The sequence below is a fragment of the Bubalus bubalis genome, chromosome 16, assembly GCF_019923935.1.
Source record: "Bubalus bubalis isolate 160015118507 breed Murrah chromosome 16, NDDB_SH_1, whole genome shotgun sequence".
Classification (NCBI taxonomy): domain Eukaryota; kingdom Metazoa; phylum Chordata; class Mammalia; order Artiodactyla; family Bovidae; genus Bubalus; species Bubalus bubalis.
Window position 1 is genome coordinate 4,851,621 of NC_059172.1, and position 72,089 is coordinate 4,923,709.

Genomic DNA, 72,089 nt, shown 5'->3' on the forward strand with positions numbered 1-72,089 from the left:
GGCACATAATGAACATTAGTGTGTAGTGAAATATACTAAGTATGAAGAAAACACAAGAGAGTTAAAGAAACCTTCACATGTTTCCTTAAATGAGTCTTAATGGATACATAGACGTTTTCCTGGCCAGGTAAAGTGAGAAGGTTCCCAAACAAAGCATACTATAGAAACAAACTTTTTGTGCAGCAGAAGGAAGTTTCATGGTTGAGAAGTGTAACTATGGCTAGAAGACTAGTCATTGTGTAAGTGATTTGCCAGTCCTGCCACTGTAAGCTGTGAAAATAAAAGCAAGTTATTAAAGCATCCCAGGGACGGGGGAGCCTGGTGGGCTGCTGTCTATGGGGTCGCACAGAGTCAGACACGACTGAAGTGACTTAGCAGCAGCACTAAAGCTTTTAGTGCTTGTCCCATAGGAGTGTTGTGAGGATTAACTTTTCTAATGCACGTGAAGGGTTTAGAATACTGCTGGCACATCTTTGGTGCTTAATAAATGTTTTATTATTGTTACCACTGTCAAATCATCATCACCATTATTTTGAACAAATGTGCTTTTTGTGCTGGCGGTGTTTCTTTTACTTGTGAGAGGAGAGTCCATTTTGTTTATCATCATACCACAAATATCGTGATTTGAATGTGGCCCAGGGGCAAAGGAGTAAGTTCAAAGATCACTTACATTAGGTTGCTGATAAAGTCATGGTAGATGCCATAGACTTAGCTGAGGAAATTCCATTCTTCAAAAAACCACATGCTGTTTTTACAGAATCATATACTCCCACCAAGAATTACTAATTCTACTTGGTTTTATAAAAGATTTCTACTGGCTCTACCTGTCATTCAGCCCAGTCCCCACCACGGAGTCTATAAACCAGAATCCAACTTCATTCTTTCAGAATAATGTTCCAAAGCATGAACCAATCTCAAAAACACAACTCCACACCACAGAGACAGGTAAATTCCAAATTTAGAATTATTTCCTGCATATTCTTAGGACTTTGGCTCAAAGGATGAGACCAGTGCTCCCTTAGGTTTTGGTAGGAGTTAGAGAGAATTGTTTCTATTAATGCCAATCCTTTATCTCTTGAGTCAATTACCAACCATGAGGACAATATCAGTTTGAACCAGAGAAATCCATCCCCAAATCACTGTCTTTGTTGATTCTTTTATTTCTAGCTTTATCAAGGACCCCAACCTTGCTTCTTCTGTACAAATAGGGCTCTTTCTATTAAAAGTTTCCAGTCACTGTCTAGGTGATTAGAATGCAGATATAAAGGTCATAATCCTTAGTAAGTGTCCCTGGGTGAAACTCAAGTGATTAAAATGAACACATACTACGTTGTAGGAACCAGTACAAGGCCGGCACAAAATAGACGCTCAACATGAGCATGTTCAGATGAATTTTGTTTCTTACACTGAGCCATAAAACACTAATCATATTTGACTGGCTTGATGTTTAAAAAGCAGCAATTATATGTGATTTAACCTAATCAGCATTCTGATAGGATTAATCATTGGGTATTGTTGTAGTATGGGGAAATAGCTACATGGACTAAAAACCTGGCTTTTAAAAATTCAACTTTTTTCCTTGTTAGAAAAGCAATATATCAGAGAAAAATATTAAAGAATAAGTTCATTTGCACAATCTCTCCACTTTTACTGCCACTCCTCACGTGCAATCCATCATCACCTCTCCCTCGGAGTACTGCAAGAGCTTCTTAATTGGCTTCTCTGCTTTCATTCTTCTTGAACTTGGGCATAAACTTGGGTGAGCATACATGTACACATGTACAATGGACATGAGTTTGAGCAAGCTCCAGGAGATGTCGAACGACAGGGAAGCCTGGTGTTCTGCAGTCCATGGGGTCACAAAGAGTTGGATATGACTGAACAACTAAACAACATAAAACAAAATAAATAAAAGCAAAAATAAACACATAGGAGACGTCCCTGGTGGTCTAGCAGTTAAGGGTTCACCTGCTGATGCCGGGGACACAAATTCAATCCCTTGTCCAGGAAGATCCCACATGCCATGGAATAACTAAGCCACAACTACACCACAACTACTGAGCTCACACTCTAGGGCCTACAAGACAACTGCTAAAGCCTGTGTTCCTAGAGTCCATACTGTACAGCAAGAGAAGCCACTTCAACAGAGACTACCCCTTGTTCACTGCAACTAGAGAAAGCCCGTGCTCAGCAATGAAGATCAAGCACAATGAAAAATAAAATAAATCAACAAAAATAAACCCATGGGACCTACTTAAAATTTTTCCACAGCAAAGGAAACTAGAAACAAAACAAAAAAGGCAACTTACTGAATGGAAGAAAATATTTACAATGATATGAGCAAAAAGGGATCCAAACAACTCAACATAAACAGATTATACAACTCAACCTCTAAAAACCAAAGAACTCAGTTAAAATATGGGCAGAAGAAATGAATAGACATTTTTCCAAAGAAGATATGCAGATGGCTAACAGATATATGAAAAGATGCTCAACATCGTTAGTCATCAAGGAAATGTAAATGAAAACCACAATGAGGATTAAAGAAAAGGAAAAAAGAAAGAAAAGACAAAACCCCAAACTGTAAATAGAAACAAAAGCAAAGTAACACAAACACACAAAAAAGAAATAAAAACAGAACCCAAAACAAAACACAAGATTGATGTATGGCAAAACCAATACAATATTCTAAAGTAATTAACCTCCAATTAAAATAAATTTATATTAAAAAATAAAATAAAATAGCATGTTAAAACACATACACACACACACACACAAGAGAACAACCAAACTAAGGAAATCAAAAAAGAAATCAAACAATTTTTAAAAAGCTAAACAAAGCATAAAACAAAACCAAAGCAGAGTGCCAACTGAACAATAAAGCAAAGAAAACAAAACAGACAAAAATTATCAGAAATCATTAAAAGATAATCAAAATGATTAAAAGTTGAAATCTTAACACTTTTGGAAATAGGGATGGTCCTTGAGAATTTGAGCTTTCCTGGTGGCTCAGATGGCAAAGCATCTGCCAGGAATGCGGGACACCTGAGTTCGATCCCTGGGTTGGGAAGATCCCCTGGAGAAGGAAATGGCAACCCACTCCAGTATTCTTGCCTGGAGAATCCCATGGACAGGGGATCCTGGTAGGCTATAGTCCATGGGGTTGCAAAGAGCAGACATGATTGAGCAACTTCACTTTCTTGAGAATATTATACTAAGTGAACAAAATCAAGCAGAGAAAGACAGATATCATATGATTTCACTCCTTTGTGGATACAAAAATAAAATAAATTACAAACATACAGAACAGTGCAGTGACTACCTGAGTGAAAGGAGTTAGGAGCATGGTAAAATGGGTAAAGAAGGTCAACACCAATACAGTATATTAGCACACATATATGTAATTTAGAAAGATGGTAACAATGACCCTCTATGCGAGACAACAAAAGAGACACAGATGTATAGAACAGTCTTTTGGACTCTGTGGGAGAGGTCGAGGGTGGGATGATTTGAGAGAATAGCATTGAAACATGTAAATTATCATACGTGAAACAGATCGCCAGTCCAGGTTGATGCATGAGACAGGGTGCTCAGGGCTGGTGCACTGGGATGACCCTGAGGGATGAGATGGAGAGGGAGGTAGGAGGGGGATTCAGGATGGGGAACACATGCACACCCATGGCTGATTCATGTCAGTATATGGCAAAACCCACTACAATATTGTAAAGTAATTAGCCTCCAATTAAAAAAAAAAAGATGAGAGAGGGCAAAAAACAAAGGTCAACTGTATTGTGACTGATGGAAAATAAAACTTTTGGTGGTGAGTATACTGTAGTGCTTCAGAAGTTGAAATATAATTTTCCATACCTGAAATTTATATAATGTTATAAACCAAGGTAACCTCAATAGGGTGTTATAAACGTTTTAAAGTCAAAATGCTTTTTTTTTTTTCCCCAGAAATTTAAAACCCTTAGGGAGAAATAACGTCTGTCAAAAGAACAATTTGCTGTATGACTCAGGGAACTGAAACAGGGGTTCTATGATAATCTAGAAGAGTGGGATGGGGAGGCAGATGCAAAGGATATGGTCATACCTGTGTCTGATTCTTGTTGATGTATGACAGAAAGCCACAAAACTCTGCAAAGCAATTATTCTTCAGTTAAAAAAATAAATTCAGTTCAGTTCAGTTGCTCAGTCGTGTCCGACTCTTTGTGACCCCAAGAACCATGGCACGCCAAGCCTCCCTGTCCATCACCAACTCTCGGAGTTCACTCCAAACCATGTCCATTGAGTCGGTGATGCCATCCAACCATCCCTTCCTCTGTTGTCCCCTTCTCCTCCTTCCCTCAATCTTTCCCAGCATCAGGATCTTTTCCAATGAGTCAGCTCTTCCCATAAGGTGGCCAAAGTATTGGAGTTTCATCTTCAACATCAGTCCTTCCAATGAACACCCAGGACTGATCTCCTTTAGGATGGACCAGTTGGATCTCCTTGCACTCCAAGGAACTCTCAAGAGTCTTCTCCAACACCACAGTTCAAAAGCATCAATTCTTCAGCACTCAGCTTTCTTCACAGTCCAACTCTCACATCCATACATGACTACTGGAAAAACCATAGCCTTGACTTGATGGACCTTTGTTGGCAAAGTGATATCTCTGCTTTTTAATATGTTGTCTAGGTTGATCATAACTTTCCTTCCAAGGATTAAGCGTCTTTTAATTTCATGGCTGCAATCACCATCTGCAGTGATTTTGGAGCCCAGAAAAATAAAGTCTGACACTGTTTCCCATCTATTTCCCATGAAGTGATGAGAACGTATGCCATGATCTTTGTTTTCTGAATGTTGAGTTTTAAGCCAACTTTTTCACTTTCCTCTTTCACCTTCATCAAGAGGCTTTTTAGTTCCTCTTCACTTTCTGCCATAAGGGTGGTGTCATCTGCATATCTGAGATTATTGATATTCCTCCCGGCAATCTTGATTCCAGCTTGTGCTTCTTCCAGCCCAGTGTTTCTCATGACGTACTCTGCATATAAGTTAAATAAGCAGGGTGACAATATACAGCCTTGACGTACTCCTTTTCCTATTTGGAACCAGTCTGTTGTTCCATTTTCAGTTTGAACTGTTGCTTCCTGACCTGCATATAGGTTTCTCAATTAATTTAAACAAACAAACAAACAAACAATAATCTGAGAAAATCAGAATAAAAGAAAAATTTCCAATCTTAACAACAAAAGAACATTTCCCAATTCCAGGAGGCGTTCATATCTTCCTAGAGGTTTTGAAATCTTCTGCTCATGTGTTGAATTAAAACAACTATTCCTTTCAATGGGGGAGAGCTAATGAGCCTGATCCAGAATGATGCCAGTGCAGGCAGTCAGCAGAGAAGGAGCCCAGCCCCTCCTAGAGGTCAGGCCACACCATCCTCTGGGCTGTGATTGGCTCCAGCTCTTGACTAAAGGACATTTAATGATGAATAAGAACGCTGGTAAATGATCAGCCAACAGAGAGAGAGAAGAGAGAAAGGTAGACTAATCTTCTTGGGTATGGGGAAAGGTGGTACAGTCTTCATCAGGACAAAAAAAAAAAAAAAAAAGAAGACTCAGGACAGAGAAGTGAGAAGCCGGGAAGGAGTTCACTATCAGGTTTGCCAAGAGTCAAGTAGGCTAAAAAGTTTTCTGTGTAGGCTTCTTACTTCATGGAATAAAAGGAGAGGGAAAAGGTCATTCTGTAGTTTAATCAGGTGAGAATTAGAAATTCCAGGTGTCACGCCAGAAATTCTAAAAGTACAAAGACAATGACGTTTGAAGAAAAGCCTGAGGGCAATGGGAGCCTTGTGGATGAGAACCAGCTGGACCTGAGTGCGAAGCATCAGGCAAATGGGAAACCAGCAGCAAGTGGGAGAGCCAAGCTCCCTGCAAGCCAGGAGGCAAACGCGAAGTGTGGCTTGCCCAGAAAAAGCCTCAGCACGTACACCTGGCAGGAGATCCAGAGACACAATCAGGAGACTGACCAGTGGCTGGTGATCAATCGCAAGGTCTATGATGTTACTGGCTGGGCAGAGAGGCATCCCCATGGGCGACTGGTCCTCAACCATTGTGCTGGGGAAGATGACACGGTAAGGAGCTCAAAGTCTGCCCTCTCTCTCTCTGTTCCAGCTGCTGGGTGGCTGGGACCTTGACTGTCTTTCCAAAAGCATTTCAAGTACGTGTTCAAGCTCCATGATCACTCATCTCCTCCCAAACCAATTTTTCTGGATTCCTATCCAGCAAAAAGTTGAAAGCTAATTAAGCCTCAATGTCTAGCTATTATTTGCACTAGGTTTGGGGTGGGCTCAGATGCTGACAGTAGATACTATGTGTATTTCAGGTTTTGGTTTTTGTTCTTGGCATTATGTTTTTTTGTTTTGTTTTGTTTTGAAATGGAGTCATTGTCTTACAAGAAGAAAGTTACAAATAGGTGAGTAAAATCTGGAAAAAAATGACTTCATTCAAGTAGAAATTTCTCAGACTTCTACAACTGAAGTGCCTGAAACAGACAGCAACTCATCTGGCGAGCATCAAAATGTTGAACAATGTTGAAAGCTTACAGTGACATAGGCTTTTAGACTTTATAGAGTTATTTTTTGTTGTGTAGTTAATTCACTGTGATACAGGTAATACAACCCACTTTTATGGAAGAAGTAACTGAAATCAGAGTGGTTAAGTGACTGACCCAAGTTCACCGAGCCAGCAGATCTCAGATTCAAAACGCTTATCTTTCTGAACTTTCAGTCTTAACCACTTTCCTTCACTGTTTTTCCTCATAACTCTCCTCCACCAAAATAGCTGAAAAAATAGACTTTCAATGGATGCCTAAAATATCACGCATCATATGTGTTAAGTTGCTTCAGCTGTGTCCAACTCTTTGTGACCCTATGGACCACATTCTGGCAGGCACCCCCATCCTTGGGATTTTCTGGGTATGAATACTGGAGTGGGTTGCCATGCTTTTTTCTAGGGGATCTTCCTGAACTAGAGATCGAAACTGTATTTCTTACCTCTCCAGCATTGGCAGGAGTGTTCTTTACCATTAGCACCACTTGGGAAGCCCAAAGACAACATAGACACAATTCAAATGCATGACCTCACTTAAACCTTATCATAAGGAAAGTGAATCAGTTCAGTTCAGTCCAGTAGCTCAGTCGTCATTGACTCTTTGCAACCCCATGAATTACAGCACGCCAGGCCTCCCTGTCCATCACCAACCCCCAGAGTTCGCTCAAACTCACATCCATCGAATCGGTGATGCCATCCAGCCATCTCATCCTCTGTCATCCCCTTTTCGTCCTGCCTTCAATCCCTCCCAGCATCAGAATCTTTTCCAATAAGTCAACACTTCGCATGAGGTGGCCAAAAGTACTGGAGTTTCACCTCTAAGGAAAGTGAATGGTATTCCCATATTAAAGATTAAAAAAACTGATACTAAAACATGAAAATAATGTATCTCAGAGCACACAAATAACAGTGACAAATTTTTAAATCAGATAAGTTTTTTTACCATAAAGCCCTTTATGCTGCTACTGCTAAGTCGCTTCAGTCATGTCTGACTCTGCGTGACCCCATAGATGGCAGCCCACTGGGCTCCCCCATCCCTGGGATTCTCCAGGCAAGAACACTGGAGTAGGTTGCCATTTCCTTCTCCAATGCATGAAAGTGAAAAAATAAAGTGAAGTCGCTCAGTCGTGTCTGATTCCTAGCGACCGCATGGACTGCTCCGTCCATGGGATTTTCCAGGCAAGAGTACTGGAGTGGGGTGCCATTGCCTTCTCCGAAAGCCCTTTATAGCTGATCTTAAAAATAAAATTTCCATTTAATATTGAAGAAGGTTTCTCAATCCTTAAATGCATTTAGGAATCCATTCTAAAATATTCTATAAGAAAGTTGATTTTAGCCCAGTTAGGAACTTTTTCTCTATATTATACACATGAAGAAATGGAGAATAAAAGGTGTTAAATAAACTAATTCAAGATCAGAAAATTAACATATTATAGAGTAGAAATTTAAAGAGTTTTTTATGTTATCCTTGTCGTTTTCATGTTAGTATATAATTTTTCCAACTGGTTTCAAAGCATAGCATTAAAAATATTGATTCAGGAAGCTCTGCTCTGTGAGCATTACCTGACAGATAAAAACAGAATACACAAGCATATGGCTAGTTTGCAAAGAAAGAAAGATTTTGTTTTTTGACACTAGCAACATCTTCTTTCCCCAATTCTCATTTCCCCCTAATTTCTCAACTTCTCTGTCTAATCAGGGTCTTCTACCATCTTCTCATCTTGATTCTGCAGTCAGAGGAATGCCTTTCTGAGCAGACCCTTCCACATCCCCACCACTCTGGTCTGATCTGATGTTTTTAAAACAAAGTTCAACCTTTTTCTGGTAAAGTGTGCATGAGCTTGTAGTCCATAATGGGATTCTCACATGTGTCAGGAAGACCCTAGGAAGCCAGAGAGCTGAGGATAGAAGGAGCCAAGGGACAGTCATTTGTGCAAAAATCAGAAGAAAAATTAACATAAATAAAGGGAAAAAATACTTGTTGATGTATGACAGAAAACCACAAAATTCTGTGAAGCAATTATACTTCAATTTAAAAAAATAAAGTGGCAAAAAAGAGGGAAAAATACCACATATCTCACCTCCACTACACAAAGAAAATATGGGCAATGCTTTCTAACACAAGTCACAGAATCAGCTCAGAGGATGTGTTAGCAAAAATATGTACCTTCAACCACCTTGAATATAACTGGTAGACATAGCTTGCAGAAAGCAGCTCAGCTGATGAATTTATAATTTGCTGGTGAGTTTTTATCTCCCAGAAGTTAGAGAAAGACCACAATTCTGCATCCAAGTCTAGTTAACAAGGAAGAATTAAACCTTATGGGAAAATACCCACTATACCTCAGGATTTGTATCTTAAGGATGAACACCTGAGCGTGGTCAGTCATGTACCCTGGACTTTTAGAAGGCAGATCCAGAATGTTCAGAGAAAAGTCTCCAGAGGATGGCTAGAGAAGAGTGGAAGGGCGCCAGAAGAATTCTGACAACCACAGTATTCTGCCGGAAGCCGGCATATTGCATATTGAGTGAGGATCTGGAATAGCTCAACTAGAATTCTATCACTGCTGGGGGCCAGTGTGAGGCACTCCGCCCGTGGCCAAAGGTCATGAGGAAGGAGGCTCGGCATACGCAAAGGCGGGATCGAGCCTCAGGAGTCCCCCTGGAAATTCTCGAGCATCTACCCCCAAAACCAGAGTCTGCCTACTTTCTGCTTTGTGCTTTCACCTACACCTCTGACTTTATGGGGGGCTGTCCCCCACTACCTCTCTCTGAAAAAAGAGTTAGCTTACAGCTCCAGTTAATAATTCCTGGGTGTGACAGTGTTTCAACCTACCAACTCCTTTGGAAGTCCTCTAGCCTGCCTGAATAGGTTTTTTCCGGCAACATGTGAGAGGCAGGAGATGTTCTAAACTATCTAAACACAGATTCCTTTGAGCAGTTAAAAGATTGATTAGAAATTGTATTGGTGAAGGGTTTTTCACTTGTTGGGCCAATGTTTGCTGCTAAGTCTCCATATCCCTTACCTACTGTGTCCTTGGCGGTGTATTGATTGATATAATTGGTGTATAGAAATGTAAGTAGTAGCCTCAATGTTTGTAATCTTGGACCCTTGAGTTAATTCTTTTCTTGATTGAGCCCACCTCACCGTTTGCCCTATAGGAATGCAACTTTATCCAGTGCTTTTTGGAGGCTGACGCCTGACTTTAGAATAATCACCTTTAGAGAAAAATAAGTTTCTTAAAATGTTAACAGGCCTCCTGGCCAGAAGATGATGTAAATCACCTAAACTTTTGCATATGATAAGTTTGAAAGCCTGGCTTCGATAAGGATCAGGAACTGCTGTCTTTGCATGACTCTATCCCTTCCCCCATTATCCTCCATGCACAACTTAAGGTATAAAGCTACTTTGGAAAATAAAGTATGCCCTTTTTTTGTTCACCGAAATTTGGTCTCCCCATGTCGTTCTTTCACCTTCTAGCTGAACTTTTCCTCTGAGGCAGGGAAGCTTGTCAAGCCTACTAATTTTGCCTGGGCTTCTAAGATCTGACCGGGGAGGCCTTAGTGTCTCCTCTCCTTCGGAAGAACGGGAGGACGCCTGCGGCCTTCGTAGGTGACATAAATTCCCTGCTTTGGAATTTTATTCAGCCTCTTTTCTTCACTGAATTTCTTCGCTGAGCTATCCTTATTTCACCACTCTTTATATCCTTAATAAACGTTTGATTAAGCAGTTGTTTCCTGATTTTCGCCGACACCATCCCCGCTTTGAATTCCCTGGATCCACCGGGGCTGGACCCCGGCAGTATTCCATGGCCACTCAGAGTACATGGAGCCTGAGGTGCGGTATACTGGTTGTACAAGCCTGGGAAAGTCCCTGAAATGCTCTGAAACTCAGCTTCATCATCTGCATAATGGGAATGGCCTTACCCATCTAATTAGGAAATGAGACTAAAGTTTGTAAAGTGTTTAGCATAATACCAGATGCACTTTTCATTAAATCATAGCTATTGTTATTCATATCACACCGCCATAGACTCAGAGGTGTGAGTCACATTTCCTGTTTACCACCTGCTTAGAAATCCTGATTGTTTGTTGCCAACTGAGAACAGAGGAGTATGTGGTGGAGAAACGGCATGACTCTAGGGAAAGAAGGAAGAACATGAAGTCAGAGAACCTGAGGTCAGACACTCTCTCTCTACAGCCTAAAGTGTTTGCAGGCTGTGCCTTGAAAGGCAAATGTGCACCAACATATGATCTCTGTGCACAAGCCCTGGCCCATAGCTACACCTGCCCAGAGCGGCGCATCTTTCCTTATTTACACAGAAACTCTTCTCCAAGCCTCCATCCTTCTCACGAAAAGTACATAATGATACCAAGGTAGCTTGTTCCATAGGGTCACTCATTCATTCATTCATGTGGTCAATTATTCTAAAACTTTTTGAGGTGTCCAGTCTAATGATTAAGAGTACAAATTTGAGAATGAAAGAGGTGTGGTTTGCATCTGGGCTCCACCACTTGCTAGGAATGTCCTGAGGAGCTTGCTGAAGACTTGGAGCCTCAGCTCCTTTATCTAGAAAGTGGGATAATGATACTTCTATCTTATTATGGATGTCAAAGTCAGCGAAGATAAAATAAAGGTTTTCTTCTTATACCTGGCACAGATTAAACACTCAAAAATGACATTTATCATTCCTTAGTTATTCTGAGATAAGTTGTCATTTTGTCCAAAGACTTTTACTAAGAGTTAGTTAGTTAGTTCAGTCACACTGTCATGTCTGACTCTTTGCCACCCCATGGACTGCAGCACGCCAGGCCTCCCTGTCCATAACCAACTCCCAGAGTTTACTTAAACTCATGTCCATTGAGTCAGTGATGCCATTCAACCATCTCATTCTCTGTCATCCCCTTCTCCTCCCACCTTCAATCTTTCCTAGCATCAGGGTCTAATAAAATGAATCAGCTCTTCACATCAGGTAGCCAAAGTATTGGACTTTCAGCTTCAACATCAGTCCTTCCAAAGAATATCCAGGACTGATTTCCTATAGGATGGACTGGTTGGATATCCTTGCAGTCCAAGGGGCTTTGAAGAGTCTTCTCCAACACCATAGTTCAAAACTATCAATTCTTCAGCTTTCTTTATAGTCTACTCTCATATCCATACATGACTACTGGGAAAAAATCATAGACTTGACTAGATGGACATTTGTTGGCAGAGTAACCTCTCTGCTGTTTAATATGCTGTCTAGGTTGGTCATAACTTTTCACCCAAGGAGTAAGCGTATTTTAATTTCATGGCTGTAGTCACCATCTGCAGTGATTTTGGAACCCCCAAAATGAAGTCTGCCACTGTTTCCACTGTTTCGTCATCTATTTTCCATGAAGTGATGGGAACAGATGCCATGATCTTAGTTTTCTGAATATTGAGCTTTAAGCCAACTTTTTCACTCTCCTCTTTCACTTTCATCAGAGGTTCTTTAGTTTTCACTTTATGCTGTAAGAGTGGTGTCATCTGCATATCTGAGGTTACTGATATTTCTCCCGGCAATCTTGATTCCAGCTTTTGCTTCATCCAGCCCAGCTTTTCTCATGATGTACTCTGCATAGAAGTTAAATAAGCAGGTTGACAATATACAGCCTTGGCATACTTCTTTTCCTGTTTGGAACCAGTCTGTCGTTCCATGTCCAGTTCTAACTGTTGCTTCCTGACCTGCATATGGATTTTTCAAGGGGCAGATCAGGTGGTCTGGTATTCCAATCTCTTTCATAATTTTCCACAGTTTATTGTGATCCACATAGTCAAAGGCTTTGGCATAGTCAATAAAGCAGAAAAAGATGTTTTTCCCAGAACTCCCTTGATTTATTGATGATCCAGTGGATGTTGACAATTTGATACCTGGTTCTTCTGCCTTTTTTAAATCAACCTTGAAAATCTGCAAGTTCATGGTTCATGCAATGCTGAAGCCCGACTCGGAGAATTTTTAGTATTACTTTACTAGCATGTGAGATGAGTGCAATTGTGCCCTAGTTTGAACATTCTTTGGCATTGCCTTTCTTAGGGATAGGAATGATAACTGACCTTTTCCAGTCCCATGGCCACTGCTGAGTTTTCCAAATTTGCTGGCATAATGAGTGCAGCACTTTCACAACATCATCTTTTAGGATTTAAAATAGCTCAACTGGAATTCCATCACCTCCACTAGCTTTATTGGTAGTGATGCTTCCTAAGGCCCACTTGACTTCACATTCCAAGATGTCTGGCTCTAGGTGAGTGATCACACCATCATGATTATCTGGGTCGTGAAGGTCTTTTTTGTACAGTTCTTCTGTGTATCCTTGCCACCTCTTCTTAATATCTTCTGCCTCTGTTTCGGACGGAACCATTTTGTCCTTTATTGAGCCCATCTTTGTATGAAATGTTCCCTTGGTATCTTTAACTTTCTTGAAGAGATCCATAGTCTTTCCCATTCTATTGTTTTCCTCTATTTCTTTGCATTGATCGCTGAGGAAGCCTTTCTTATCTCTCCTTGCTATTCTTTGGAACTCTGCATTCAAATGGGTATATCTTTCCTTAACTCCTTTGCTTTTCACTTCTCTTCTATTCAAAGCTATTTGTAAGCCCTCCTCAAACAGCTATTTTGCTTTTTTGCATTTCGTTTTCTTGGGGAGAGTCTTGCTCCCTTTCTCCTGTACAATGTCACAAACCTCCATCTATAGTTCATCAGGCACTCTATCAGATCTAGTCCCTTGAATCTATTTCTCGATTCCACTTAAGAATACTTACGGATTTGGTTTAGGTCATACTTGAATTTTATAGTGGTTTTCTCTACTTTCTTCTATTTAAGTCTGAATTTGCTAATAAGGAGTTCATGATCTGAGCCACAGTCAGCTCCCAGTCTTGTTTTTGTTGATTCTATAGAGATTCTCCAACTTTGGCTGCAAAAATATAATATATCTGTTTTCAGTGTTGACAGTCTGGTGATGTCCATGTGTAGAGTCTTCTCTTGTGTTGTTGGAAGAGGGTAAGTCTATAATACAAGACACAGGCACATCAATTCCTATTATAGAACATATTATTTATTTGATTTTTTTTCAAATTATATGATTTAAAACTAATGCACAATGCTAATAACTAAAGATTTTCTCACCTAGAAAAACTTACCTATGAAAAGCCAGAAACAACCTATAAGTCCAACAAGAAGAATTAATCATATAGATTACAATATGTCCATATGAAGCATGCTACATGCTAAGTTGTGTTAAGTTACTTCAGTCATCTCTGACTCTGGGCAACCCTATGGATTATAGCCCACTAGGCTCCTCTGTCCTTGGGGATTCTCTAGGCGAGAATACTGGAGTGGATTGTCCTCCAGGGGAATCTTCCCTACCCAGGAATCAAACCTGCATCTCTTATGTCTCCTGCATTGGCAGGTGGGTTCTTTACCACTAGCACAACCTGGAAAGTCCCAAGTTTTATATAAGTAAGTCAATAATATTTCTGGGCTCCACAAAAGATGTAAACGCAATCTTGTGTGGTATGCACAAGAGCAGAAAATTCAGAACAAAGAAGTCATGGTTATTACCAAAGGTGCATGCTAAGCCACCTCATGTTCTAAACATCAGGGTATGAGAGGGACACTGAGAAACTCAAGCTCTTCATCAGGGTAAAAATTCAATATGACAGGAAAAAGATGACATAAGCCTAGAGGAAATATAGCAAAATGTGTTTCAACTGCTTGGAAGACTACAATGTGGAAGAGGTTAGAGCTGTGTGCAAGTCCAAAAGACTCCTGTGGAATCAACAGAAGCAAGGCTGGGGTGGGGCAAGAGAGGATGTGTACAGAGGTGGAATACAGATCAGGTTCACATCGTGAGTAAGCACCAGCAGAATAGGTGTCCCGGCCTGGCCACATCCTTTGCTTAACACAATCCTGGTCAATATGATGGCTTGAGGATGAGAAGAGGGGAAGGAGGAAGAGAGGATTAAGGGTATGGGAGGTAAAGAAAGAGACAAGAGACGGACGAGGGGGAGAAAGGGTCTTGAGTTCTGAGCGAAGGACTCTGGATTTCACCATCACTGTAGGTCTTCCTCTCCTCCCACTGCAGGTAATGACACTTCTCTAGCCCAGCATCCCTCCCTACACCCAATCCTACAAGGAAACCTAGCTGTTTGTAAAAGGAAAGTTATCATCAGTAATAACTGCATCTTTTGTGGGCTGTCAACATTTTTTTTTTTACTTTAAAATTAAATTTTAATTTGTTTCTCCTTTGAATGATGGTTCAAGGTGAAAAATAGGTATGAGAATAGAGACAAGTGCAGTTAAAGTGCTAATGGATGACAATGGCCATGAAGAGGGACTCTTTTTCAAATGCCAGCCTGTTGGTTAAGTAAAGGCTGAAGATCAAGAAGCGTTAGTCAAGGCAGAATGGATACAGGCATCTGTATGATTGAGGCCCTTTGCTGTCTGCCTGAAGCTATCACAACATTGTTAATAGGCTATGGCCCCATATAAATTTTTTTTTTAAAGAGTCAAAATGAAGGAAGGAGTCCAGGGAACATGATGAAGTCCTGAATAAGGCACTGACAACAGAAATGAGGAAGAGGGGGTGGATAACCAGGAGACATAATTTATAATAGGGGATAAGTGGCTGGGTAAGTAAGCAGGAGTAAGGGGTCTAAACTGTATGATGGATGCCTTATATAGGTAGGTGGATGGCAGTTGCCATTATGAGATAATGAAGCCAGAAAGATGAATAGGTTTGGTAGGGACAGTGGACATAGAGAGAGTCTGGCCGGAGCTTAGTTAAGTATATCACAGGGAAAAAATCTCAAATAATGAAAGTTCTCAAACAATAGAGTGAGTTATGGCAAAATAAATTAATAAATAACCTTCTGTTTATCCGTGTGTGGGTGGAGGGGAATCTTGGTGACTTCACGTAAACATTCTCCACTCCAAAGTGGCTCTTTTCCACAATGAAGGCAAAGACTATACTCTCCCCATAAATCAGCCTACTCAAAACTTGTGATCTCCTAGAAATACAAGGGACCTTGATTTAGCATTTGCCTTGAAACAGATGAGATCTGAAAAGGAACCAGAAGAGGAACTACCCAAATGTGTAGGAATGGGTGTCTGTGGTTGGGTATTGAATATTCTGGTGAGTTTCTTATTTTTATTTTTTTGGCTGTGCTGCAAGGCAGGTGGGACTTTAGTTGCCCAACAGGGATGGGATCCACATCTTCCGTTGGAAGCATGGAGTCTTAACTACCAGACTGACAGGGAAGTCCCCTGTGGGCTGTTTGAGATAAGTAAATCAAAATCTATGTTCTAGTTATATTGTTTTGTGACTATATACATAAATTCACCATGGGTGGGTTTTTTTTTTTTTTTTCCTGAATTCCGGGAAATTTCAACCCACTTCAGAGGAACCAAATAATAATATTAATATAAAAATATCATCATTTAATGGCATCTGATTCCAAAGATTAAGCTCTTTGATGCTTGGCTAGGTATTCAGCAAGGTTTTGTAATGACTGAATAAATGAATGAAGGGATAAGTGAGCCCATGGAGGAGACTAAGTAGTATCCACAGTTAGAAAACAAATCGAAGCTTCAGAGATTAAGCAAATTTCCCAATATAAACAACATACTGCACTGCTCCCTATACTGTATTTTGGTGTAAATTTAATAGGCACATATTTTGATTGATTGCAGAAGAATATTTGGCAAATGGAGTGTCTCCTGAATTTCAACCCACACATGCCCTCTAGGCCAAGTGCCTTGGTACGGGGCACAGCCTGTATACAGTAGTTAAGATGTAAGGACATGATCCTTCTCAGGCCTTCTCACTTTACATACTTGTCTCTCCCACTAGGGATCATACTGCTCTTCCAATAATGGACATCTATCCAGCCCCCTTTAAATAACAGCAAAAAATCAGCAGGATTTCCAAAGTCACTGTGAAAGCAAAGATAATCACATCTTTCCTCTGTGTTGATACTGTTTGGGAAATAATCAGTGTTAAGAAGAGCTATAGTATAAATTTATGAATAGGTTAGGAAACAGAGATGATGGTTGGGAAGTGAATCAAAAGATAACAGACGAAAATGAGAGATGATAAAGTAGGTAAAAGGTCAGAAAATAGAGATGCTGAGAGTGGGGAAGAGACAGAAGTGCTTAAGACCCATATCCTTTGAACTCAATACTTCTCAACTTTCTCCTTTTTAGAGAAGTCATATGCTGCTCTATTCATTCACCCTTCCCCTTATTCATCAGATCTCTCTTGATCACATGTCATATTCCAGGCACAGCGAAAAATATCAGATATAATTTAATCAATAATGCATTGTCTCAGTCTTCAAAAAAGTCAAAAGACACTGGAGAAGGCCTTTTTGAATACAAAGATTCACTGCAACATCATTTGAAAAGCTTTAGGAACAAAGTGTCATAGGAGCCCAGAGAGATCATCAATAACTTTCCTGACTGTGTTAGGAAGGCATATTTCATCTGGATGTTCAAGAATGAGAAGGAAATTTAAGTAGAAAAAAAATGGAGGAAAGCAGTCAAGGCAAAGGGAGCAGTATGTATTACAAAGCTTCAGAACTATACAGGGTCATGGAATGTTTATCGAATAGGGAGAGTTCCATTGGACAGGATGAGGCATGAAGGGTATGGTGAGAGGTAAACCTGGAGAAGTAGGTTTGGGCCACAGACAAAGTGATGCACGTCATTAAAACCTAAGGTGGGGAAATACTTTACTAACTGCCTAGCATGCATATACTGATCTTAACATCCTCCCAAAACAATCTTGTGTCATCCTTCTTTCAGAAAATGAACTGTACATGTTAAAGCTGGAATGGACCTTTATGGCTTCCTGGCTTTAAAGCCACATAGACTTGAGTTCAAATCCTGGCTCTTCCACTTACTGTGGCAATGTCCTGCAATTTGAAGTCTTTATATGTATAACAAAAATGAGAGAACCTCACAGAACTAAGTTGATGATGATGAGTTGGCCCATAGAGCACCTTGTATACAGGATACACTAAAAAAAAATGGTGTTACTCCCTCTCCCCTTCATTTACCCCTGGACTTTCTTCAGGAGGAGCATACTTGCCAAATAAAGTTAACTAAAAAACAACAACAACTACAACTCATTTTTGAAGGTCTTTTGAGATTTCACAACTTACTCGGTATCTAGACTCTAATAGTGAATTCCTTCAAATTGAATATTCTAAGACTGCCTAAACCACATTTGTACTGCCCATTAATACAATGAAAAGAGTTCCACACAGCAGGGAAATTCTTACTATTCTGGAAAACTCTGTAGGTCTTCAGGTTCTGTTGTCGCAGTATTGACCTGTGAATCTTGCTGAAGATCAGAAGAAACAGTGAACCCAGAGGAATATTAGCGTCAGCATACTGTTCCAGGGCTCTGGATGACTGCTCAGAGTAAGATGCAAATGCAGGGCCTCACCCCTCCTCTACACTCTGATCTTGATCCCTCAGAATGTTTCTCACCCTCATCTCTTCCTTAACAGCAGGCAGAACATGATTTTTCAGTATGGGCCACCCTGAAATGTTTTAGTCACATTGTTAATCACTGAATGACTCTCATCCTGGTTAGGTAAACTAACTTTAGGGTCATTGAATGTGACAATGAAAACACATCTTTGAAAGCAGCATTTCCCAAGAGGGTCAGAGAAAGTGTACAAAGGCAGAATGAACAGTAGAACCTGGACTGGTTCTAGCAGATACAAATCCCTTCTTACATCACTGAATCTATAAAAGTGAGTCTAAAGAGTTGATATTGCACCCTTCTGAATAACCTCATCCATTATATATATATATATATATATATATACACACATACAAGCCTACACATATGGACATGCTTTATGTGTAGGCTTGTATGTAGTTCTAGATGTATCTAAAGTTGCTTTAGATTTTGAAGATGGAGGGTTCATTATATTCACTAAAATAATTCAGAGCTCACTCTGAGTGGAGTATGGAAAGAAACTCTCTGAACTGTTATATTTTACTGAAGAGAAGGAAGGCAGATAGCTCTTATCCAGGTGTGTCTTAGTCGCTCAGTCATGTACAATTCTGTGCAACACCGTGGACTGTAGCCCACTAGGCTCCTCTGTCCATGGAATTCTCAGGCAAGAATACTGGAATGGCTTGCCTTTCTCTTCTCCAGGGTATCTTCCCAACCCAGGGATCTAACTGGGGTCTCCCGCATTGCAGGCAGATTCTTTACCATCTGAGCCACCAGGGAAGCCTAGACGTATACATATTGGAAAGAGAACTAATATGTTTGAGAATTTACTATAAACCACTCAGATTCTAATCAATTCACTTAATTTTTATAATAACTTTATAAATTGAGTAGCTATTACTGTCACTCCCATGTTAGGGAAGAGAAAACAGGAGCATGAACTGGTCAAGAGACTTGTCCACAATTACACAGCAAGTGTAGAACTTAGGTGTAGGAAGGCTGCTCGGGGATCCGGTTTCCTAATCAGCACTATGAAACACCACCACTCCAGAGTATTGTGTATGGCTTCCACATATTCAAATTAAAACCTTGGTTATTTTTCTTCATATTAATCATTCCTATTCTCAAAACCATAATAGCAAGAAGTCCAGTATCTTACTCTTGGAGAAGCCTCCTTCCCCCCAAAGCAGTTTAAATCCCTGGAGAAAAAAAAAAAAAAGTCTATCTCTTATTTCCAAACTTAAGCAGGACACGAGAACCAACACTTCTTCTCATAGCCGCTTGGAGTTACTACTTAACATGGGAATGGAGTTGGAAAAATATAGTTGGTCAGCTCTATTTTGTGCCTGTCTCCAGCCCCTACAGAGAATGCTTTGGTGTTTGTTGTTGTTGTTGTTGTTGTTGTTGTTTTTTAGAAAGAGTGCTAAGGTTCCTTCAGTGATAAACTTAGCCAAGAAAGTGCCACTTTAGACAACTAAGGATTCGAGGGCTTTGCTCCCATGCTTTCTTAGATATTTGTTATCATCATCAACTTTAACTTGTCTTTCCTTGGAAATAACTTAATTCAAGCACCTCTGTCCCCTGGTCCTTGACCAAGAACTAAAAGGGAAACTCTGATAAATGTGATTTGCATAGGCAGTCTTGGTTGATGCATGCTCCAAACAATGTGGGCAACTCCCACACCAAGCCTGAGGTTTGACTCTAAAAATTCACCATGGCCCATAATCTCAAAGCCAACTACTTCTTCTGGGCTCAATAAAATAAACAATGATCTCTTCCAGTGCTTGGGGATCAACTTTCTACCCAGGACTTGCCTAGTAAGCCATGCACTCAGTGGGTGGATCTGCAGTGTGAGGCTTTCATAGAGGAATTTCAAGGGTAATTCTGATCAATGAACTTGAAGTGTCAACCTAGAGTTAGAAGTAAATGCTCTATAACATAGTCTGTGCTTATTCTTTTTTTTTTTTATTTTTTTTTATTTTTTTTATTTTTTATTTTTTTTTTTGTGCTTATTCTTAAGGTCAATACAGAACGAAGTAAGAAAAGGGAGATATCTGTGCAGAAGCATGTCATTTTTAAGCCTCTAACAGTTCTCTCTGATTCACAGGACGTCTTCAGAGCCATGCATCCGGAGCCTGACATTGTGCGGTTGTACCTTAAACCACTGCTCATCGGAGACCTTGCTCCAGAAGAGCCCAATCAGGAGAGAAACAAAAACGTGAGTGAGGTCTCGGGACTCACAAGTATGTAGAGGGATGGGGACGAGGTATATTACAGGGCCAATTTATCATTTTCTGTGGGAAACCAGTCATCCTGCCTGGAAGGACCTGCAATAGTATAAATGAGAGGATTCCAAGTATTTCAAAGCAATGTTATCCTCCTGAGATCCTCAGAATTCTTAAACCTCTGAGAAACAAAGGAATGGGATGCATGGCCCTGTGCCAAACAGTAATTCCATGTTTCTAACCACCTACTTTTTGGCATGCAACTTACACATAACTTTTCTTTTTCCATGACTGCTTATAATTCTCTGATGTTCCCTGTTAAACCAGTTTCCATGAGAGCAGAGACTATGTCAATTTTGCTCATCCTCTTGAGAAATTGTATGCAGGTCAGGAAGCAACAGTTAGAACTGGACATGGAACAACAGACTGGTTCCAAATAGGAAAAGGAGGATGTCAAGGCTGTATATTGTCACCCTGCTTATTTAACTTATATGCAAAGTACATCTTGAGAAACGCTGGGCTGGAGGAAGCACAAGCTGGAAGCAAGATTGCCAGGAGAAATATCAATAACCTCAGATACGCAGATGACACCACCCTTATGGCAGAAAGTGAAGAGGAACTCAAAAGCCTCTTGATGAAAGTGAAAGTGGAGAGTGAAAAAGTTGGCTTAAAGCTCAATATTCAGAAAATGAAGACCATGGCATCCTGTCCCACCACTTCATGGGAAATAGATGGGGAAACAGTGGAAACAGTGTCTGACTTTATTTTTCTGGGCTCCAAAATCACTGCACATGGTGACTGCAGACATGAAATTAAAAGACACTTACTCCTTGGAAGGAAAGTTATGACCAATCTAGATAGCATATTCAAAAGCAGAGACATTACTTTGCCAACAAAGGTTCATCTAGTCAAGGCTATGGTTTTTCCTGTGGTTACATATGGATGTGAGAGTTGGACTGTGAAGAAAGCTGAGCGCCAAAGAATTGATGCTTTTGAACTGTGGTGTTGGAGAAGACTCTTGAGAGTCCCTTGGACTTCAAGGAGATCCAACCAGTCCATTCTGAAGGATATCAGCCCTGAGATTTCTTTGGAAGGAATGATGCTAAAGCTGAAACTCCAGTACTTTGGCCACCTCATGCGAAAAGTTGACTCATTGAAAAAAGATTCTGATGCTGGGAGGGATTGCGGGCAGGAGGAGAAGGGGACGACAGAGGATGAGATGGCTGGATGGCATCACTGACTCGATGGATGAGTCTGAGTGAACTCCGGGAGTTGGTGATGGACGGGGAGGCCTGGCATGCTGCGATTCATGGGGTCGCAGAGTTGGATACGACTGAGCGACTGATCTGATCAGATCTGACTCCTCAATACCTACTGCCGCAGGATTGGACCTGTAGTAGGAATTCCCATAAATAGCTGTTGAGTCAGTGATGTGACTATATCCTAACTATAGTTCTTTTTACAATTGGAGAAATTACAGTTCCAGGAGAATAAACTACCTTCTGAAAAGCAAAGAACAGGAACTCCAGTTCACCTCTTTCTGGCTCCAAACCTTTGGGTATCCCCCACGAAAAGCACCACTTTTCTTTTGCCAAGACTTTGGTTGACTGAAAAACTGTCTTCAGGAGGCAGGGCCTCCATAAGACTAGACTTCACTAGAATGGCTGCACTTAAAAGTATTTTAGCTAATATTAAGCACTGCGTGTTTTTTTTTGTTTGTTTGTTTTTGCACTTCATGTTTTAAAACAGCTTACAATTGTACCATTCTTTTGAAATACTTTGTACAAAGTGGTGATCCAGATATCACTGTGAGACAGAAAGAATAAGAATTACATTTCCACTTAAAGAAATGAAGAACCAAACTCACAAGGGGACAGGAGGAATCTGAGGAGAGATGACTGGTTACGTGCAGGCCCAAGACGAATACTTAGGCTGACTCCTGAGGCCCATGTGCATCCCTCAAGGCTGTGTGTCAGGAAGCAACGCACGGTACTGAGATGACTGGGCCATCAGGCAGACAGCCTGGACACATAGCCCGGTTCCTATGATAAGGTGTAGGAGCCGAGATATTGTTCGGTCAGTAAGTCATGTCTGACTCTTTGTGACCCTGTGAACTGCAGCATGCCAGGCTTCCATGTTCCTTCACTATCTCCCAGAGTTTGCTCGAACTCATGTCCATTGAGTCCATGATGCCATCCAACCATCTCATCCTCTGTCGCCCTCTGCTCTTCCCGCCCTCAACCTGTCTAGGCACCAGAGTCTTTTCCAATGAGTTGGTTCTTCCCATCAGGTGGCCAATGTATTGGAGCTTCAGCTTAACCATCAGTCACTTCAATGAATATTCAGGGTTGATTTCCTATAGGACTGACAGGTTTGATCTCCTATAGGACTGACAGGTTTGATCTCCATGCTGTCCAAGGGACACTCAAGAGTCTTCTCCAACACCACAGTTCAAAAGCAACAATTCTTTGGTGCACAACCTTCTTTCTGGTCCAACTCTCACATCTATACATGACTACTGGAAAACCCATAACTTTGACTATATTGACCTTTGTTGGCAAAGTAAGGTCTCTGCTTTTTAATATGCTATCTACGTTTGTCACTGCTTTTATTCCAAGGAGCAAGCATCTTTTAATTTCATGGCTGCAGTCACCAGCTGCAGTGATTTTTGGAGCCCAAGAAAATAAACTGTCACTGTTTCTATTATTTCACCATCTAGTTGCCATGAAGTGATTGGACTAAATGCCATGATCTTCATTTTTGAATGTTGAGTTTGAAGCCAGCTTTTTTTACCCTCCTCTTTCACTTTCATCAACAGACTCTTTAGTTCTTCTTCACTTTCTGCCATTAGAGTGGTATGATCTTCTTATCTGAAGTTGTTGATATTTCTCCCAGCAATCTTGATTCCAGCTTCTGCTTCATCCAGCACAGCATTTCACATGATGTACTCTGCATATAAATTAAATAAGCAGGTTGACAATATACAGCCTTGATGCACTCCTTTCCCAATTTTGAACCAGTACATTATTCCAAGTCTGGTTTGAACTGTTGCTTCTTGACCTGCATACAGGTTTCTCAGGAGGTAGGTCTAGTACTCCCATCTCATTAAGAATTTTTCACAGCTTGTTGTGATCCACAAAGGGTCAGAAGAAACAGTAAACCCAGAGGAATATTAGAGTAGTCAGTGAAGTAGGTTTTTTTTGTTTGTTTGTTTTGTTTTGTTTTAAAATTCTCTTGCTTATTCTATGATCCAACAGATGTTGGCAATTTAATTTTTGGTTCCTCTGCCTTTTCTAAATCCAACTTGTATATCTGGAAGTTCTCAGTTCATGTACTGTTGAAGCCTAGTTTGAAGGATTTTGAGCATTACCTTGCTAGCATGTGAAATGAGAGCAATTATGTGGTACTTTGAATGTTCTTTGGCATTGTCTTTCTTTGGGATTGGAATAAAAATTGATTTTTCAACTACTGTGGCCACTGCTGAGTTTTCCAAATTTGCATATCGAGTGTAGCACTATAGTAACATTATCTTTTTGGGATTTAAAATAGCTCAGCTGGAATTCCATCACCTCCATTAGCATTAAATCACCTCCATTAGCATTGTTCATATCAATGCTTTCTAAGGCCCACTTGACTTCACACTCCAAAATGTCTGGCTCTTGGTGAGTGACCATAACATCCTGGTTATCTGGGTCATTAGAGCTTTTTTGTATAATTCTATTTATTCTTGCCACATCTTCTTAATATCTTCTTTTCTGTGAGGTCTTTACCATTTCTGTCCTTTGTTGTGCCCATCTTTGCATGAAATGCTCCCTTGACATCTCCAATTTTGTTGAAGAGATCTCTAGTTTTTTCCATTCTATTGTTTTCCTCTACTTCTTGCTTTGTTCACATAAGATGCTTTCTTATCTCTACTTGCTATTCTCTGGAACTCTGCATTCAGTTGGGTATATCTTTCCTTTTCTCCTTTGCCTTTCACTTCTTTTCTTTTCTCAGGTATTGTAAGGCCTCCTCAGACATCATTTTGCCTTTTTGCATTTCTTTTCCTTAGGGATGATTTTGATCACCACCTCCAGTACAATGTTACTGTAATTTGTCATGGGAAATCATGGGACCGGATGCCATGATCTTCATTTTTTGAATGTTGGATTGTAAACCAGCTTTTTCACTCTCCTCCTTCACTTTCAACAAGAGGCTGTTTATGTCCTCTTCACTTTCTGCCATAAGGGTGGTGTCATTTGCATATCTGAGGTTATTGGTATTTCTCCCAGCAATCTTGACTCCAGCTTCTGCTTCATCCAGCCTGACATTTCGCATTATACACTCTGCATAGAAGTTAAATAAGTAGGGTGACAACATGCAGCCTTGATGTATTCCTTTCCCAATTTGGAACCACTGCATTGTTCCATGTCTAGTTCTAACTGTAGCTTCTTGACCTGCATACAGGTTGCTCAGGAGGCAGGTAAGGCAGTCTGGTATTCCCACCTATTGAAGAATTTTCCACAGTTTGTTGTGATCCACATGGTCAAAGGCTTTAGCATAGTCAGTGAAGCAGAAGTAGATGTCTTTTGGAATTCCCTTGCTTTCTCTATGATCCAACAGATGTTAGCAATTTGATTGCTGGTTCCTCTGTCTTTTCTAAATCGAGCTTGAACATCTGGAAGTTCTCAGTTCATGTACTGTTGAAGCCTAGCTTGGAGAACTTTAAGCATTAGTTTGTTATCATGTGAAATGAGTGCAATTGTGCAGAAGACTGAACATCATTTGGCATTGCCTTTCTTTGGGATTGGAATGAAAATTGATTTTTCAAATCCTGTGGCCACTGCTAAGTTTCCCAAATTTGCTGGCATATTGAGTGCAGCACTTTCACAGCATCATCTTTTAGGATTTGAATTATCATAGCTGGAATTCCATCACCTCCACTAGCTTTGTTGGTAGTGATGCTTCCTAAGGCCCACTTGACTTCACATTCCAGCATGTCTGGCTCTAGGTGAGTGATCACAACACCATCGTGGTTATCTGGGTCATTAAGATCTTTTTTGTACAGTTCTTCTGTGTATTCTTGCCACCTCTTCTTGATATTTTCTGCTTTTGTTAGGTCCATATGGTTTCTGTCCTTTATTGTGCCCATCTTTGTATGAAATTTTCCCTTGGTATCTCTAATTTTCATGAAGCGATCTCTAGTCTTTCCCATTCTATTGTTTTCCTCTATTTCTTTGCATTGATAACTGAGGAAGGCTTTCTTATCTCTCCTTGCTATTCTTTGGAACTCTGCATTCAGAGAGGTATATCTTTCTTTTTCTGCTTTGCCTTTCACTTCTCTTCTTTTCTCAGCTATTTGTAAGGGCTCCTCAGACACCACTTTGCCGTTTTGCATTTCTTTTCCTTGGGGATAATTTTGATCACCACCTCCAGTACAATGTTATGAACTTCTGTCCATAGTTCTTCAGTCAATCTGTCTATCAGATCTTATCCTTTGAATCTATTTCTCACTTCCACTGTATAACTTCAAAGGATTTACTTCAGGTCATACCTGAATTGCCTAGTGGTTTTACCTACTTTGTTCAATTTTAGTCTGAATTTTCCAATAAAGAATTCATGTTCTGAACTACAATCAGCTCCTGGTCTTGTTTTTGCTGCCTGTATAGAGCTTCTCCATCTTTGGCTGCAAAGAATATAATCAATCTGATTTTGGTATTGACCATCTAGTGATGTCCATGTGTAGGGTCATCTGTTATGTTGTTGGAAGAGGGTGTTTGTTATGACCAGTGTGTTCTCTTGGCAAAACTCTGTTAGCCTCTGCCCAGCTTCCTTTTATACTCCAAGGCAAAGCTTGCCTGTTACTCCAGGTATGTCTTGACTTCCTACTTTTGCATTCCAATCCCCTATGATGAAAGAAAGCTAAGCACTGAAGAATTGATGCTTTTGAACTGTGGTGTTGGAGAAGACTCTTGAGAGTCCTTTGGACTGCAAGGAGATCCAGCCAGTCAATCCTAAAGGAGATCAGTTCTGGGTGTTCATTGGAAGGACTGATGCTGAAGCTGAAAGTACAATACTTTGGCCACCTGATGCAAAGAACTGACTCATTTGAAAATCCCTGATGCTGGGACAGATTGAAGGTGGGAGGAGAAGGGGACAATAGAGAATGAGATGGTTGGATGGCATCATCGACTAAATGGACATGAGTTTGAGTAAACTCCAGAAGATGGTAATGGATAGGGAAGCAGTGTGCAGCAGTCCACTGGGTCTCAAAGAGTCGAACACGATGAGTGACTGAACTGAACTCATGGTGAAAAGGACATCTTTTTTGGTAATAGTTCTAGAAGGTCTTGTAGGTCTTCAGAGAACCATCCAACTTCAGCTTCTTCAGCATTAGTGGTCAGGGCACAGATTTGGATTACTATGATATTGAATGGTTTCCTTTGGAAATGAACAGGGATCACCTTTCTTTTTTGATTTTGCACCCAAGTACTGTATTTCAGACTCTTTTGTTGACTAGCACACTTGTGTGATCTATTAAAGTTATCTATGGCCACCAGAATTCTGATGTTCATGGGGCCTTTCAAGATGAGCCCATCCAGACTTTTCCCAGGCATTGGATCATTTAAAAGTATCAGTGAATTTTGAAATGAATTTTCTTCTTTCTAGGATTATGTTCATATCTCTATTTTATTATTATTTCAAATTTTTCTTCTCTTTTACATCTGAACAATGCAATTTTCATTCTTATACCCTGGTCACTTTCTCAACAGTCTGAGTTTCAAACCCATTATAGTCATTAAGCTAAGGAGATATTTCTTCCCAGGCCTTTCACTGACTCTTGAGTATGATGTGCAAGTTTGTAAATCAGTGCTAGCACTTGACCTACATACATAAGCACAGTGCATGTACACAGAGTCAGGACTCCTCCAGCCAATGGAAAGTGAAAGTGAAGCCGCTCAGTCGTGTCTGACTCTTTGTGACCCCATGGACTGCAGCCCACTAGGCTCCTCTTTCCATGGGATTCTCCAGGCAAGAATACTGGGGTGGGTTGCCATTTCCTCCTCCAGGGGATCTACCTGACCCAGGGATGGAACCTCGGTCTCCCACATTGCAGGGAGACACTGGGCACCATCTGAGCCACCAGGGAAGACACACTCACTAATACCACAGGAAACCCTGTCTCATTCCTGTAGAGCTCCTGAGCATCTCACAGGAAATGCATCTTTTGGGCTAATCTAAGTGAACTCTATCTTTCATAAAGGAGTTTTTTGCACACGCTAAAGACTGGCATATTGATATGCCAGTCATAAAGCCACTGCCTGGGCGTAGGACACCTACTTACCTGAGCAGCTGTGAGAAGAAAAGAAATGAATATTGTGATAAGCCAGCCACTTATCTATGTTATCAGCTGATAACATAGAAAGTAACACAGATCCATGTAGATAGCAAAGTTGCCCAAAGTATAATCAGAGTTCAAACAACACATTAATTTAAAAAGGCAACTATTATTAATAGATACATACTTCTACATATAAAATAGATGAATAACAAGGACCTACTGTATGGCAGGGATCTATATTCAGTATCTCATAATGATCTACAATGGAAAAGAATCTGAAGAAACAAATCTTTTGTTCTGATAAGTAGAAAATTAATTTTGGGGGTTTTCCCCTGGCAGCCCAGTCGTTAAGACTTCTCTTTTCAATGCAGGGGGTGCAGGTTTGATCCCTCATCAGGGAGCCAAGATCTCACATGCCTCACAGCCAAAAAATAAATAAATAAATAAAATAAAAGCAATATTGTCACAAATTCAATAAAGATTTCAAAAGAAATGATCTGCATCAAAAAAAAATTAATTAATCACTTTTAAAAAGAGAATTGTTAGAGATATGTATCTCTTCATTGAACCCCCCCACTCCCCAAAAAAGAAGTAAATTATAAGTCCCATAACAATTTGAGGACAGTTTACAAATCACTACTCATCTGTCTCTTCTCCAGAAAAAAAAAAATTCATAACTTGTTTTAAGCATTTTGCTTTTATGTTAATTTTTTAAGGTTTGGGTTTTTTGTTTATGCCTAATTATACTTATTAAATAAATAAATGTCTATTCATAAAATTAAGGTATCATAGATTAAATTATTAAATTATTAAAATAGATTAATAATTATGTTGATCTGTACTCCCTCTCCACTGAAGGAACTAATTCTTTTCTTGCATATTTATCTCACAGTCCCAGCTGGTAGAAGATTTCCAAGAACTGCGGAGGACGTTAGAGACCATGAATATGTTCAGTGCCAACCTGCGGTTCTTCTTCCTTCACCTCGCCCAGGTCTTGATTTTGGAGGCCCTGGCTTGGGTAATAGTGTGGCATTTTGGCAGTGGCTGGCTTATCACAATATTCATTTCTTTTCTTCTCACGGTTGCTCAGGTGAGTAGGTATCCCAAGCCCAGGCAGTGGCTCTATGGGAAGCCTCAGAATTTTTTCTTCTCTCTTTACACTGGTGTCAGCGGCTGCCTGGCACTTCCTGGCAAGCTAGTCATCAGTGTCTGACACCAATAAGTTTTCAAAACCCACAGGGCCCCAGTTCTCTTATCTGTAACATAGGGTAACAATTTTTTATGGAAATATTCTGAGGAGAACTAAACAAGTTACTCTGTAGAGTACCTAGCACAGAGACTGGCACGTGGTAAATATCCTTGACAGTTGTTGCTCTTTGCCCGCCATTATCCACACAATGTCAGTAACTGAGGTTCCGTTCTAGGCCATGTAACCTTCACCTTTGTCTTTCGTTCATTAACCATTTCGTCCATCAACCATTAACATTTTTCATGGTGGTTCAATGATTTTATTAAGACTATAGGCATATACATGAACTTATTTTGTTTTCTTTTTAATTGCTCAGTTGTTTCCAACCTTTTTTGACCCCGTGGACTGTAACTGGCTCCTCTGTCCATGGATTTCCACAGGCAAGAATACTGGAGTAGGTTGCCATTCCCTTTACCAGGGAATCTTCCTGACCCAGGGATCAAATCCGAGTCTCCCACATTGCAGGCAGATTCTTTACCATCTTAGCCACCATGAAGAAAGGAAGCCTCACATTAATTTATACCTATATGTGTGTGTGTATATATATATATGTATATATATATATATCACTATTTATACATGATGTTTCATAATAAAAGATTCTACTAAAGATGTTATCTATCTGTATTTTTTTTAATTCCCTGAGACCCTAGCCAAAATCTTCATTTCACCAATACTTATCAATACATCAGTCTATGAAGAGAGTCTATTTATTATTACATGATAATAGGATCGTGTATTCTGCCAGAAATGGCAATCAGCAACTGGCATGTAACAGGGCAATTGATAAATCCTTTGAATGAAGCACAGATCTCTGAAGATGGCCTTCTATGACCACAACACTGTATTGTGGACACAAAGGGAAACACACCTGACCCTGCCCTTGGGAAACAGTCATCCAGGGGAGGAGCTGGTCATTTAAATATCTAGACAGGATACAAGGCAGAAGGAAAAGAAACAAGCATGTGCTGTGGGAGCAGAAAGAGGCATCTAATTCTAATTGAGGCAATTGGAGATGATTTCATGGAGAATTAACATCAGTGTTAATTACAAAATTTTATATGCTCATTTTTTTTTTGAAAAGTCAACTTGCTTTATTCTTTGAAAAGCAACTTTTAGAATCAAGAAAGGAAACAAATATTTGTTTGACTGCTTAGCATTATCAGGAATTTTACATGTATTTTGGCTGCACGACAGCTGAATGAGCAAGGTTTATTATAATCCTTGCTTCTCAGACAAAGAACTGAGTTCAGAGCTACCGACTAGCTTGCCAAGAGTTGTATAACTTGTAAAGTGGTGAAGGACAGTTTAGAGCCCAAGTTAGCCTGACTCGAAAGGCATCCTCTTTCCATTCCACACTGGAAGATTCTGACAGTGGAGAGAAGAGCATTCTAGGCTGAGAGAACCACCTGTGCAAAGGCACAGAGATGGGAAAGAACTCAGCAAGTGCGACACACTTGGTTTGAGGTCAGACAAGATCTCCCACTGTTCTCCTGGGTTCCCGAACCTACCAGTGGGCTCACTTACTACTTTCTTCTTATCTTGTCAACTTCTTTGACGGTAACCCTGTCTCTTCCAGGCTCAGGGTTCATTTCTGCAACATGACATGGGACACCTTTCCATATTTAAGAAGTCCAAGTGGAACCGCCTGATGCAAATATTTTTGATGGGTCATCTCAAGGTACTGAATGTTCCAGGAGTATGATGGGATTCTGAAAGTCATTTCACTAAGCAGTGGTTTCTACATACACTTATCAGCAAAATATGTTACTACACACCACACAAGTAAATGTACATATACTAACAATGTAGTGACTATACATATTATATATATATATAATTATATACATATATAATAATTATATATGCATATAATATATAATTATATATATTAGTATTATATATATATAATTATTATATAAATATCAGTTTAGTTTAGTTCAGTCGCTCAGTTGTATCCGACTCTTTGCGACCCCATGAATGGTAGCACGCCAGGCATCCCTGTCCATCACAAACTCCGGGAGTTCACTCAAACCCACGTCCATCGAGTCGGTGATGCCATCCAGCCATCTCATCCTCTGTTGTCCCCTTCTCCTCCTGCCCCCAATCCCTCCCAGCATCAGAGTCTTTTCCAATGAGTCAACTCTTCACATGAGGTGGCCAAAGTACGGAGTTTCAGCTTTAGCATCATTCCTTCCAAAGAAATCCCAGGGCTGATCTCCAGAATGGACTGGTGGGATCTCCTTGCAGTCCAAGGGAATTTCTTGGACTGCAAGAGTCTTCTCCAACACCACAGTTCAAAAGCATCAATTCTTCGTTGCTCAGCCTTCTTCACAGTCCAACTCTCACATCCATACATGACCACAGGAAAAACCATAACCTTGACTAGATGAACCTTTGTTGGCAAAGTAATGTCTCTGCTTTTGAATATGCTATCTAGGTTGGTCATAACTTTCCTTCCAAGGAGTAAGCGTCTTTTAATTTCATGGCTGCAGTCACCATCAGCAGTGATTTTGGAGACCCAAAATATAAAGTCTGACACTGTTTCCACTGTTTCCCCATCTATTTCCCATGAAGTGATGGGACCGGATGCCATGATCTTCATTTTCTGAATGTTGAGCTTTAAACCAACTTTTTCACTCTCCACTTTCACTTTCATCAAGAGGCTTTTGAGTTCCTCTTCACTTTCTACCATAAGGGTGGTGTCATCTGCATATCTGAGGTTATTGATATTTCTTTTGGCAATCTTGATTCCAGCTTGTGTTTCTTCCAGTCCAGCGTTTCTCATGATGTACTCTGCATATAAGTTAAATAAGCAGGATGACCATATACAGCCTTGACGTACTCCTTTTCCTATTTGGAACCAGTCTGTTGTTCCATGTCCAGTTCTAACTGTTGCTTCCTGACCTGCATACAGGTTTCTCAAGAGGCAGGTCAGGTGGTCTGGTATTCCCATCTCTTTCAGAATTTTCCACAGTTTATTGTGATCCACACAGTCAAAGGCTTTGGCATAGTCAATAAAGCATAAATAGATATTTATACACACACACACATAATATTATAACATATATGCTAAAACTAGAATTTTAAATATTTAGGAGAAAAAGTTTATTTTTATTAAAAAGTTCTGTTTTTTTCTCAGCCAATAAACTATTTGGCCCAATCCCTGGTACACCATTGGAGAAGGCAATGGCACCCCACTCCAGTACTCTTGCCTGGAAAATCCCATGGACAGAGGAGCCTAGTAGGCTGCAGTCCATGGGGTTACTAAGAGTCGGACACGATTGAGCGACTTCACTTTCACTTTTCACTTTCATGCATTGGAGAAGGACATGGCAACCCACTCCAGTGTTCTTGCCTGGAGAATCCCAGGGATGGAGGAGCCTGGTGGGCTGCTATCTATGAGGTCGCACAGAGTCGGACACGACTGAAGTGACTTAGCAGCAGCTGGTACACCATTAAAGAACCACCTCTCAGGAGATATACCCTATAAAGTCATGAGTAGGTATATTCTTAGAAGGGGTCTGGACATGCTCTTCTGGGAGGCTATGGGAATCCAGCAACATTTAATCCTGGGAGGACTATGTATAAATAAAAGAAAAGATACAGAACAGATAAAAGTTTAACAAAAGAGAGAACCAAGGGAAGTTAGATAGCTCTGTTTAAGAGTTGAGGGTTGCAAAACCCAGATTGCTGGAAAAAGCAGGGGCAGTTTGTCTTATCCGCCTCAGATATGCTCCAGGAGGACAGGCACACTATCCTATGCACCCCTGAAATGCAGTGCCTAACAGAGTGCCTAACACACAGTAGGCCTTCAATAAGCACTTGTTGAATGCATGAAGGAATGGATGGATGGGTGGAATGATGGATGGATAGAGGGACAGATGCTAGATAATAGTACAAGGATTGACGAAAGTAGGTTTTAGCCCTGGCTCTGATAACGCTCACTGTGCAACCCTGAACAAGTCAGATTCTATTTCTGGCTCTCAGTGTTCTCATCTCTAAAACTAGGACTTCAACTGGATATCAGCCTTTCTATGATGTTTTAGGATTTGGTGAGAAACCAAATGACAGAATGATCTCTGTTCGTTTCCAAGGCAAACCATTCAGTATCACAGTAATCCAAGTCTAGCTAACTTTGCTAGCCTTTGTCTTGCTTCATTTTGTACTCCATTTCAGTAATCTTGCCTTGATTACCCCATGAACAGTATGAAATGGCAAAAAGATATGGCATTGAAAGATGAAGTCCCAGGTCGGTAGGTACTCAATATGCTACTGGAGAAAAGTGGGGAAATAACTCCAGCAAGAATGAAGAGACAGAGCCAAAGTGAAAACAATGCTGAGCTATGGATGTGATTGGTGGTGGAGGTAAAGTCCAGCGCTGTAAAGAGCGATATTGCATAGGAACCTGGAATGTTAGGCCCATGAATCAAGGTGATTTGGAAGTGATCAAACCGGAGATGACAAGAGTGAACATAGACATTTTAGGAATCAGTGAACTAAAATGGACCAGAATGGGCAACTGTAATTCAGATGACCATTATATCTACTACTGCAGCCAGGAATCCCTCAGAAGAAATGGAGTAGCCATCATAGTCAGCAAAAGAGTCCAAAATGCAGTACTTGGATGCAGTCTCAAAAATTAAAGAATGATCTCTGTTCATTTCCAAGGCAAACCATTCAATATCACAGTAATCGAAGTCTATGCCCCAAACACTAATGCCGAAGAAGCGGAAGTTGAATGGTTCTATGAAGACCTACAAGACTTTCTAGAACTAACACCAAAAAAAAAAAAAAAAAAAAAAAAGATGTCCTTTTCATTATAGGGGACTGGAATGCAAAAGTTGGAAGTCAAGAGATACTTGGAGTAATAGGCAAGTTTGGCCTTGGCATGCAGAATGAAGCAGGACAAAGGCCAACAGAATTTTGCCAAGAGAACACACTGGTCACAGCAAACACCCTCTTCCAACTTTATTACTCCTGTATATATTCCAAATATTTTCATTTTAACGTGAAAGAAATATAAAAATTATTAACATATGTTACATTTCTTTTTTTCATTCTGAGGCTTTGAATCTAGTATGTATTATATCCTTACACAGCCCACCTCAATTTGACTGGTCACATATTAAGTGCTCAGTGGCCATACACAGATAAGGGCTACTCTATTGAGCACTGCAGATCTAAAATACACATTAATCAATTTTTTAGAGATGTCAAATATGCAATAAAAACTATGACTATTGCTTATTCTTCTATAAATGATTAACATAATAGGGGAAGAGAAGAGAAATTGAATGTCTCAGTATGCCAGCATTCTACACACAGCATCTCATGTCTCCTCAAACAACCCATGCAGGTAAATGTCATTATATTATACTATATTTACTGAAGATGAAATTGAACATCAAAGGGTAGATAATTTTCCCAAACCACACAGAAGCATTTATACATCTAGTGGATGCAACTAAGTTGATGTGCTTCCAAATCCTTTTCTCTGCTAAAACCTTCAGATTTTCATTGAAAGAGAGAAAATCCCAAACAAATTAATCAGAGATGACATGAACTCGGCATCAACTAAAATACTTTTATTCTCATTTATATTTAATGAGATCATTGAAGCTTTAACATGTGATGATCAGAGGCAAGCCCCCATAGGAGATGACTTCAGATCCATGACTCTTTAAAATATTCATTGGAGAAGGAACCCTGATTCCATTCCCCCCACCCAGAACTAATTAGTTTTAGAGCTGAAGTTTCTTTATTTATAAAATAAGAAGTGTACTATCTGCTCTACCTATTTCATATTTCTTTTTAAAATGAGGACAATAAAAAGATAGATGGAAAAACATTTCATTTCAATGGTTTTTATTCTTCTTCATTATCAGGAGTTGTTTTAGCCTGGAATTTATGTTCCTGGATAAGATAATTATTTGATGGTAGGCTTTTAGAGCCTCTAGCCAATGAATCATTCTGTGACCCAGGAATGGGGGGCGGCATGTTCCAAGAATCCATATCCTACTTAAACTTTGGAGATGTAGGCAGAAAACTCTGATTGTTACTATTCAAGCGCTGCTGTTGCTGCTGCTGCTAAGTCGCTTCAGTCATGTCCGACTCTGTGCGACCCCATAGACGACAGCCAACTAGGCTCCCGCATCCCTGGGATTCTCCAGGCAAGAAAACTGGAGTGGGTTGCCATTTCCTTCTCCAATGCATGAAAGTGAAAAGTGAAAGTGAAGTTGCTTAGTTTTATCCGACTCGTAGCGACCCCATGGACTGCAGCCCACCAGCCTCCTCCGTCCATTGAGTTTTCCAGGCAAGAATACTGGAGTGGGTTGCCATTGCCTTCTCCAATTCAAGTGCTAGTCATGTCCAACTCATTGCAACCCCATGAACACAGCACACCAGGCTTCGCTGTCCTTCACCAGTTCATAAATTTTGCTCAGACTCATGTCCATTGAATTGGTGATACCATCCAACCATCTCATCCTCTGTCATCCCCTTTCCCTCCTGCCCTCCATCTTTGCCAGCATCAGGGTCTTTTCCAGTGAGTTGGCTCTTTGCATCAGGTAGCCAGGATTGGAGCTTCAGCTTCAGCATCAGTCCTTCCAATGAATATTCAGGGTTGATTTTGTTTGGTTTTGAAAAACTCTGATAATGAAAGATATTTCAGGAGAGAAATCTTGCAGCTAATGAATGTTCTCTTCTCCTCAGGGTTTATCTGCAAAATGGTGGAATAACCGACACTTCCAACACCATGTAAAAACAAACATCAACCCCAAAGACCCAGATACTGATGTAGGCCCACTTTTTGTTGTTGGAGATTTACAACCTGTCAAGGTATGTTTACAAATCCTAAGCACTAGAGAAATATTCCAGGAAGTGGTTCTTGGAAAGGTCTACATCTTTGTCTTGAGGAGATCAGGCTGGAGATTCTGGCTTCAAGCATGTTTTCAGAGCATTTCTTCTTTTAACTCCAGGATATAAATTTTAAATAAGTGAATCTGGTATTGTAAGAAAAGAAGAAAATGTGGAATGAATAACTCCATGATCTTAAAAGTCATTCAGGCTAAATCAGTCATAGAAGGCATGGCAGTACATTCAACAAGTGCTAAATCATGAACCATCTACATATCTAGTTATGTCAACTAATTCTAGCTGTTGGAAGAAACTAAGCTGTTATTTTAATTTAGGTCCTTTTTGGCTCATTTATACATGAAACTCCAGAGAAGGCAATGGCACCCCACTCCAGTACTCTTGCCTGGAAAATCCCATGGACAGAGGAGCCTGGAAGGCTGCAGTCCATGGGGTCGCTGAGGGTCGAACACGACTAAGTGACTTGACTTTCACTTTCATGTATTGGAGAAGGAAATGGCAACCCACTCCAGTGTTCTTGCCTGGAGAATCCCAGGGATGGGGAAGCCTGGTGGGCTGCCGTCTATGGGGTCACACAGAGTCGGACACGACTGAAGCGACTTAGCAGCAGCAGCAGCAGCAGCAGCATACATGAAACTCAGCTCAAATGCTTCATAATACACAGGACCTCGCCTCTAGTTCAGACTTCTTAAGGAAAAGAAAAAGGAAGGCAAACTCCAGGATGTCTCAGCTGTTGACTTTCTTAAACCTCAGCTTAAAAACCAGCATGTAAGGATTATTACCAAGATGTTTATAGTCTGCTTTCAACACAGAAGGTATAAGGATAATCACAGAAAGGTATTTTTCCTTGAAAGAAATGATGGATCCTGAGAATTAAATGCTTAGGAAGAGGTTCTATCTCCTTCTGGAAGAATTTAGGAGCTTAGTAAAAACAAAGGAATGTAGCTTGGTCACTTGCTGTGTGGACTCTGTGGTAACCAGGATTGTGTAACTTTCTCAAAATAGGTTTTCCCAGTTTTGGAAGACAACCTTCTTCCAATTAGGGAAAAGTCTCCTGCCAAGATATAAAGAAGATAAAAGAAAGAAAGAAACCTTGACTGTATTCTTCAGTCAGTTGTCCTTCCAAAGACTCCACAAACAAGTCAGAGCTCTCTGAAGTTTGCAAACTCCTAAAGTGAAGTCATTCAGTTGTCTGACTCTTTGTGACCCTATGGACTGTAGCCCCCCAGGCTCCTCCACTCATGGGATTTTCCAAGCAACAATACTGGAGTGGGTTGTCATTTCCTTCTCTAGGGATCCAACCTGGGTCTCCCACATTGCAGGCAGACTTTACAGTCTGAGCCACCAGGGAATCCCTGTGAACTCCTCGGCTGATCACTAAACTTATGACACTTTGACTTCTCTCCTCAGTCCCTCACAGCAATGGAGACTTGTCTCACTGGAGTTCGTGAGGCAGCCTGGCCCCCTCCAGAAGCACCTTCTGTAGAACTGTATCTAGTTCACATGCTGCCTCTTCACAGAGGATGGAGACATCATCACTTCTCCATCGTTCGAGAGACATATCCTTCGAGCTTTAGGTTTCTGTTTACTATAATTTCAAAGCCAATGCACACCACATTACTTACAATCATTTAATCCCTAAATTCAGTTGTTTTGCAACAAAACTAATTCTGATAAGCCCTAAATGTTTCTGTTCTTCCCATTTTACTGTCAGTCTTTCTACCACTTTCTTCAAACATTCATTCCTTTAATGAGTATTAATTTAACCATCTAGGGCCAGGTCCTGTGCTCATACTCTGGAAAAGTTCGACTTCTCCTTTGGAGCCATACTCAAAAGTCAGTCCTTCACCTACATTTGCCAACTCTCCACTGTTTCCCACTGACTCCCTCTTTCAAGTTTCCTACCGCTTAAATATCCAGAAGCTTGGGAGTAACTGCAAATAACTATCATTACTTTATCACCATGACATTTATTTTTATTTGTGATAGTAAGAGAAACAAGGGTCAAGTCTTACATCCAAATAACAGAAGAAATATGTAGAAGGGAAGGTATCAAAAGAATGGGAAAAGCAAAAAATTAAACATGGCTTACAGTGTTTTAACTGACTGAACATAAGGTAAAATTATACAGGAGACTTGAATTATCATTCATTCATTAATTCTTTCAACTAAACATTTATTAAGTGTCTCTTAGGAAATAGAGATAAACCATTACATCTATGCCTCCTCTCAAGATACTTGCTGCCTTTGTGCATTTAGGCACTGACTAAATAAACTAAGAAAACCCCTAGAAAATGACTCAAATTCCCAGTGGTAAGATTATATGTTCAGTTCAGTTGCTCAGTCGTGTCTGACTCTTTGCGACCCCATGAATAGCAGCACGCCAGGCCTCCCTGCCCATCACCAACTCTCGGAGTCCACCCAAACCCATGTCCATCGAGTTGATGATGCCATCCAACCATCTCATCCACTGTCATCCCCTTCTCCTCCTTCCCTCAATATTTCCCAGCATCAGGGTCTTCTCCAATGAGTCACCTCTTCACATCAGGTGGCCAAAGTATTGGAGTTTCAGCCTCAACATCAGTCCTTCCAATGAACACCCAAGACTGATCTCCTTTAGGATGGACTGGCTGGATCTCCTTGCAGTCCAAGGGACTCCCAAGAGTCTTCTCCAACACCAGAGTTCAAAAGCATCAATTTTGGGTGCTCAGCTTTCTTTATAGTCCAACTCTCACATCCATACATGACCACTGGAAAAACCGTAGCCTTGACTAGACGGACCTTTGTTGGCAAAGTAATGTCTCCACTTTTAAATATGCTGTCTAGGTTGATCATAACTTTCCTTCCAAGGAGTAAGCGTCTTTTAATTTCATGGCTGCACTCACCATCTGCAGTGATTTTGGAGCCCCCCAAAATAAAGTCAGCCACTGTTTCCACTCTTTCTCCATCTATCTGCCATGAAGTGATGGGACCAGATGCCATGATCTTCGTTTTCTGAATGTTGAGCTCTAAGCCAACTTTTCCACTCTCCTCTTTCACTTTCATCAAGAGGCTCCTTAGTTCTTCTTCACTTTCTGCCATAAGGGTGGTGTCATCTGCCTATCTGAGGTTATTGATATTTCTCCTGGCAATCTTGATTCCAGGTGGTTCTTCCTCCAGCCCAGAGTTTCTCATGATGTACTCTGCATATAAGTTAAATAAACAGGGTGACAATATACAACCTTGACATACTCTTTTTCCTATTTGGAACCAATCTGTTGTTCCATGTCCAATTCTAACTATTGTTTCCTGACCTACATACAGGTTTCTCAAGAGGCAGGTCAGGTGGTCTGGTGTTCCCATCTCTTTCAGAATTTTCCACAGTTTATTGTGATCCACACAGTCCAAGGCTTTGGCATAGTCAATAGCAGAAATAGATTTTTTTTCTGGAACTCTCTTGCTTTTTTGATGATCCAGAGGATGTTGGCAATTTGATCTCTGGTTCCTCTGCCTTTTCTAAAACCAGCTTGAACATCTGGAAGTTCACAGTTCACATATTGCTGAAGCCTGGCTTGGAGAATTTTAAGCATTTCTTTACTAGCATGTGAGATGAGTGCAATTATGTTATCATGCCTTAAAATGAGTAAAGCACAGCATGAGATCCACTGATGGAAATAAAGGAGGAAAGATGAGGTAGATACTACAGGTTATGACTATGTGTTTTATAATGTAACCATTCAACGGATATCTGTTAAATGGATGAATGGATACAAGCAGACTGAGCTTCAAGCAGAATTCTAAGCACATAGGTTGAAGAAGACCTTGAAAACTTATCAGAAATATTTCTCCTCCATCACCATTCCATTCCACACCAGGAAAACATTTTTAAAATGGCTCCCATGGGAATAATAATAAACTATCACAACCCCTGAATTCAAATGGAATAAACCATCCCTGCAAGAATTGCCCACATGTAAATAAAGAAAAAGTCACCAAAATATTTCCTCCCCCTTCATTTCTGGTTCCTCAGTGCCTTCAGTTTAACAGTAAATGAACTCTGACCAGATGGCTCTTTCTATAAAGACTCTACACACACACACATGCACGCATGCACACACACACAGGCACACAGACACACACACACGTGTGCAAGCACACACACACAGACATGCGCACACACACACAGACACACACACACATGCACATGCACACATGCATAGACACACACGCACAGACACACAAACACACATGCACACACACAGAGACACTGACATACGCACATCCAGACACACACAAACACAGACACACACACGTGCATGCACATGCACACACACAGACACACACACATGCGCGCGCGCACACAGACACACACAACCTTGAGTATAATAACGGAAGTCTATATTGGTCTTACTTTAGTTTTATTCTCTCTTCATTCAGTATGGCAAGAACAAAATCAAATACATTGACTTCAAGAAGCAGCACCTGTACTTCTGCACGGGTGAGTCACCAGGGAGCCACAATCCTTATCATCCCATTTCCTTGAAGCAAACAGTGGTCAAGCCAGAAGGCATGACTGAAATCCTCCCACAGAGAGATGATCCCAGGTCTTGTGCCTCAAAAAAGCAGCATGTTTTATTTCAGACTTACTTGGGTGAAATCTGAAGAGGAAAACAGAAGAGTGATTAGGCATTCTTAATGGGCATCTCATCACTCTGGCTACTGTACAGGGAAGAAGATGCTCCAAGAAGGATGGGATGCAGGATGCCAATCAAGGGGTCTGGTATCTGTGACTCTCGTCCTGGATAAACTAAATACAATCCTTATCAAGAAGAAAAGGATAGTGGTGTATGGATAGGGGGAAAATTAGGAAAAGAATGCTCAAGCACCGACAGTAGGTGCCCGAAAAAGCAGAGTCTCATGATAAAAGTCACCTGTAGAGCTTCTGTGTGATAGAAAGTTGACTGTTCCCACAGCTTACATACAGCTGTAGAAGGTATTTTAGTGGACAGATACACACACACACACACATAATAAGACAAGTCTGGATATGTTCTAGGCTTGAGAGAAAATAGGGTAGCTTAATAATGCAAGTATCAATAAAAAATATTAGAAGCAAAAATGTTTTGCTCTTAACCAAGTCAAACTCATGATAGCCCACAAAGAAAAGTTTAGAACCCCAAAATATGCTCATCTGAAACATGCTTACTCATTTGGAAAAGAAACCCAAGTTAGAGAAGATTGCAAACATTTCCTGTAGATCAGTGGTTCTCAACTAATAGCATTGCTGCCCCCAGTGGGACATTTGACAGCATACAGATACTTTTTTGATTATCCCAACAAAGAGGGAGGAATGGTATTGACACCCATGGGGCAGAAGCCAGGGATGTTATGAAATGTCTTACAGTACACAGAACAGCCCTGAACAATAAGAATTATCTGACCCAAAATGCCAACAGTGTTAAGATTGAGAAAGTGTTGCAGATGATCTGGCTTGCCCAAACATTGGCCACCAGCGGTCATCTGTCTCGTGCCTGACCGGGATGGCCTGTGAGTCCTTATTCTGAGACATGAGGCTCAACCACCACTGCAGCCTCTTCCAGAGCTAGAATCCTGAGGACTTATCCTAATGCAGTTATTCTCTTTCATGACCAAAAAGGGTGTGGAGGTCATTGGTGCCCCAGTTTGAAAGGGAACTCTTCCAGCCCAGACAGATGTGCATTCACATAAGAAAAAACTGTTGGAGCCTCTTGTCTGAACTCTCCTCCTGTAGTGAAACAATACAGCCTTAGCTTATGAGGAATGGATGAATATTGTAGCTTCACTGCAGAATGCCCAGCTTACAAACCACATCGTCCTCAGGAGCTGTTTCATTTTGCCATTTTCTTTCAAATGTCTTCAGTGTAGTATGACAGGTACAAATGAGTCATACTCAACCTGTCAGAGAGAGATGAGGTTTGACATTTCATAAAGGTGGCGAGACAGCTTTCATGCAGATTGCTGTAGTAGGGAAAGGTAATTCAGTATAGGCTGAGCTCAACTCACCAGAAATGAAAGGTGGGAGACTTTTAAAACACAGGAACATGCTAAAGGAAATTAGTGAAAGAGGATAAAAGGAGGGGAAGCTGTTCATGTGGTTAAGCCACATGTGTCTTCTCACTGGTGCTTATCAAAGTCAAACCCCTACCCTCCCAGAGGCTGCAGGACGGAGTCAGATCCTCAAAGATTGTACTTCAAAGGGATGACTCCCAAGTCCTTGAGAAAGACACTCTGGATCAGGGACAATCCATCCCAGAGGGACACAGTAAGAATTTTATAATTGTAAGTTTTCTAACAATGATTGAAGAAAAGGAGGTCAGAAGCCTACTGAACAAGCAGTAAGTTCTCTGGACAGTCTTGAAATTTCTCAAGAATTTTAAAGGTGCTGGAGCCATCCCAGGAGCACAGCCCTGAATTGTTCTTAGAAACTATTTCTAGCATTTTTGCGAGTCTCTTAGTGTGTAAGGTGGACAAAATTATTTATGCTGACAGTTTGCAGGCTTTGAAAGTTTACAGGTCAAGTTTGAAGCCTCGTCAGGAAGGAGGCTCCAGAGCATCTGACTCAAGTTTGATCAAGAAGAGAGTTGTCAAAATGTGAAGGGTCTCCATGAGACTCCTACCTGCTCCAGGCAACTTCACTGGTCCTGGGGGAGATGCAGGTAAATAACTATCTGGCCAGACTCAGTATGCCTGCTCTGTATCTGCCACCTCGACATATTGTGACAGGACCTAACACAAAGGATCGTGAAGGATTGAAGGATTCCAGGGACCTTGAGAAAACTTGAAAGCTCACAGCAGAAGCCCTTGTGGGATGCCTTCATCAGGAATGACTCAGATCTTCAAACCTTCCCTAGTCTCCTTAAGGGAGCTTGAACCAAAGTCCCGGTTCACCCTCAGAGACTCTAAAAGCCCAGCAGCATCCAGGATGTGGTTGTGGATCTCCACCTTGCATCCTTCTCAGGGGCAATATTCCAGGGGTAGCATGTTAAGGAGATCAACTCCCACTAGCTTCCACAGGAATCATATCTGCTCATTTGTTCACCATCTTCTTGTTTTTTGTTTTGTTTTGTTTTGTTTTGTTTTCAGTTGGGGCTGCCCTTCTCATGCCAGTATATTTCAACCTGGATTCCATTCGAGTGATGTACTGCAGAAGGTACTGGGAGGTGAGCAACTCGATTGTTTCTCTAGAGCTAGATCAGGCTGGTAGGAAAGGGGAAAGGTAAATGCTTGGTCCTTTCCAGACATAGCTTCCTTGAGTATGAGGATATAAGATTTAGCCAGTTTTAGTTCCACTAGCTTAACTTTCAAGCACTTCTTTCCACAGGACATTGCCTGGGTCAGCAGCTTTTATATCCGCTATTTCATCACATTTGGCCCTTTCTATGGAATCTTCGGAACCCTGGTGCTCATATACTTAGTCAAGTAAGAAAACAATAATATCTCCTACTCTTATTACCTGAATGTTCCTCTTACCTTTCTTACTTGATCTATTTATCATTAGCAATGATTAGCAGATTATGACACCAGACTGCATTCTTGTAGCTGAGACATTTCCAAGAAAATGTGGGATAAAACAGCTGAAATAGTTGAATGAGTTTCTTGGAAACTGCATTTGCCCAATCTTGCCTTTTTTCCCACATGATTAATTCCCAATTACAGAAGGCAATGGCATCCCACTCCAGTGCTCTTGCCTGGAGAATCCCATGGACGGAGGAGCCTGGTGGGCTGCAGTCCTTGGGATCGTGAAGAGTCGGACATGACTGAGCGACTTCACTTTCACTTTTCACTTTTCACTTTCATGCATTGGAGAGGGAAATGGCAGCCCACTCCAGTGTTCTTGCCTGGAGAATCCCAGGGACAGAGGAGCCTGTTGGGCTGCCATCTATGGGGTTGCACAGAGTCGGACACTACTGAACCAACTTAGCAGTAGCAACAATCCCTTACCATCTGAGGAGGATTAGTCCCTGGACCCACCACAGTTACCAAAACCCAAAGATATTCAAGCTCCATAGTCATCTATCCATATATGTGGTTCCACTACTGTGGATTCATGCAAACACTAATCTTGTAGTACTCTGGGTTTACTTAAATATATCCGCATTTAAGTGGACCTGCGTGTTTCTCAAAGGTCAACTGTATTCTGCCTGATCACCAAGTCCTTCAAACTGTAATCCAGCTGGACATCATAATTCTTACCAAAGATAATAGGAGGCCAGTTTTTTAAAAAGTTATTTTATGACTAGAGATTTTCCCCAAATCAAAATGACTTTAAACTGAATAACCCTCTTCAACTTCCCAATTTAGTCCTTCCTCATTCATTTGCATTACTATTCATAACAATAACGGTAGCTACTGTGCATCAGGCAATTTGCTAAAGGCTTTACATGCATTATCTTATTTGATGTAATCCAAAATGCAAAACCAGGCAATGTAGATAGTATCAATTTCATTTGTCTGATAAGAGAACTAAAGTTCAGAGAAATTAAATCACTTACTCAAGAGCAAGGGCCAGTGGCAGTGCCAAATCAAAACTTGTACCCAGTTCTATCTGATGACAACAGCCAAGCTGTTAATCACATTGCACATATCCTTAAATTGTTGTTGCTTTAGTCGCTAAATCATGTCTGACTCTTTTGTGACCCCATGGATTGTAGCCTGCCAGGCTGCTCTGTTCTGGGGATTTCACAGGCAAGAATACTGGAGTTGGTTGCCATTTCTTTTTCCAGGGGATCTTCCCAACCCAGGAATCAAACCCGGATCTCCTGAATTGGCAGATGGAATCTTGACCACTGAGCCACCAGGGAAGCCTGACCTTCAGTTATCTAGGTATCTTCTGAGCCTTGCACCAATGCCTACAGAAAATACTGGGGACACTGCTCTGGTACAGTAGGCTGCAAGACAGGTAGTGTGACTGAATACCTAATATGTCATCTTTAGATATAAAAGGCCTGCAAAGATGAAAAACAAACAACCACCACATGATTGAAACCTTTGAGTCACTGCCATTTCCTCTACTGCTCAGCCAGATCTGCCAGTGGTTACACAAGCCCAGTGAGTGGAACTGAAACTCCCCAAGGAGTGATCATATCTTCTTCTTATTCTCTTAAAGGCTTCTTTAAAGTCCCTGGATTGCATATGTTACCCAGATGAGCCACATACCAATGAAAATGAACACAGAGGAGAATCAGGACTGGTTCAGCTCTCAGGTAATAATGCTGTTCCAAGAAAGCATCCACCAAAGCATCCTGATTACCATCTGCTGACCTCAAATGATGTTTATTGGAGGCTTGCCAGGGGCCAGGCACTGTCAATTGTTTTGCTACATCTCATGTAGCTATGTGCTCGGAATATTCCCACTTTACAAATGATAACATTAAGGTATGAAGAAGTTGCACAACTTGTGCAAGATCACACAGCTAATAAGTGGCAGAAGCAGGTTTTATTTATTTATTTGGCCACACTGTGTGGCATGCAGGGTCTCAGTTCTCCTACCAGGGATCAAACCTGTGTTAAGTACACAGTCTTAACCAGTGGACCAGTGGGATTTCCCTAGAAGCAGGTTTTAAACCTCGGTAGTTTGATTTCAGAAGCTTTGCTCTTAACTAAGGCTTAATAAACTACAGCCCAGGGGCCAGTCTAGCCCAGTCTGTGTTTTTGTAGTTTTATTGGAACACAGCCATACTCATACATTACATATTCTCTATGATAGCTTTCATTCTAAAACAGCAGAACTGCGTAGTGGTGATGCAGAATTGAAACATTTACTGTGCCGCACTTTACAGGCAAGGTTTACTAAACCTGCTTCAACATGATACAGTCTTTCAATGAATCTCACACTCCTAGAATAACAGAAGGGAGAACCCTGGAATCCTCCTCATTTCATTGTATAGATAGTGGGGCCCAGAAAGGAGAGTCAGCATTCTCAGCAAGTGTGCTATTAATGATTAAAAGATTCATGACCCATGCAGAATACCACTGCCTCCTAAGCCTGACACTGGCTGTGCCGTGATTAACTGGAGAATCTAGTCATCATACTGCTTCCTTCTCCATGCTCATTTCCAAATTCAGTGGACATTCCACACAGTAGTGGTTCTCAATCTTTTTGGTCAAGAAACCATTCTTTATTTTTGGTCAAGAAACCACTCTTAAAACTTATTGAGAACATCAAAGAGCTTTTGTTTGTGGAGGTTGTATCTACTGATACTTACTGTATTTGAAATTGAAACTGGGAGCTTTAAAATATCTATGAATTAATTTTAAAATAATAAGATAAACCCAATAAAGGTTAACATCAGAGTGATGCCATCACCCCATGCTTAATAGCCCCTGGAAGAACCGATGCTATAAGCATGCATGAATGAGAATGAAAAAGCCAAATACTGCCTCAATAGTATTAGGGGAATCATTGAAGATCCCCTGAAAGTGTCCTAGGGAACCCCAAGGTGCTCTAAAGCACACTTCGAGGAACCCTGACATAGAGCAACTGCAAAAATAACATTCAAAATGCCAACAACCCTAACAAGAATTAAATCTTAGAAAGGCACTGAATAAAAATCACATTCATAAGCATTCTAAGTAGTCTGGAGAATCCTATGAACTTCTTCTCAGTCTATTTTTGTACAAAATAAAATACATTAGATTAAAAAGGAAGCTACTTGTATATATTAATAAATGTATTTCTATGCACAAAACCCTTGATTAAAGCCCTTGCATGCTTTATTCCCCATTTAGAAGTCCTTTACATCTATTCTGTGGTAATAATATTCAAACTCCTATAATTTCTACCAGAGTCCTACAATCCCGCTTCCATCTGCCAAAGTCCTTACTCATGACACCTTAGTCTTCTGATTTTGAGGGCTGATAGTGACTTAGTCCTCTCAAATCCTATTTACTTCTTCATATCTATTGCCTTATCTATACTTCTTAGCAAAATGTCTTATTTACTTCATAATTGTAAGGTCCCTGAGACCTGGGATTTATTTTTATCCCTCATGGTTTGTTACACAAAATATGTACTCAATCAGTACTTGTTGAATGATAGATAAATAAAAGAGTAACAATCTCTTATTTGACATGTGTTGATTAACATCTAATGTAAGCTTTTTCTTTGCAGGTCTTGGCCACCTGTAATGTTGAACAGTCCTTTTTCAATGACTGGTTCACTGGGCATTTGAACTTCCAAATTGAGCACCAGTAAGAGAAATAGTTTATGATAAAGGGCAAGGGCTGTCACTAATAACTGTCCTCCATATAGTCCAGAGCACTAGACTTGCGATCTTAAGGGAAAAAAATGAACCAGGATTCTCTAAAGGATGCTATTTTTCAATTAACAACAATGATAAAGAAAGGAAGAAAGAAATGAAGGAAGTGTCACAATTGCGAGTTCAGTTCAGTTCAGTCACTCAGTCGTGTCCTACTCTTTGCGACCCCATGAATCGCAGCACACCAGGCCTCCCTGTCCATCACCAACTCCCGGAGTTCACTCAAACTCACGTCCATCGAGTCGGTGATGCCATCCAGACATCTCATCCTCTGTCGTCCCCTTTTTCTTCTGCCCCCAATCCCTCCCAGCATCCGAGTCTTTTCCAATGAGTCAACTCTTCGCATGAGGTGGCCTAAGTACTGGAGTTTCAGCTTTAGCACCATTCCTTCCAAAGAACATCCAAGACCAAGCTCCTTTTTTTTTTTTTTTTTTTTTAAATTTTATTTTATTTTTAAACTTTACAATATTGTATTGGTTTTGCCAAATATCGAAATGAATCCACCACAGGTATACATGTGTTCCCCATCCTGAACCCTCCTCCCTCCTCCCTCCCCATACCATCCCTCTGGATCATCACAGTGCACCAGCCCCAAGCATCCAGTATCGTCCATAGAACCTGGACTGGCAACTCGTTTCATATATGATATTATACGTATTTCAATGCCATTCTCCCAAATCATCCGACCCTCTCCGTCTCCCACAGAGTCTACATCAGTGTCTCTTTTGCTGTCTCGTATACAGGGTTATTGTTACCATCTTTCTAAATTCCATATATATGCGTTAGTATACTGTATTGGTGTTTTTCTTTCTGGCTTACTTCACTCTGTATAATAGGCTCCAGTTTCATCCATCTCATTAGAACTGATTCAAATGTATTCTTTGTAATGGCTGAGTAATACTCTATTGTGTATATGTACCACAACTTTCTTATCCATACATCTGCTGATGGACATCTAGGTTGCTTCCATGTCCTGGCTATTATAAACAGTGCTGCGATGAACATTGGGGTACACGTATCTCTTTCAATTCTGCTTTCCTCAGTGTGTATGCCCAGCAGTGGGATTGCTGGATCATAAGGCAGTTTTATTTCCAGTTTTTTAAGGAATCTCCACACTGTTCTCCAGAGTGGCTGTACTAGTTTGCATTCCTACCCACAGTGTAAGAGGGTTCCCTTTTCTCCACACCCTCTCCAGCATTTACTGCTTGTAGACTTTTGGATTGCAGCCATTCTGACTGGTGTGAAATGGTACCTCATAGTGGTTTTAATTTGCATTTCTCTGATAATGAGTGATGTTGAGCATCTTTTCATGTGTTTGTTAGCCATCTGTATGTCTTCTTTGGAGAAATGTCGATTTGGTTCTTTGGCTCATTTTTTGATTGGGTCATTTATTTTTCTGGAATTGAGCTGTAGGTGTTGCTTGTATATTTTTGAGATTAGTTGTTTGTCAGTTGCTTCATTTGCTATTATTTTCTCCCATTCTGAAGGCTGTCTTTTCACCTTGCTTATAGTTTCCTTAGTTGTGCAGAAGCTTTTAAGTTTAATTAGGTCCCATTTGTTTATTTTGGCTTTTATTTCCAATATTCTGGGAAGTGGGTCATAGAGGATCCTGCTGTGATGTATGTCGGAGAGTGTTTTGCCTATGTTCTCCTCTAGGACTTTTATAGTTTCTGGTCTTACGTTTAGATCTTTAATCCATTTTGAGTTTATTTTTGTGTATGGTGTTAGAAAGTGCTCTAGTTACATTCTTTTACAAGTGGTTGACCAGTTTTCCCAGCACCACTTGTTAAAGAGATTGTCTTTAATCCATTGTATATTCTTGCCTCCTTTGTCAAAGATGAGGTGTCCATATGTGCGTGGATTTATCTCTGGGCTTTCTATTTTGTTCCATTGATCTATATTTCTGTCTTTGTGCCAGTACCATACTCTCTTGATAACTGTGGCTTTGTAGTAGAGCCTGAAATCAGGTAGGTTGATTCTTCCAGTTCCATTCTTCTTTCTCAAGATCGCTTTGGCTATTTGAGGTTTTTTGTATTTCCATACAAATTGTGAAATTATTTGTTCTAGCTCTGTGAAGAATACCGTTGGTAGCTTGATAGGGATTGCATTGAATCTATAAATTGCTTTGGGTAGTATACTCATTTTCACTATATTGATTCTTCCAATCCATGAACATGGTATATTTCTCCATCTGTTAGTGTCCTCTTTGATTTCTTTCACCAGTGTTTTATAGTTTTCTATATATAGGACTTTAGTTTCTTTAGGTAGATATATTCCTAAGTATTTTATTCTTTCTGTTGCAATGGTGAATGGAATTGTTTCCTTAATTTCTCTTTCTGTTTTCTCATTATTAGTGTATAGGAACGCAAGGGATTTCTGGGTGTTGATTTTATATTTTTCAACTTTACTATATTCATTGATTAGTTCTAGTAATTTTCTGGTGGAGTCTTTAGGGTTTTCTATGTAGAGGATCATGTTATCTGCAAACAGTGAGAGTTTTACTTCTTTTCCAATTTGGATTCCTTTTATTTCTTTTTCTGCTCTGATTGCTGTGGCCAAAACTTCCAAAACTATGTTGAATAGTAGTGGTGAAAGTGGGTACCCTTGTCTTGTTCCTGACTTTAGAGGAAATGCTTTCAATTTTTCACCATTGAGCATGTTTGCTGTGGGTTTGTCATATATAGATTTTATTATGTTGAGGTATGTTCCTTCTATTCCTGCTTTCTGGAGAGTTTTTATCATAAATGTATGTTGAATTTTGTCCAAGGCTTTCTATCTTCTTTAGAATGGACTGGTTGTATCTCCTTGCAGTCCATGGGACTCTCAAGAGTATTGTCCAACATCACAGTTCAAAAGCATCAATTCTTTGGCGCTCAGCTTTCTTTATAGTCCAACTCGCACATCCATACATGACCACTGGAAAAACCATACCCTTGACTGCTGCTACTGCTGCTAAGTCGCTTCAGTCATGTCTGACTCCATGCGACCCCATAGATGGCAGCCCACCAGGCTCCCCTGTCCCTAGGATTCTCCAGGCAAGAATACTGGAGTGGGTTGCCATTTCCTTCTCCAATGCATGAAAGTGAAAAGTGAAAGTGAAGTTGCTCAGTCGTGTCCGACTCCTAGGGACCCCATGGACTGCAGCCTACCAGGCTCCTCAATTATTGAGATTTTCCAGGCAAAAGTACTGGATTGGGGTGCCATTGCCTTCTCCCATAGCCTTGACTAGACGGACCTTTATTGGCAAAGTAATGTCTCTGCTCTTGAATATGCTGTCTAGGTTGGTCAGAACTTCCCTTCCAAGGAGTAAGATCTTTTAATTTCATGGCTGCAGTCACCATCTGCAGTGATTTTAGAGCCCAAAAATATAAAGTCTTGAGTAAATGGAGTGAAATCTTGGAAAAGTATCAGTGACTCAGTTTCCAGATTTCTATGGGCTTAGGAATTGGTGATTTCCTTGCATTTGCTTTGTTGGCAAAACCTAAGAAAAATCAGGACACTTGGGTAACCAGCTTGTGTTCAAATTTAACTATGCTGTAATTCAAATATTTACTTATCTGTGTTTTAGAGCCAAGTTTACAAAATAACTAATAAAGTGGAATCCCTGCTGCAATTTCTAAATGGTATCTGGTAAGAGGTAACCAATGGGTCAGTTACAGAGAGGAAATGGGTAGTTCACACCTTGATGCAAGTTAAAACACTGAGAGTCAATTTCTCCAGAGTATCAGGGAAAGGCTTTCCACATTCTCTTTGTCTAAGCCATGTGAGTCTATGATAGTCAGAGAAGGAACAAGACCTTTATTTGTTCAACGAATTTTTTTCATTCTATTTCTCATATTAGGGCTTGAAAATTTCAGCAAAACAAACAAACAAAAAAAAGGACTATTACTCATAGTTTTATTAAAGGAGAGGTTTACATCCAAGACGGTCATCTGGCTGACTAATGAAAACTTGAGATTAAAAATCCATCTCTCCTCACTTCTTATTCCTTTCCTAGGACTTTTAGCTATTTACCATGACTTAATATACATCCATCTATTCTTGCTAAGGAAGTTAGAAAGAGAGACTAAGACAGAGGTTAGCAGGGGCAGGGTGGGTGGTTCAGTATCTCTAGTTCTCTGGGTAGTTCTAAAGAGTGGGTCGTTTTAAATGGTAGAAAGTTCTAAATGATATACTTTCATTGGATCAGGCCAAAAATAAACAGTTGATGGACCTAAAACATATTCCCTTAGTTCTTCCTAAACATCTGCCACCCACAAGGCTTGTAGAGGTTTAAGGGATAAGATGAGTCTGCCAGCAAGTTTTTTAACTTCCCAAAACAAAAGTATTGTGGAAGGTCAAGGTTGGGTCTGCGTGGCTGATACCATTTTATTTTGTAAAAGGGGAAAGGGAACTTTGGGTTTCTCCTTAGGTCTGAGAAGTTTTATATCTCCTTTCTCTGTTTCCTAGTCTATTTCCCACAATGCCACGCCATAATTACCACAAGGCGGCACCTCTGGTGAAGTCACTGTGTGCCAAGCATGGACTACCATATGTGAATAAGCCCATATTGAAGGCATTTGGAGATATTATCAGGTAATAACAGTCCCTCAACCCACAGCTCTCATTTCCCTTCACTGTTGGTCCCCAGACTCTTCACTGCTTTATGAATCATTCAGCCAATAGCTGTTTATTATGGAGCATTCATGTGCCCAGTATGGAGATGAGGCTCTATACAGAACAACACTAACACAGAAATGATAACAGTCATTCCTACCATTTAGCTTCTGCCTTCTGGGTACTTAGTGAAAATACCTTGATGCCCTACTAAATTTCAAGCTTCTTATAAACCAGGGTTCTGTATTATTTGTCTCTGTATCATCCACAGAGCCTTGACACGCTTTAGAACTTAACCGGTGGGAGGGACTCTCAAATCATCTGGTCCAAGGTTGCAAACTAAGATGCTTGCAGGGTCTGGTGGGACAGACAGGGGTGACTCTTCCTACAGGAACTGAGAATCCATACTCATCCTGAAGCATTCACAGTTCCCTGGAGGATCCTTTGCTCATCAAATTAACAGCCAAAGCCTTGGTTGTATAATTTATCTTAAAATTAGGAAAAAGAAAAGCAAAAGCATCTTTTTAATATGAATAAATAAACCAGCAAGCCTAGAGCTGGTCAGATCTGATCCCTGAACAGTGACCCATCTTCACTCTCCACCACTGCCCTCCTCCTTTCCTGCCCTCCCGATATCTGGCCTCCCTTCAGGCACTACATAACTCCCTGCCCCTTGCCATGACATATCCTTGGTCACCTTTTATACTACCTAGAATAATTTCCCAACTTGCCACCCCCCTCCTGTCACCTTCTCAAGTTCCGTTCACTCTCCAAAGCTCACCTGAAAGGTCTTCTTCATCTCGGTCCTCCCTTGCCCCCAAGACTAAACCCGTCATGTGCTCGCACAGCACCTGCTCTCACAACACCTGTTTCTCTTCATTTCTGATCCTTATTACAATCATGATTTAATAGCATATTGGGTAATAAATTATGTAATATGTGTCTCCCAATGTAGACCACAGCTCCAGGTGGAAAGACTCTCACCAGTCCTACTCACAGCTGTATCACCAGAGCCTAGAAAAGTCTTTAACTTTATAAAGTAGGAGAGGTAGGTGGATACAGGTTAGGTTGGTATAGGTATATGATTTACCTTGTAGAGATTCAGTAGAGATTTTTCTTTTAATATGGAGAAAAGAACAAGTGATGCTTGGGAGTACAGAAGAAAAATAATTGAAAGAAAAACTCAATCTCTTCCATATAGAAATGCTGATGGACTGTGGGCTGCCAGGCTCCTCTGTCCATGGGATTTCCTAGGCAAGAATATTGGAATGGGTTGACATTTCCTTCTCCAGGGGATCTTCCCAACCCAGGGATAGAAACTGTGCATCTTGCATCTCCTGAATTAGCAGGCGGATTCTTACTAGTGAGCCACCTGGGAAGCCAGAAAAGGTGGACTCACCTTCTAATACATAAGTCAGTGTATTTGATTCTCCACACTGGCAAGATAGAAAGACATTTTTCATATATAGCTGAAAATGATAATGTTGCCCTGAATTAAGTAAAACAGCAAATGTTCCATGAAGTAGCTCCTTTGACCTGAGTGTCGCCTACTCACAATTTTGTCTGCTCCTCTCGCAGGGCCCTGAAGAAGTCCACAGCCCTCTGGATGGATGCTTACTACAGCCATCCAGAAACATAATGTGGATGTGCGTGAGTCTGTGTTAAAGAGAAAGCCACAGGCCCCAAAGTGTCACTTGTGCTAAAGCTCATGATACCAAACCTCTCTAATGCCTGACTTACTTGCAGTTTTAACCTTCCCCAAAGTGAAATTTTAATCAACTGTCTGTAATTTTTCTGGTCAACTATCTGTATTTTTTTTGGATCAGCTATCTAGGCGGTAATCTGTTGTCCTCCATCCCTGACCCCAGCCCAGAGGAAGAAGAGGATAAAACCCTTGTCATCCCCTCCCCGTCACTAAAAAGGGTGTCTGCCCTAAATATACTTTGCTGAGAGCTTCCTTGCCCCTCTCTTCTTCTGATAAAAGCCTTCCATTTGCCCAACCCCTCAGAGCCCCATTTGATTAACTTTGTTCATAAATCACTGAATAAAGCCGATTCAATCATCAAATATACTCAGTTGAATTTTTGTTTTCTAAAAGCTTGTTCAATAATCTTCCCAGAGGAGAAGACCCAAGGCCTGCTACTTTCACGACTCCCCGGATCACTGAGCACTGGTTAGAATTCAGATGATCCATCCTGCAGATCATTTCTGCCCTCTACTCTTTGGCCACAGGAATAAAGATGGCTTGATTGGCCAGACCTCTGTCTCTGTAACCAAGCAGGACCCGATGGGGCCTCCTGGCAGCAGCTCCCCCCCAAAAGGCGATCTTGGCACATCCTCTGCTTTATTTCCTCTCTGAGGCACCAGAAAATAGTACTTGATGCAAATTTCCTGAACAGTTCTGCATATAGGAACCCATCCCCCCACCCCCACCACCAAAAGGAGGAACTACTTTTTGACCATGAACACATAGCCCAAGGCCACCTAGAGCCTAAGAACTGAAGATGGGAACCCCTGTGCCTCACCATCAGCCAGTCAGAGAACTGTACACAAGCTGATCCCAAACCCCGGGACCTCCCCTTCACGTGCCCTTACAAACTGCTTTGACAAAACCCTTCTGGGAGTCTAGACTTTTCAGGGCATGAGCCACCTCCTCTCCTTGCACAACCCTGCAATAAACCTTTCTCTGCTCCAAACTCCATTTGAGTTTCTTTGGCCTCACTAGGCATCAGGCACAGGAACTTGTGTTGACATCCCTGTACACTAAGCGGCTCATGAAAGTCATGTTACAGCCCTACCTGAAGCTCTTCAGTGGACTCCCATGGCTGCTCTTGGAATGAAGATGAAACCTGGTGACTGCCAACAGACTATACATGTTGGTCCTCCCCAACAGAGCCTGCCCCACCTTAGACTACTTGCCTCTTCTTCAGCCCAGGTGGTTTCCTTCCAGGCTCACACGCTCTTCTGCGAAAGGGTCTTGGCTTCTGAATCCAGTGTCTGAACTGCTCTGTCACCATCCCTGCCCTTACTCCTCACCTGGTTAGTTGCCACTTACCTGCAATCCTGGAACCACAGAACCACCCCAACTGGTTCTGTTTCTAACAAGTCACTGAGACTTCTTCAAAGACAAGAGAACCAAATGCAAGCCAGGCAGCCAAAGTGAGTGCAGAGGAGAGAACTGTTGACCTCAAATAACACCCAAAACCAAAGGACCCACCACAACCCCCAGGAAACCAAAGGATCAGGGCATGGCTGAAACTTGAATGCCAGAATCCTTTTAGAAGTGAAGGGCCCACGGTCCTTGAGGATCCCATGTTGAAGCCTGAAGCACATTTTACCAGAGATGACCATGTTCTGAAGCTCACTAATGGCAACCTGCCCCACCAGCATTTATGCAGACCAACCCAGCCACCATTAATTCATAAAAGTTTAACCAGACCGCAGATCAAAACACAGATTTGAGCCCTGTCCCCATCTCCTTGCCAGTGAGCCTCAAAGTAAAACTTCTCAAAAGCTGGTATCAAAATGGCAACCCACTCCAGTACTCTTGCTTGGAAAATCCCATGGACAGAGAAGCCTGGTGGGCTACAGTCCATGGGATCACAAAGAGCTGGACATGACTGAACAACTGAGTATATATAGTATTGGCTTTCATGCACATCAAGCAGTGAGTCCTTTGCTTGGTAACAGTTTCAGGGAAGCTTCCCTATTAAGTCAAGGCCTCCTGTGATATACTCTGTAGCTCTGTAGTAATTACTAGAGATATAATCTTACAGCCATTTGTGTAATTACTTTAATAATTTGTCTTCTACGGTAGCCTGCACCATCCATGAGATTAGGGACTGCCTCACATGATAGAGATGCTCAGTAAAGACGTGAATAAGGAAGGAAGGAAGAAAGGGGGTGGGTGAGGATAGGAAGGATGATAGGAAAAATGAAGTGTCAACTTCTGGCACTTGCCTGCTACCTCTACAAGGAATGAATCATGAGCCATCACAGCCGCTGACCTTCAACACGACCTGAAATGAATTCAGGGAGGAGATAAGGAATCAGGCACTGTGTTCTGGGAAAAATTGGCAGAAGGGTTACTCAGATAGTTAGATATTTCCAGGGGAAGATTTTATGAGCCCAAATCTTGCATCTCCTCACATCTGAGAAAAACACTAAGATCATTAATGGTGACATCTGCTCCCTTTAACTAGCAGCAAGCTTCTGCCAAAATGTGTGCTTGACGGCATGTACCTTCTTCACTCAAATCACGTATATACTGACCCCCCACACACACCTTTCCTCTTTGGCGCAGTTTCTCAGAGCTACCTGAAATCCTGTCTCCAGGGCAATAGTCCTCATTTTGCCCCAGTAAAACTTAACTCACAGCTCTCATGTTGTGTCTTTTTTTCAGTCTACAGGACAGAAGGAAAGAGGGAAGCCTGGGAGGGAGGGAAGAAATGAAGGATAGAAGAGGGAGAGAAGCGGGGGAGGAAGGGAGGGAAGGAAGGAGGAAGAAAAAGCTGTGTGTAAGAAAATCTTTCTCCAGGGGATTTTCCCCACCAGAGATTGAACCAGTATCTCCTGCATTAACAGGCGAGTTCTTTACCAATAAGCCACTGGGGAAGCCCAGATAGTAAGATGAATTTTATCAAGTATATGAAGAGTACTTTTATATTTTAACACTGAATTATTAAAATTCATACCAATACTTATGAGCATCTACCAAGCAGTAAGTACTGAGTTGCACCCTTCATGTGTGGAATGGGTGTTATTCCATTTAACCCTCACAAAAGCTCCACAGGACAAGTCCTATAATTAATCTCATTTTATAAATAAAAACATGCTACTTTGGGAGGCCAAGCAACTTGCCTGATGGCACAGGTAGGAAGGGGTGAGTAGAGTTTCAGACCCACGGATCTCTGATTCCATAGTCAATACTCATTAACATTCATACCAAGAAACCAAAAATAAAGGGAATTAAGTGGTATTACAAGCGGTGAGCGGTGGACACACTTGGAAAGGGCACACCCTTTCCTACCTGTGCCATCAGGCAAGTTGCTTGGCCTCCCAAAGTAGCATGTTTTTATCTATAAAATGAGATTAATTATAGGACTTGCCCTATGGAGCTGTTGTGAGGGTTAAATGGAATAACACCCATTCCACACATGAAGGGTGCAACTCAGTACTTACTGCTTGGTAGATGCTCATAAGTATTGGTAAGCATAAGCTTCCTGGGAGCTGGTGGAATAAGCACAAAGGTAGTTATCTTTCCACCTCAGCAAGAACAGGCACGTGGGGAGGGGAAGACTGGAGGAACATGCGACAGGCATAGAAACAGTCCCCGTTGACTGACTATTCCCCATCCTAAGAGTATTATCCAGCTCAGAGAAATTCACTAGGGGAGAATCAAGCAGAGATTTAACTTTTCAAGGGGGAGACACTGCATTAAACATGGAAGAATGGAATGGAGAAATGGATCGGAGCTTTGGTGGTGACATGGCATGAATTCAACCTGGGGAAAGTTCACCTTACCTGTGGCTACCTTCACATGGCTTTTCCCTGATATCCTATTTCCTCCAAAGCTTCACTCTTTTCCAAATGTGAACCATTCTGGCAGTGAGAAGTTGTATTTTCAGTTGGGCATGAAGTAAGGATGATTGACTGGATTAGAAGGCGGGAACCTCAGTCCTAATTTCAGCTCCTCAATGCCCTACCATGAAATTGGCCATGTCTCTCACACATTGCCTCACTCTGTAAAATAGGTGGGGTGCATAATATTACCTGGCCTATTTGCATCATAGTTTTGTTGGGAAAGCTGAATAAAGAAAGCAAATAGAAATACTTTCATAAGCCAGGAACACCCATTCAGATGATGGTTGTTGTTATGAATGTAACTAGGGTTCCTTCCATCCTGGCCCCAACAACAGCAAGAGCAGCCACAAAGTCAAATAGACTCAAGGGACAGAAAGACACTGAACCATTTTAATGACGACAAGGGCACATTTCCTTAGATGAGAGGACTGTGAGTCACAAGTGAGAAAATTATTTCTCCTGTTACAACAGATAACACCTGGGCATCACCTTCCACTTCTGACTTTACTCAGTCCCCTGGAACCAGCAGCCAGATCTCAGGCTGGAAGGATAGTAGAGAGCCATGGGCTCTAGTTTTCCAAGCTTCCAGTCAATCATGTAAGTACACAATTCTGTACTGGAAATCATGCCAAATAGAATTATATCACTTGTTGCTTAATCAGTATATTGTAAAGGATTTTCTTGACTATTCCCCTGCTAATCATGTACCCTAAAAATACAGAAAGTACTAAATTAAATATAAAAAATTTAATGTGCTTTATTAACATCAATAAATATTAAACATAAATTCTGTTGAGAAGAGGAACACTCAGATACCCTTTCTTTCTAAACTTCATTTATGAAAATGTGCAGTGTTGAAAGGATTTTACAATGAACATCTGTCTAACCATAATCAAAATTTTGAAGTTACATTTTTAGTAAACTTGTTTTATTTTATATCCATCTACCTCTCTATCCATTACTCTACCCTTTTTATGTGCTTCAAAGTAAATTTCCAGAGGCTTTTTAAAACTAAAGCTCAGATTACACAAACAACAAAGTTCATTTCTTGTCTTCAGTAAAGAATTGTGTAGCAGTTTCATCTTTGAGGGAGTTTTATGGGAATTTTGCTATGTGAAGGGAATATAACATGGTTAACATTGTGCAAAAGAAATTATTAACTCAAAACAGAATAAACCTTCTTGTGCATGCATTTATCCTCTATTTTTTGATTACTGATGTATATGTAACTCCTTCATTCTCTTTCACTTGGCAATATTTATTGATCACTTACCATGTGTCAGACTCAGGCCAAGTGATATGAAAAGAGTTGCAGCGGCCTGGGCTCTTGGAGCATACAATCTAGTGGGGGGGGGGGGGAAGTCATTAAGAAAAGTAAATGGAAGAAAAACCAAGATCATCACAAATGAAGAAAACAAAAGGCTGTGTGAGAGAGTGATAAGCAGGGACTAGTTTCAATAAGGCGGTTATGAAAAACTGACTGTGAGGATGTGAAGACTGCCATGATGTCTTGATGAGCAGCATCATTAGAAGCAAAGTGCAAAGGCCGTTGCTTCTAAGTAACAAACTTCTGTTCAAAGAACACAGCTGCCTGTATGACTATGAAATAGTGTCCCAGGTTTTTCCCTCACTGTCACTTCAACTTCATTTCTTCAGTGTATTTTGCCTTGGCTCTTCAGAGGCATTCAAAAACAATTTTCCAGATAAAGAACAAGGAAACTGCATAGCACATGAAATCATAGCCATTATCTTGTAATAACTTTTAATGGAGTATAAACTGTAAAAGAGCTTCCCTGGTGATTCAGCAGTAAAGAATCTGCCTGCCAGTGAAGGAGTTGCAGATTTGATCCCTGGGTTGGGAAGATCCCCTGAAGGAAATGGCAGCCCGCTCAAGTATTCTTGACTGAGAAATACCATGGACAAAGGAGCCTGGCAAGCTAAGGCCCATGGGGTCACAAAGAGCCAGATACAACTTAACAACTAAACAACAGCAACCAAAAAAAAAAAACTATAAAAACTCTTAAGCACTGTGATGTTCACCAAAACTAACAGAATATTATGAATAAACTATATCTCAATAAAAAAAAATAAAAGTAAATTTCTATTACTTTATTAATATGAGCATAGATTTCTCTTTGGAAAGCCTCCCAGATTTAACTGACCAGGTTAAATTTCCTTTTACAAGCCCTTGTGTCCTGTGCACCTCACTAACACAACTTGTTTTCTGCCTATGTGCCCACTGAACACTGAAAACTCCACGAGGGCAGTCGCCACCCTGTATGCTGCTACTCACCATTTTATCACCAGCCCCTCTCCAGTGTTTAGCACTGGCCAGGTATTCAATAAATGTTTTAATAATAATTAGTTAATCTATCTTCTCATGACAAGCATTCCAAAAATTGCTTGTAATTGCTGCCTAGACTCCAGCTGTCATTCTGATGCTCTCTGTTCCATATGGCGTCTACCCCTAACAAAAAAAATAAAAAATAAAAAACATGCCTTGTTTTTGTTGGTGGCTCAGTAGTGTATAACTCTTTGCGACCCTATGGACTGCAACATGCCAGACTGCCTGGTCCCGAATCATCTCCCAAAGTTTACTCAAACTTATGTCCACTGAGTTGACGATCCTCTGTCACCCCCTTCTCCTCCTGCCCTCAATATTTCCCAGCATCAGGGTCTTTACCAATGAGTCAGTTCTTCGCATCAGGTGGCCATAGTATTGGAGCTTCAGCATCAGTCCTTCCAATGAATATTCAGAACTGATTTCCTTTAGGACAGACTGGTTGGATCTCTTTGCTGCCCAAGGAACTCTCAAGAGTAGTCTCCAACACCACAGTTCAAAAACATCAATTCTTTGGCACTCAGCCTTCTTTACTGTCCAACTCTTACATCCATACATGACTACTCAAAAAACCATAGCTTTGACTATATGGACCTTTGTTGGCAAAGTGATGTCTCTGCTTTATAATATGCTATCTAGGTTTGTCATAGCTTTTTGCCCAAGGAGCAAGTCTCTTTTCATTTCATGGTTGCAGTCACCACCCTCAGTGATTCTGGAGCTCAAGAAAACAAAGTCTGTCACTGTTTCCATTTTTACCCCCATCTATTTGCCAAAAAGTGATGGTATTGGATGCCATGATCTTAGTTGTTAGAATGTTGAGTTTTAAGTCTGTAATTAGGAACCCTCTGCTCAGTCAATTGAAAAAGGCTACAAAGAGTGACTTAGGTCTACTTCTCACTGGTACAAATATTGGCTTATACTAAAAGAATTTTCATGCTGCCAGATGATTTGTTGGAGAAGGAATAGGCAGAGCTGAAGAGATGAGAGAGTAAGGCTGCCCTAAACCACAATGTGAAGTTTCCAGCCCTAGACTTGGGCTCTCTTAATAGTTACACATTTATCTCTCACTTACTCTCTGATCATGAGCTTGCTCCTTCCTTTCTAGAGAGTACCTCCTTTATTCATAGATAATCTAATGAAATGCAAGGAATTATTTGGGGTTATAAAGAGTCAATATGTTAGAGTGTCAGTACCTTGCCTACCCCGATCAGCTTTCATGGGCTACTGCATCAGCTTCCTAACTGTTCTCATTATTTACCCTCTTCTTCCAATATCAGCACAGTTGAACTCAGTGTCCTAGCTACCTGGGATCTCCCAGATATCTGCATGACAGGTATCTACTTATTCTCATGGTCACCTTCCATCCAATCCAATTTATGCACAGAATCCCTGTTCCTCCCTCACCAGGAGAACCTATAATTCCCTAAGCATTAATCTGTTTTTGGTTCCTTCATAGTTTTCAACACCATATGAAATTATTTGTTATCTTATTGGAATATAAGCTTTAACATAAAAATCTGGTAAGTGAATGAATGTAAGTATACCCTTGTCATTTATAAAGTGTGAAGAGAGTAGGAAAATACCATCAGGTCCTTGAGAGCAGTGGTTTTGGACTAATTTGTTATACCTCCAGCACCAAACCTGCCCTGAGTGCCTGTTCAATAAATACCTGTTCTTCAGGGACTGCTGCTTTTCTATTCAAGCACTGAACACATCTCAGAGTAGTCCTGCAGAGGATACAAAGTCCAGACCTGCTGGAATTTCTGTGGTAAAAAGCCACGAGCACTATCCAACTGAGTAAGATTTGGAGGACTTCAGACAATCCAACATGCAACAATGGAAAACCTTGTATTGTGGTTAAGGGGCACTGCAGGCACACGGAATATGGACCCGCTAGTGTTTCACTCTCAAAGAGCTGACAATTTTATTAAGACAAGAATAATATACATTTAAGAGGAAAATAGAAACTATAATTAGCCTCCAATTAAAATAAATAAATTTTTAAAAATGAACAAGAAAAAGAAGAAATTAAGATGGCTAGGGCCATGTCCAATGCAGAAAGGGCAGCAGGAGGCGTGAGCAGGAGAGAGGAGGGGTTGTGGAGGGCAGGGAAGGGGGCTGCTGGGAGCCTGCACCAGCTGCCTGCATCCACAACTGCAGGTCCAGTGCTCCAACAGCTACAAGATCCAACAGTTAAAAGGCGCAACAAGAAGCTCCCTGAGGAGCCACAGGCCGGGCCAGGCCTGAGGCCAGGGTATGCAGCCAGGGTAAGAGGCCCGCTTGGCTCCTTCTCACTAGTCCTGGAAAAGCTACTGGAGAACCAGCACCCTCCTGCCCCGCCACTACCACCACCATGAGGCACGCCCCAATAAAGATGAGTGGAAGGAAAAAACTGGAGGAAGAATGGGCTGAGACAGCCAGCACCATGGCCATCTCAGTCTCCCTCATGTGGCGTGCCTGTGACCAGACCTTGCCAGGTGACCACGAGATATTCCACCTGCAGTATGTGGCCCCGGACGGGTTCCTGATGGAGAAGGGCCTCCCCCAGGCCCCAGCCACCTGGCTGAGAACCTGCCGCTGCCCATGGCCGAGCTGAAAGGGAAGGAGTCTCTTCCAGGGCATCCCCGCTGGTCCTCCATCACCCTCTTCAGCCCTCAGAAACCTGTCCAGCAGAGGTTGGTGCTGGGTCCTTGGTCAGGACCACCTCCTGTTACCAAATTGCAAGTCCATGTGCCCAATGCACGGTGAGGTCAAACAATACTAAAACGTTGGAGTTTGGAACAGAGCAAGACTGATTAGAGGCTCATGTAAGGAGGTGAGTGGTTTATGCCCAAGAACCCCATAGTCACTGAAAGCTTTCAGCACTGCCTTTTGATAGGAAAGGTGACGGAGGGGCGTGGCCAGTTGTTGTAAACTTCTTGGTGTCAAATCCTTGTTCCTGAAGTCAGTTTATGGTCAGGCAATGATGTCACTGTAACTCTCTATGACATGTATGATATTCTCGCTTCTGACAAGGAAGGGCCCAACTTTAACCCTCCAATTCACTGATCCTGGCGAACAGGAGGCAGATCTCAGCTGACAGTTCCTTCAGGGCCAGGTTCCCAGACCCCACCCAGCTGTCATCGCTGAGGGAGCCGGGGGCCCAACCCGACTGGCCCTCTGGCTCCTCAGGCTGCCCAAAGCCGGGAGGTGGGCTCCCACAGACCATGACACAGGCAGCATGCCTTGCTATTAGGTCACAGAGACAGGGCTGGAAGAGAGGGTTCACCGCTTCCTCAGGCCTGGGACTGGCTAGTGAGTGGCCTGGGTGAGGGCTCTGGAGCCACACTGTAACAGATGGCGGGGAGCGCAGCCCTCAGCAAGGCAGCCATCGCCGTGGTCATTATCCTCAGCCTGTTCCCAAGCAGCGGGTCTTGCTCGGCCACTGAAGCGCAGTGGAGGGCCCCTCCCACAAGCAGCCTACCGTTTGGAAAGGACAGTGAAGGGACGACAGGACGGTGGAGTGGGTGTCGCCAGGAGGGCAGTGAGGGGAGGGGCGGAGCCTGGCGTTCCCCCTAGAGAGGCGGGCAGGGAGGGGCAGGGCGGAGCTTGGCTCCCTAGAGATACGGGGAGGGGAGGGGTGGAGCCTCGCGTTCTCCCCAAACGAGGCGGGGAGTCAGGTGTGGGGCCGAGCCTGCTCTTCTCCCCAGTGAGGCAGGCAGTGAGTTGAGGGGCGGAGCCTGGCATTCTCCCCAAGGCCCTCCAGCTCAAGCGGTCCTGGGCCCACCGGGCCAGAGGACAGGCCGGGAGCTGTGTTCTGTAGGGTGTCAGAGGCCTCACCAAGGCCACTGGCCAGCCTTGACCCAGGCCTCGAGGAAGCGGTGACCCTCTCCCCCGTCATGGCCGCGGCTACCTGATCAGCAGTGGCAGTCTGCCTAGGTCCCGTCTGTGGTCTCTCCCCTGTGGTGGCCTGAGGAACGTGAGGACCAGTTGGGTTGGGCCCCTGGCTCCCTCAGCAATGACAGCTGGGCAGAGTCCGGGGACCTGGCCCTGAGGGAGCTGCCGACAGATATCTGCCTCCTCTTCGCCTGGACTGGGACATTGGAGGGTGAAATTATGCCTTGGGATCTTACCCTTTCTGGGCAGGACAAAGCATAACATTCATTTGGTAGAGAGTTACAGAAACATCGTTTCTTGACCATGAGCTGACTTCGAGAACAAAGGATCTGACACCAACAAGTTTGCAACAACTAACGGCAACCCTCCCTCCCCTCTTGCTTTTAAAAGGGAGGAGGGTTCAGGATGGGGAACACGTGTATACCTGGGGTGGATTCATGTTGATATATGGCAAAACCAATACAATATTGTAAAGTTTAAAAATAAAATAAAATTAAAATTAAAAAAATAAATACAATAAAATAAAATTTAAAAAAATAAAAATAAAAAAATAAAAGGGCTTTGCTGAAAGCTTTAGTAACTTTGGGGGTCTTAGGGCATGAGCCACCCAACTCTTTGCATGGTCCTGTAATCAACCTTTCTCTGTTCCAAATTCCAGTGGTTTAGTGTTTGGCCTCACTGTGCATCGGGCACATGAACTTGTGTTTTCAGTAACTATTTATGGCGACTGCTGTAGGACACGTGCCTGGGGCAGGTTGACCCTGGCTGGAGGCCACCCTTTCCCAAGTGCCCAGCAGCTGCGGGAGTTCCTTTTGCTCTCGGGAACTGGGAAGGACTCTCCAGGACAGGTGCCGGCTCTCCCAAAGCATGAGTCTGTTCGGGCAGAGAAATGTCCAGAACTATAGTCCACGTCTGGTGTCACCTGGGGTAAGTCACTCCAGCTAGTGCAGGCTGGGAATTCTCTCCACTCCATCTGGGCTGCTTCCATTGCAGGAAGTGAGCTACTTTGCGTCTGTTCTCCTTTGAGAGCTGAGCCACTGTTTGGAGACCTCCATCTGGGAGCGGAAGTGGAATTTTAGACTACAGCTTTCTGATTTTCTGTCTGTGCAACTACAGCTTATTTGTTGTTTGTGTGTGTGTGTGTGTGTTTGCGTTGAGCCACTCAGTTTGTCCTTTTGTCTGTGGGACCATGCTTGTTATGTGTATGCTGCATGTGTGTGAATCAGTACTAGCATTGGCTAGTTGAGACATCTTTGAATAATAAAGCTTGCGTGTGACAACACCAGGTATTGATAGCTTATGGTGAACAATATCGGATTTGTGATCTCCGCAGAAGATTTAGCTTCAGGACCAGAGACCAGGCTTGATCACTCAGAGTTTTTGCATGGCAGAAGTTTTATTAAAGTGAAAAAGGGACAGAGAAAGCCTCTGACATAGACATCAGAAGGGAGAATGGAGAGTGCCCACCTCACTAGTCTTTAGCAAGGGAATTATATACTTTTTAAATTAGTTACTACAATAAATCAAAAGAATATCTCAAGTTTGTGAAAATTTTACCAGACCCACTCCCACAATTAACATTTTAGGATAACAGGACTAGAATTTAGCAAGAAGATCCTACCAGACCCATTCCCATAACATACATTCTAATATATCAGGATTAATCAGAAGGTTTTCAGGAAGGAAAAACTGTCCTCAAGCAGGATACACTGTTGTTATATAATCCCTCAGTTCAGTTCAGTCGCTCAGTCGTGTCTGACTCTTTGCAACCCCATGAGTCACAGCACACCAGGCCTCCTTGTCCATCACCAACTCTCAGAGTTCACTCAGACTCACATTCATCGAGTCCGTGATGCCATCCAGTCATCTCATCCTCTGTCATCCCCTTTTCATCCTGCCCCCAATCCCTCCCAGCATCAGAGTCTTTTCCAATGAGTCAACTCTTCACATGAGGTGGCCAAAGTACTGGAGTTTCAGCTTTACCATCATTCCTTCCAAAGAACACCCAGGGCTGATCTCCTTTAGAATGGACTGGTTGGATCTCCCTGCAGTCCAAGGGACTCTCAAGAGTCTTCTCCAACACCACAGTTCAAAAGCATCAATTCTTCAGCGCTCAGCCTTCTTCACAGTCCAACTCTCACATCCATACATGACCACTGAAAAAACCATAGCCTTGACTAGACGGACCTTTGTTGGCAAAGTAATGTCTCTGTTTTTGAATATGCTATCTAGGTTGGTCATAACTTTCCTTCCAAGGAGTAAGCGTCTTTTAATTTCATGGCTGCAATCACCATCAGCAGTGATTTTGGAGCCCAGAAAACTAAAGTCTGACACTGCTTCCACTGTTTCCCCATCTATTTCCCATGAAGTGATGGGACCAGATGCCATGATCTTCGTTTTCTGAATGTTGAGCTTTAAGCCAACTTTTTCACTCTCCACTTTCACTTTCATCAAGAGGCTTTTTAGTTCCTCTTCACTTTCTGCCATAAGGGTGGTGTCATCTGCATATCTGAGGTTATTGATACTTCTCCCAGCAATCTTGTTTCCAGCTTGTGCTTCTTCCAGTCCAGGGTTTCTCATAATCTACTCTGCATATAAGTTAAATAAGCAGGGTGACAGTATACAGCCTTGACTTACTCCTTTTCCTATTTTGAGCCAGTCTGTTGTTCCATGTGCAGTTCTAACTGTTGTTTCCTGACCTGCATATAGGTTTCTCAAGAGGCAGGTCAAGTGTCTGGTATTCCCATCTCTTTCAGAATTTTCCACAGTTTATTGTGATCCACACAGTCAAAGGCTTTGGCATAGTCAATAAAGCAGAAGTAGATGTTTTTCTGGAACTCTCTTGCTTTTTCCATGATCCAGCGGATATTGGCAATTTGAACTCTGGTTCCTCTGCCTTTTCTAAAACCAGCTTGAACCTCTGGAAGTTCACAGTTCACATATTGCTGAAGCCTGGCTTGGAGAATTTTTAGCATTACTTTACTAGTGTGTGAGATGAGTGCAATTGTGTGGTAGTTTGAGCATTCTTTGGCATTGCCCTTCTTTGGAATTGGAATGAAAACTGACCTTTTCCAGTCCTGTGGCCACTGCTGAGTTTTCCAAATTTGCTGGCATATTGCGTGCAGCACTTTCACAGCAACATCTTTCAGGATTCGAAATAGCTCAACTGGAATTCCATCACCTCCATTAGCTTTGTTCATAGTGATGCTTTCTAAGGCCTGCTTGACTTCACATTCCAGGATATCTGGCTCTAGGTGAGTGTGAGTGATCACACCGTCATGATTATCTTGGTCGTGAAGATCTTTTTTGTACAGTTCTTCTGTGTATTCTTGCCACCTCTTCTTAATATCGTCTGCTTCTGTTGCTGCTGCTGCTAAATCACTTCAGTGGTGTCCGACTCTGTATGACCCCTCAGACGGCAGCCTACCGGGCTCCTGCGTCCCTGGGATTCTCCAGGAAAGAACGCTGGAGTGGGTTGCCATTTCCTTCTCTAATGCATTAGGTCCATACAATTTCTGTCCTTTGTCGATATTTGATAGTACAGAACTATAATCCAGAGAGATTATTTTGCTTTGCATTTGTTTGTTTGGTATTTGCTAACACCTGTCTTGATAATCTAGCTTCCCCACTAGCTCAGTGGTAAAGAATTCACCTACAGTGCAGGAGCCACAGTGATAGGAGACACAGGTTCTATCCCTGGATCTGGAAGATTCCCTGGAGGAGGCCATGGCTAACCCACTCCAGTATTCTTGCCTGGAGAAGCCCATGGACAGAGGAACCTGGCTGGCTACAGTCCATAGTGATGCAAAGAGTTGGACGTGACTGAAGCGACTTAGCACACACTTCGTTTTCTGAATGAACATGCTAATCAGAGCTGTATTCAATCTTTTGGTTCCCTTCAGTTCAGTTCAGTTGCTCAGTCATGTCTGACTCTCTGCGACCCCATGAATCGCAGCATGCCAGGCCTCCCTGTCCATCACCATCTCCCAGAGTTCACGCAAACTCACGTCCATGGAGTCGGTGATGCCATCCAGCCATCTCATCCTCTGTCATCCCCTTCTCCTCCTGCCCCCAATCCCTCCCAGCATCAGAGTCTTTTCCAATGAGTCAACTCTTCGCATGAGGTGGCCAAAGTACTGGAGTTCCAGCTTTACCATCATTCCTTCCAAAGAACACCCAGGGCTGATCTCCTTTAGAACCGACTGGTTGGATCTCCTTGCAGTCCAAGGGACTCTCAAGAGTCCTCTCCAACACCACAGTTCAAAAGCATCAATTCTTCAGCACTCAGCCTTCTTCAGAGTCCAACTTTCACATCCATACATGACCACTGGAAAAACCATAGCCTTGACTAGACAGACATTGTTGGCAAAGTAATGTCTCTGCTTTTGAATATGCTATCTAGGTTGGTCATAACTTTCCTTCCAAGGAGTAAGTGTCTTTTAATTTCATGGCTGCAGTCACCATCTGCAGTGATTTTGGAGCCCAGAAAAATAAACTCTGACACTGTTTCCACTGTTTCCCCATGTATTTCCCATGAAGTGATGGGACCAGATGCCATGATCTTCATTTTCTGAATTTTGAGCTTTAAGCCAACTTTTTCACTCTCCTCTTTCACTTTCATCAAGAGGCTTTTTAGTTCCTCTTCACTTTCTGTGTAAGAAATAAGCTTTTAAACATTGCATGGCCACTATATTCTTTAGACTCCAGAGGAAAAAAGTGATTAAGATGAAACTTTAGAAATTCCAAAACTTGTTCTTTTTATGCATGCAGTTGGAGAAAGCTGGCTTGTGGAAATACTTTTTTTTCAGAATTCTGACTCTGAGAAAATAAAAATATTTCTAGGAGAAAGCATGAAGCTAAGTAAATTTAACTTATTCCAACTGTTTGGTTTTGTGTTTGCCAGGTGAATTGCCACCACACATGTGGTCGTGATTCCCTACCTTTCCATTTGAATGTTGTTTGTTGTTAAAAAGATAGACTTTTGTTAAAGAAATTGTTGAACTTCATCCTTCTGTTTTTATCCTGCAGGAATTAGATTCTGTTCTTTGTGTATGTTAGTCTTGTGTATAAGTGTGCCAGCTATGGGAAACTCAATTTTGTTTCCTGAATGCAGCTACTTGAGTTTCAGTCTCCAGAACTGGAACATTTTTGGTTATAAAACTTCTGAGTTAACTTGTAAATGAGCTCTATTTAACTAATTCAAAAGTAAGTGCTTACAAATTAAATACTTGGTAGTATTTAGAAATAAGGCCAAAAAGAATTTCAAGTCCTCATGATTTGGGAAGTATTTAGTACCAAATTAATATTTGGTATTGCTAGCTTAAGTCTGTTGTTTTGCTAATTGTAACACTATTGTATATAGGTTTGTTACATGTCAAATAGGACCTTATATCTGTTACAAATTTATCAGCAAGAAAATATCAAAACCTTGATATAATGAAACATTAAGTCTATCTAAAATAACCTCTCCAGATTTTGGTAACTTGAAACTGAACTGAGTTAAATGGTGATGATTAATTGACTGTCTGGGTCATTTCAAGTAGGATAAAATATTGGAACATTGGTTGCTAGGCAAAACTAAGTTTACCGCTTGGATTTACCACAGATCTAAGTTTTTAATCACAACAACCTTTGCCTTCTTAGGAGAGGAAAACTAAAGCCTAAGTTTCCAATCAGAAAATGCTGGTATGAAAAACAGTTCACAATTACTTTCCTCTTGGCTTTCAATAAAAATTAAGGTGTTTAAGAGTCGAGGATTCTAATCTAAATATGTAATTAAACCTACTAAGAATAAAGGAAAAAGTTATCAGTATATAGTAGGAAAATAGTATATATGTTTTGAGTAAAAAATGAGTTTTATGCATGGTCAGGATGAAATTAAACTTAGGTAATCGGATTCTGCTAATATATATGGATAACTTGCAAAAAAAATGGAGAAATGGTGTATTATCATATTAAGTTGGAAAAATATCAAAATGTAAAATCTTTACATATAATACAGAAATATAATTATTTTAAAATATACATAGAAAAATGACAAGAGGGAAACTCTCCAGATTTTAATGCTGACTCTCTTTGAGTGGCTAGTGATTTTATTTTTTTCTTTAAAATTTTCTTCATTTATAAAATTTATAATAGAAAGAAGACAAACATTCGACCAGGAATCAATCTTGCAGTGACTAACAGCGTGGGATGTTTAGACTTACAAATGGTGTCAGGTGCTGGTCTTTTTGCTTTAAAAGAGCAGTCATTCCCAAGGTTGAGACTGCTTTCCTGAGGCGCTCACCATCAGCTTCAGCATCACAGTTCAGCACTGCTGTACTGACTTACAGTTCTGAGATGTGCCTCCTTGTCAGAAAATAGTTGCCTATATTCTACTAATTAAGGCTTTCTCTTTTGTTGCCAGAATAAGCAGCGCTCCAGAAACTTATACTTCTGGGAAGTTTCCATGCAGCCAGCACTAGATAAAAATGCTGTTTTAAAAGAGATTTAATCTCCCAAGATGAGATAATACTAATATGTATTTTCGGAGGAAGCTCCTTTGAGCCTAAAGTTATGAGTATTTCAGGTTTCCTACAAAACCTTCAACCACCAAACAAAGATTCACATTGGGAGGAGCAACTTGGAGGAATTTGGGCTCAAATATTTTACAAGATTTCTAGTGAAGACATAGGTGATGGCAGTATTAACTAATTTCACTGCATTTATCCTTTAGTCATCCATTTTTTAAGTTATTATTGAGTACCAGATTTTGTGCCATAATTTACTTAACCTTTAGACTCTATTTTTAATGTCTTACAGCGATCAATGATCTTATTTGACCAAGTGTTTTGAAACTTTTTGACAAACTTCCCAAATATCAAATGCTAATTAAACTTCTTTTGACTGCCAGCTAACTTCAAGGTTTGTTAGGGTGCCCTTGAGTGACTTTCACTTTTTTTAAGGCATCTCAAGGAGGAATATTTAATCAATTTTATTTGGTATGTTGAATTACATTTAAAATATTGTCCAAGGAGTGGTAAAATTTCTAAGATTATACTGTGTGGGTAAATGTTATTACTGTAGAAGTTCTAGAAATTATATAAAGTTTCTGAATTGTAGATATGTTCTGGTATAATCCATCAGCCATAATTCTGGTTTTATCAGAGCAACTTTATTAAAGTTCTTTGTCAACATATTGTGGTCATATCTTTAAACTTACCTTTTAAGGTTTGAATAATCAGATAAGCTGATGTTTTGCAAAAATGCTTAATCTTCAGGGAGATTCATAGGAAGGTCTTTAAACCAAACCTAGGTCAGATATATCACTGAATTTGTTAAGAAATGTATTTCAAACTGGTAGAGGAAACAAAGCTTCCTTCTCTCTGGCAGCCATGATGGTCCCTAAGGCTTTCTGCAATAGAGCTAGCAGAGCGACAAGACAATCTTGTAGTGACACTTACCCTTGAAGGGAAAGGGGATTTTAACCTGTGCTACATGCTAGTATTAAGAAGAGGTGGCAAGAATACACAGAAGAACGGTACAAAAAAGATCTTCACAACCAAGATAATCATGATGGTGTGATCACTCACACTCACCTAGAGCCAGACATCCTGGAATGTGAAGTCAAGTGGGCCTTAGGAAGCGTCACTACGAACAAAGCTAGTAGAGGTGATGGAATTCCAGTTGAGCTATTTCGAATCCTGAAAGATATTGCAGTGAAAGTGCTGCACTCAATATGCCAGCAAATTTGGAAAACTCAGCAATGGCCACAGGACTGGAAGAGGTAAATTTTCATTCCAATCCCTAAAAAACTCAATGCCAAAGAATGCTCAAACTACTGCACAATTGCACTCATCTCACATGCTAGTAAAGTAATGCTAAAAATTCTCCAAGCCAGGCTTCAGCAATATGTGAACCATGAACTTCCTGCTGTTCAAGCTGGTTTTAGAAAAGGCAGAGGAACCAGAGATCAAATTGCCAACAACCGCTGGATCATGGAAAAAGCAAGAGAGTTCCAGAAAAACATCTATTTCTGCTTTATTGACTATGCCAAAGCCTTTGACTGTGTGGATCACAATAAACTGTGGAAAACTCTGAAACAGATGGGAATACCAGACTACCTGACCTGCCTCTTGAGAAACCTGTATGCACATCAGGAAACAACAGTTAGAACTGGACATGGAACAACAGACTGGTTCCAAATGGGGAAAGGAGTATGTCAAGGCTGTATATTGTCACCCTACTTATATAACTTATATGCAGAGTACATCATAAGAAACCCTGGACTGGAAGAAACACAAACTGGAATCAAGATTGCTGGGAAAAATATCAATAACCTCAGATATGCAGATAACACCACCCTTATGGCAGAAAGTGAAGAGGAACTAAAAAGCCTCTTGATGAACATGAAAGTGGAGGGTGAAAAAGTTGGCTTAAAGCTCAACATTCAGAAAACGAAGATCATGACATCCGGTCCCATCACTTCATGGGAAATAGATGGGGAAACAGTGGAAGCAGTGTCAGACTTTATTTTTCTGGGCTCCAAAATGACTACAGATGATGACTGCAGCCATGAAATTAAAAGATGCTTACTCCTTGGAAGGAAAGTTATGACCAACCTAGATAGCATATTCAAAAGCAGAGACATTACTTTGCCAACAAAGGTCTGTCTAGTCAAGGC

At 41.3% G+C, this 72,089-nt stretch overlaps 1 protein-coding gene across 1 annotated transcript; it reads left to right on the forward strand.

The window, feature by feature from the left end:
• Window positions 1–5,780: 5,780 nt before the first annotated feature.
• On the forward strand, window positions 5,781–53,698 carry LOC112579411 (fatty acid desaturase 2-like protein FADS2B). Its single transcript, XM_044928942.2, is given in 12 exon segments — window positions 5,781–6,116; window positions 20,192–20,302; window positions 28,523–28,720; window positions 30,459–30,560; window positions 35,594–35,719; window positions 40,172–40,232; window positions 42,857–42,933; window positions 43,095–43,192; window positions 44,880–44,976; window positions 46,884–46,963; window positions 51,481–51,606; window positions 53,206–53,698. Coding segments are annotated over 12 exon segments (1,458 nt in total). The 5' UTR covers window positions 5,781–5,795; the 3' UTR covers window positions 53,267–53,698.
• The last annotated feature ends 18,391 nt before the right edge of the window (window positions 53,699–72,089 follow it).